Source organism: Alosa alosa, chromosome 18 (assembly GCF_017589495.1).
Source record: "Alosa alosa isolate M-15738 ecotype Scorff River chromosome 18, AALO_Geno_1.1, whole genome shotgun sequence".
NCBI lineage: Eukaryota > Metazoa > Chordata > Actinopteri > Clupeiformes > Clupeidae > Alosa > Alosa alosa.
Window position 1 is genome coordinate 32,246,017 of NC_063206.1, and position 72,089 is coordinate 32,318,105.

At 40.3% G+C, this 72,089-nt stretch overlaps 1 protein-coding gene and 2 long non-coding RNA genes across 5 annotated transcripts in view; 2 read left to right on the forward strand and 1 right to left on the reverse strand.

The window, feature by feature from the left end:
- Positions 1-10,139: 10,139 nt before the first annotated feature.
- On the reverse strand, positions 10,140-48,677 carry pwwp2b (PWWP domain containing 2B). Of its 3 annotated transcripts, none has more exons than XM_048269781.1 (3): positions 48,333-48,677; positions 32,326-33,587; positions 10,140-10,770 (listed from the first exon to the last, which is right to left on the reverse strand). In XM_048269781.1, exons 1-3 carry the CDS (start codon positions 48,467-48,469, stop codon positions 10,754-10,756), a joined length of 1,416 nt encoding a protein of 471 aa, XP_048125738.1. In that variant the 5' UTR covers positions 48,470-48,677; the 3' UTR covers positions 10,140-10,753. The 3 variants fall into 3 exon arrangements, with proteins under 3 accessions (XP_048125738.1, XP_048125739.1, XP_048125737.1); XM_048269782.1 differs by having other exon boundaries at positions 33,239-33,587; positions 48,333-48,675; XM_048269780.1 differs by having other exon boundaries at positions 31,931-33,587; positions 48,333-48,675.
- Positions 48,678-58,735: 10,058 nt separating this feature from the next.
- On the forward strand, positions 58,736-60,072 carry LOC125312012. The gene is made up of 4 exons (XR_007196554.1): positions 58,736-58,823; positions 59,403-59,496; positions 59,582-59,668; positions 59,902-60,072. It is a non-coding gene; the product is annotated as an uncharacterized LOC125312012 (long non-coding RNA).
- A 9,856-nt stretch (positions 60,073-69,928) lies between these two features.
- The window catches only part of LOC125311652, a 3,120-nt gene continuing 959 nt past the window's right edge, over positions 69,929-72,089 (forward strand). The window contains exon 1 of the long non-coding RNA XR_007196502.1: positions 69,929-70,383. This is a non-coding gene — a long non-coding RNA (uncharacterized LOC125311652). The remainder of the gene's footprint in view (positions 70,384-72,089) is intronic.

Genomic DNA, 72,089 nt, shown 5'->3' on the forward strand with positions numbered 1-72,089 from the left:
AGTCGTGTGTGGGCCGATGTGCCACCGGCTGGGTGTAATCGCATCAGTAAGCCTAATGCTCAACCTCGCTCTGATGCAGATAAAACTAATCACATCTGTCCCGTATCTGTAGTAACACATTCAGCCAGTCGCGCTGCCTCTGAAACAGCTGATGGCGACAGCCACACACTGACACCGTTGGCTGGATTGCCCGATTCGGTCCCGCGTAAGCAACTAATTGATTGCAGCCCAACAGGAGATTCGCCTGAACATGATCTGGTGCAGATAAATAACAAGAGGAAGACCTGCAGGGAATGTTCTTTGAAGCACAGCGGCACCAACGCACAACCTCTGCACCACGAGTGCTTAATTTACAACGTTGTTCGGCATAAATGACTCTGTATGTGTGTGTGTTTGTGTCTGTCTGTCTGTGTGCGTATCAGGGATGGAAATTAGCCCCCCGCCAAATGCGGGTGGTTTTGTGCACTGGCGGGTGTATTTGGTCAACTTACCAGCCACTGTGGCGGGTAAATAGAGCTGGCATACCACAAATAGTCAGATCCGGTCTAATTTTCATACTTATTGACGGTTAACAATAAGAAAGTGTCTGTAGGGATCATGTAACGCTACCAGCCTATAAGCGTAAATCACGCTGATTTGAAGTTCTACAACAACTACCAGTGAGCCGCCGCCCACAGCATAGCCTATAGTCACTGGTGCAGTGCTTCACTTTTTGCCAATACCATTAAGAAACTGTCGCTATGCTCTCATGTGCCACTGCTAATTTATTTGAGTATGACTGTATGAGATCTGTGGATCTGCGTTGTATCTTCACAGACTAATATTCTCATGCGAATAGTTCTTTTGAAGTGGGCCGTAACGTTATAGCTATTTTAATCCGGCCAGCGACACCTTCACGGAAAACTATATGACATATGACATGCTGCTATTTAGACCTATGAGGCAGACATACGGACATCTCCACACCCATTCGTCGTAGATTTTGGAATCCACCAGCCACAGTGGCAGGTGGAAAAAAATATTTAATCCATCCCTGGTGTGTACAGTGGGCATTGCTTTCAAATGGCCACTTCAGTCGCGCATTACGTGGCGTGAAGCTGCGTGAAACTTTCTATCTTTTTCTAACTTTCTTTTTATCTGTCAGTAGCCTGCCTGCCGCCCCTTCTGAAAAAGCAGGAGGCTACCGTTAAACATAATTGTTGCCGAGAGGAATCCCAGCCTATGGCTAAACATGCTATAGGCTTAGGCTTGACTACACGGTGGTAACGAAATAACTGTTCAGAATTAATGACCTTGGGTAGGCTTTTAAAACAATGTTTTGGCGATTTAATACTATTAATTTTTAACAGGCTATGCTATAGAGGCTTAGACAACTATGACCCACGCTTTAGTTCTTGACTGCAATGTAGTCAATTGAATGCTTGACATGTCATTTTTATTTTTCTGTACAATAAACAAATACATCTGCTTTATGCCGCAGAATTACATTCATATTTGGCTGACTTCTGCAGACGTGCAAAAAAAAAATACTGCCACTTCCCTCCCCATATTCCACTGATCACACATCAGCAGAGGCGTATCAAGCTTTTTCAAAGTGTGGGGGTTGTGGGATAGGAAAATGAAACAATCTGCTCAAATTATAAATAACTCCCTACAGGGACGTATTTTCTGAGAGGGGTGCTATATTGGTGTCCGGGAGTTTCTCCCCCTAAAAAGTTTTGACATTCTGATTGCTCCACACCATTTTAATGCAGTTTGGGAGGGACAGAAGAAGCAGCGCCCCTCATACTGTATGTGTGGCTCATGTGACATGTAGGCCTACATGATCTACCTGCTATCACTTCACTATTTGACACTACCCTACATGGAGACATATCTCATGTTATAAATCAAGAAATCATTTCAGAAATTATGTTTTATGCATATAGGTTAGCAGGCTACAATAAATTGCCTAACAGACAGCAGCCTAATTTCGAGGTATCACTAAAACCTACTAAATGTAAAGGACACAGAATAGTGACAGAACTATAAGCTCAAATTCAAAAACGTTTGAAGTCTACCCAAACATATGCAAAGGGAATATAAATAAATTGTGTTGCATATAGCCAGCTTAATTAATGTCAATTTAAAGATTATGATTAGCAGTTATATGCTTTTTCCATTGATAGTTACAGGAAGCTACTTTGTAGTTTAAACTATTGTTGCTTCTAGTCCACGTTACCTCCAGTTTCACTTGCTGCAGGGACGCACACATTGCATGAGCGCTCATAAGTGTTCTATTTGAGTTATACATGCTGGAAATCTTAGTTCTCAGATGTAGAACACAAATGTGTCTTGACGCCGCCGTTTGTAAGATCAAAATAAGATGTTCTAAATGGAACGCGATCATATTTAAGACATTACAGTAAGATCTCGAGTAGATGTAGCCAGGGATGGATTACTGCACGGGCCTACTGGGCCCAGGCCCAGGGGCCCAAGGGGTCAGGGGGCCCTGAAGCCCAAGCCTTTGCATGGAATCATTGCCTCAATATCAACAAATCAGGATGTAGGCTATGAATCTGATTGAATTTAGTATTGGCCATCCCCAAAATTCACCAGAATACAGGAAATCACATCAAACAAATTAAAAAAATTCTGGGGGAGGACCCCCAAACCCCCCCTCCCACATATACGACAATTAGTGGGGGGGCCCTTAATACATCTGGGCCCAGGGGCCCGAAAGTTCAGAATCCGCCCATGGATGTAGCACTACGACACACATTGACAGTGAAATGCCGCAGACGTTTAATCAGATCAAATAAGATGTTCTAAATGGAACGCGATGTAATTAAGCTGTTCAGATCTTTTCCAAGCGTCTTGGAGATGTGTGTGTGCTGACTGGGCTATGTGTATATAGTTGATGACACCAAATTAATAAGTATTTCTGATTGGGGAAACTTTCAGCCTAGTTTTTTTTTTTCCAGTCCGGTTCCATACCATTCAATCTTGCTGCAAATGATCAGACGTGTGAAGCACCGGGCATAACTTAATTTCGCGGCGACGTGGACCAGTAGGTTAATTGTTGAGGAGGCCCATAGTTTGAGAAAAGCTGCAGATCATAGACAGAGAAAGCATAATGCTCTGAGAACAGTACCGCTTTCACTTTAACTCCCTGCATTTCTACATTGTGACAAAAACTGTCAGTCAGACAGTGAATTTTGGATTACTAAATTAGCATAATGCGGTAACAATTATCATTTCAATTCTACCTGAAATCTGCTCACTGCAGAGTGCAGACGTTATAATGCAGACCCAAGCAGCAGCACAGCCTTGAAAGACGCACACTTTGAATTTGATCAGAGCGGCGCTGGTTCTTCGCTGGCTAACTTGATGTGATTGGCTGGATGACCATTCAATCAAATCAACAGACCTATTTGTGTCAGTCTGTGTGTGCGTTATGGTAGATACGGTTCCAACTCTTTAAGGGAGCGTTTATTTCCATATTTTACTTTCATTTTAATCTGACAGAAAGTGTGGGGGATAGAATCGTGTTCCAGCAAAAGTGTGTACGTTATAACACCCACATCCCCCACACTTGCTACGCGCCTGCACATCAGACATCAGGGGTGCGTTTCCCGAAAGCTAACTTAACTACTTTAGCAACTAACATGGTTGAAACTATGTAAGCACGACAAAACTGTTTCCCAAACGATAGTTTGAACTATGGTGGTGGAACTTACATAGTCCAATGCATTGTTACACTACGTTAGTGTTTCCCAAAACCATAGTAGCAACGAACGTTCGCAACCACTATCGTAAAGTTGTGTAGTTACAACTACACCTCTCGACCTGTGGTAGAATGCTAGTAGAAGCATAGTTCCAGGGATCTTCATGTCAAAGACGTCACTGACGCCAGTTATTTGTTTGCAAATTAATAATTATAAATATATTTAGGTTTCTAATTGATATTTACACTTCTAACCGATACATCCATATTTTAAAATGCCCAAGGCAGAAAATACATAAATTAAAATCAATTCAATTCAAGTCAATTTGCAGCCACTTGCACATAAGTCATAACCTGACCCTAGCCAGATGAATTTAGTTCCGCTTAGCTCCGCCTAGCTTCACTCACATCCATCTGGGACCTCTTCCATTGAGAGTGATTTCTGCAACCGACTTTTATGGTTCAGCCAATCAGGGCGAGGCGGGGAGTTTCATAGATGTGACATAGCGTAGAAGCGACTGTGACACTGTTATTAGCGTCACGGGTTGGCTTCGATGTGAGTGGTTGAAGTAGCACGTCAATAGATGACGGACAAGTGGCTTATTCAATCAAATGCAAGGATTTTTTGATTAGGCCCAGCCTTCTGAAGCAACACTTCAATGGATCGGTTCCAGATGGATGAGTGGAGCTAGGCGGAGCGAAATTCATCTGGCTAGGGTCAGGTTACATAAGTCAGTCACACACCTGCAGATAATAATAAGGTGCGCACTTTTTGACGAGTCAGTTGAGAATATGTAGCCTATGATTTTCATGGAGGGGGAGATTCCTTGTTAGTTTACGCAAACCAGGCCAAGAAGGCTGATTCTGATTTTGATAATATGATCTGCACAATAGATAAACTTAGGTAAACAACGATGTGAATATTGTTGTCAAAATCTTAACCCAGATTCGAACTCTTAAACAGGGGACTGATAACTGCTGCGCAACGGCGGCTGTCATTAGCCGGCCTTAACGCAATGCGCCACAGAATTATGTGCAGGTGTGCCCCGTTCACGTGATAGGCCTAGTTTGCAAGAAGGAGACATAACGCGTGAGCATGCCACACTATCCACAGCTGTGGTAGCGGGGGGTAGGAGGATTACTGTTAGCGCAGGATTTATATAAAATTCTTCAACAGAAGGCCCAAAAAAAAGGCATGTGGTTTTCGCAGCCTACAGTAAGTAGGTCTTAGCGAGTTAGGAGTCCTCTCGACTTCTTTTAAGCTGTCTCAGAGGTGGAAAGTTGCGTTCATTGGGGGCAGGGCCGGATTAACAATTCATAGACCCTTGGGAACAAATGTCTGATGGCCCCCCCTGCACCCCAGCCAACGTGAATCGGGCAGTCAGTTAATAGGCCTATATCGTGAAGATTTTTCTTGCCATTTAAGGCACGAGCGCATCTGTAAGGCCAAGCCTCACAAAGTAGCCCGTTTATTAACAACTAACATTACATTTAAAAATAAACTGCTTATAGCCTATGCCGAAATAGTTTCAACATTTTGAATATCAGTGTCGGGTGAATTAGGAAATGTTATCAAAGTAGCCTTATGGCTGAAAGCTGCTTGGGATCCCCCCTGTCAATCAATATAACCATACAAACGCGCGGCCTGCTCACTCATTGTTTCAAAAAGAGTAATTTTGGCTTTGTGAAACTGGCCATTGTAGGCTACGTAAAAATAAACTTCCAAAACTAACAAAAAATATTCTTTCAAAACTTCTTTCAGTTAATTCAAAAGTTTCCAAAAAGTTGGGTGGGTGTGTGTGTGTTTGCCTGCGTATGTGTTTGTGCATGTGCATGCATGCGTACATATGTCTACTGTGTGAGTATGTGTCATACGTATGATTACTGTGAATGTATGTGTGTGCGTGTGTATCTGTTTATCCACATGTGTGCACATGGAATGGGTTAACATGACCCCTGGAGGCAAACATACGAAAAAAATTGGTCATCCTAGGCCCTACGGTTCTCAAGGTATTCACAGAAAACTGTGTCTGCCCTACCCTCCTTCGGGGGGGTCCAGTACAGCCGGGGGCTACAGATCAAAAACGAAAAACGATGGTTCCATGCTATCCATGTGGGGTTACATGCCCACCAAGTTTAAGTGTACCCCGGTCTTTCAGTGTCCCGGGAATCCTTGTTGGTGTACGGTCACTAAATGTACACATAAATTATTTTATTGTAAGGCCCCCCATGAACGAAAGTTCACAAAACTTTCTAGTTTTTGCTTTTTAATTTTTAACTAGGTGGTGCTATACATGAAATAAGTGGTAATGGGATGGGTTGACATACCCCCTTAAGACCAACATACAAAAAATAAGGTGGACCTCCTAGGCCCCTCGGTTCTCGAGATATTCACAGAAAACTGTCTCCGGCCACCTACAGGCCAGTTGGTGTATAGTAACATAAATTAATTTATTGTGTGGCCCCCATGAACGAATTCCACAAAACTTGGCGTGCATTCAGAGGGTGTCATAATGATCCTACACTTCCAATTTAGGTGCAGTTTTGACTATGTTAGGTCACAGATACCTGCGATTACAACACCTAATTTTTACTTTTTGTGTTTAACTAGGTGGCTATACATGAAATGAGTGGTTATGGAATGGGTTGACATGGCCCCTTGAGATCAACATACAAAAAAAAATGGTCCTCCTAAACCCTACGGTTTTTTCGATATTCACAGAAAACTGTGTCTGCCCTACCCTCCTTTCGGGGTCCAGTCCAGCGGGGGGCTACAGATCAAAACGAAAAAACGATGGTTCCATGCTATCCATGTGGGGTTACATGCCCACCAAGTTTTGTGTACCCTGGTCTTTCAGTGTCCCGGGAATCATTGACGGAAATTTGGGCATGCGAAAAAGAAAAAAAAGAAATAAAAAGAAAAAAAAAAAAATTCTGACTAAACCTATATGACCGCCGCTTCGCTGCGCGGCAGTCATAATAAATAAACGCTAATGAAGTAAACTTTGACCATCAAAAATCGGTTATCTCCTGTAACTCCGTGATAACAGGACGGAACAGGAAACCACGTGATCCCGCGCGCGGACCCCGAGGGAAGCTGGCCAAATCGAAGCAATGCCCACTGTATATGTGTTAGTTAGTTAAGCAGTTTTATTACTGCTTCTTCAGTTACGCTTCTCTGTTCAGGATCTAGAGTGAACAAAGTGACAAATATTAAATAGGCTAAAACTTGGCTGTAAACATCACTCAGTAGAAGCCAAGGCGAGAGATAGAAGGTAAGAAAAAGAGAGTTTGAAGAAAGCACCATGCTCATTAGGCTATATTATTTTGTGCGCAACTGACGCTATAGCTAATGCATGGACATAACGTTGTTCGATCAGACAATATTTCAGGTGGCCTAGAGATTTTTGGGATTAATTAGAAAGCTTGCTGATCCAAAGTTTCCAAATTTTTTTGGTGGTAATTATTAAGGTCTGAGACTGAAACATTGTGTTGTGTAGTGTTCTAATGAATAATTGCATGCGGAATGGACAGTGTGCGAGATCTCTTTTAAACTACTGGTAATTATAACACAAAAAAACTTTTATTTAGCCGCAACAATCAAGTCAAGTCAAGTTTATTTATATAGCGCATTTCATACACAGAGGTCATTCAATGTGCTTTACATAAACAAAACCAAACAATAATAACAAATAAAAGCATAGAAAGGCAATATAGTCAAAGAATAGTTAAAAGGTAAAGATCATAATAAAAAGAAAACATAAAACACAAGGTAAAATAATTTAAAAATGAAGAATAATTAGTAAGCAAAAACAAAGGCAAAAGTAGTAAAAAAGTAATAAAAGAATAATTTTAGAATAATTTTCAAGGCAGATTCAGAATTTGTAACTTGGCACAGTTAGCAGAAAGCATCTGAGAACAGTTTGGTCTTAAGTCTAGATTTAAAACTGGCTACAGTTGGGGCCTTTTTGATGTCATCCGAAAGTTGGTTCCACAGCTGAGCCACATAGCAGCTAAAAGCTGCTTCACCATGTTTAGTTCTAACAGTCGGTTTTACTAGCAGGTTTTTCACCTGGGACCTGAGAGGACGAGAAGGTGTGTACTGCTGAAGCATGTCTGACAGGTATTTAGGTGCTGCTTCATTTACTGATTTATAAACAAGCAATAGTGCTTTAAAGTCAATTCTGTGACTTACTGGAAGCCAGTGCAAGGACTTAAGAATTGGAGTAATGTGGTCAGTTCTTTTAGTTTTTGTTAAAATCCTAGCTGCTGCATTTTGTATCACCTGAAGCTGTTTAATAGTCAGTTTAATAACAGTCCATTGCAGTAATCAACCCTGTTGGAGATAAATGCATGAATGAGTTTTTCTAAGTCATATTTTGACATCAGCCCTCTGAGTTTGGCAATATTTTTGAGGTGGTAAAAAGCTGATTTAGTTATCGCTTTCATGTGGCTGTTGAAATTTCAGATCACTGTCAATTAATACACCAAGATTTTTAACTGTATCCTTTGCCTTCAACCCTTTTGTGTCAAGGACAGTGGCAACCCTAAGTCTTTCTTCCTTTTTACCAAATATAATTACTTCAGTTTTTTCTTTGTTCAGCTGAAGAAAATTTTGAGACATCCAGGTGTTGATTTGTTCTATACACTGACACATAGATTCAAGAGGAATCAAAATACTCATTTGATGTTAGGAAGGTGGTTAATTGATTAAAGACTACTTTTTCAATAATTTTGCCAATAAAAGGTAGATTGGATATGGGCCTGTAATTGTTTAGCATGGAGGCATCCAGGTTATTCTTCTTGAGAAGTGGCTTTACAACAGCTGTTTTCAGTGACTTAGGAAAAGTACAGCAGTGATACATTTACAATTTGAAGGACATCCGCCGCTATGAGGTGAAAAACAGTTTTGAAGAAATTGGTAGGCAGTGTCTAAGACACATGTGGAAGAGCTGAGATTCTGTACCGTTTTTTCAAGTGTTTCGTAGTCTATCAAGCTGAACTCTGACATCAAGTTTAGTTTCCCTCTGTTTGTTGCTGGAAGTTCAGGTTGTTGAATTTGTAATTGAGCAGATATGTTGAGTCTGATTTTGTCAATTTTACCTTTAAAAAAAGATGAAAACTCATTGCATTTATTAGTTGAGAGAAGTTCAGGCGCTAATTGTGAGGGGGGATTAGTTAACTTATCAAGAGTTGAAAATAGAATACGAATGTTATTTGAACTTATATTGATAATGTTAGAAAAAAAGGATTGTCTTGCTTTGCATATTTCAGAGTTATATGTGCGGAGCATCTCTTTATGGATTTCATAGTGGATCTGAAGTTTGTATTTACGCCATTTTCTTTCAGTGTTCCTACACTCTCTTTTTAGAAGTTTAGCTGCTGGATTTTGCCTCCATGGTGGTGCGTTCTGTTTTTCCTTAACTTTCTTGAACTGTAATGAAGCAATGTCATCCATAATGTTTGCCATTTTTGCATTAAAGTGATCAAATAAGTCTTCTACAGTCTGACAGTTGACTTGACTTTAGTGAAATTGCTTGTTCAAAGAGAGCACTTGTCTGATCATTTATGATTCTCCTTTTTACAATCATAGCTGTGTTTTGAGTGTGTGGGGACATAGACACAACAATCATAAAAACATATCCCCCCCAAGATCCTGAAATGCGTCCACCATTAAGTTAAGGGTTAAAACTCAAAATCAGAGTAGTTCTGGTTTAACCCGAGTTTAACTTGGAATCAGCTAATCCTGTGTGAGTCGTTACACAGCAATCACGTTCAACTTCGTGCTCAGCTGCGTGTTAAACTCCAAAACTTTGGTTAGTAGTATGGTTTTAAATCGCAGCGCAGCTAGAGCCATGCTAACTGACAGAGAAATTAGCCCAGTGTTTTCTTTTTATATCAGGAGCATACATATTTATTGATGTATCTATCTATTTACCTGTCTAGCCTATATGTAGCATAGGTATCCCCAATTCAGAGCATCACTCTAATTTCTGAATTGTACAGGTGAATTTACTTGTTGAAAACTGTTAAATATGCCTCAATCTATACACCCAAGTGTTTTGTGAAAATAGTATCTGGAAATTTGTTTATTAGTTAACTGCTTAATTAGGGGGCCTACTGGTTAGCGCTTCAGACTTGTAACCGGAGGGTTGCCAGTTCAAACCCTACCAGTAGGAACGGCTGAAGTGCCCTTGAGCAAAGCACCTAACCCCTCACTGCTCCCCGAGCGCCGCTGTAGCAGGAAACTCATTGCGTCGGGATTAGTGTGCGATTCACCTCACTGTGTGTTCACTGTGTGCGTAGTGTGTTTCAGTAATTCACGGATTGGGATAAATGCAGAGACCAAATTTCCCTCACGGGATCAAAAGAGTATATACTTATACTAATAAGTCACCTGTCTTGAGACAAAAAGAACATGCACAAGTAGATCTTTTGTGACTTAAATTAGTTTATTGGTCTGTGGCACTCACAGGGATGCAACTGACAAAACTTATGCAATGTATTTCCATTGATTGAACAGTTGGTGCTCCAACATTGCTGCAAAACATGAATCAACGGGATGGGGAAAATATCACCTCTCAATATAGCAATATAAAGTCTTTCTACCAATTTGTTCAGCAGCACATGAATAAAGGTATTGTTGCAAGAATATGGAAATAAAGCTTAATCTACAAACTTGTACGTCCCTTTAATTTCACATCTTTATTTCTTCAAAGAAAACAAAAAGACTAAGAACACTTCTTTGACTGAAACCCAGAGATGACTTCAGAGTCAGAAAAGAATGAAATCAGTAAGCAGCAGTGTAGATATCTTACTGGATCATAGTTTTTGCTGATCATAAATACATTCAGTTTTATAGTTTTATCACACCATGGTGAATTCAACAGTCTTTGCCCTTCAAAAATCCATCAGCCTTTTGCTCCCAAATCCAGAACTATTTTCACAATTTGGCAGCATACATCCTTTCAAGTGTCCTATTGTACTTGCAGAAGTCACTGTAGGCGTCTTTAATAGATGACTACTCATTGAGAGTATTTCTAGCCTTTAGCAATCATGTGAACCTAGAAAAAAAATCAAAAGACATTGCAGAGAAATAATTAGATATATGGAATCATTCCTCATAAAAAAACAGCCTTCTGCTATAATGCCCACATTTCCTGGAATCAAGTCTTCAGTTTCCAATGAACAATTTTTCATTTATCACAAACCTACCTCTATCGATGATGGGTGAAGAAATGTTTACTTGCTAATGACATCTATTTATGAGGGCTTTCAGATTTACAATGTATGGAGCTACAGAATAAAATCATATCAAGAATTAACATAGATGATGGTGGCAAGGGTGCCTTCAGAAGGTAAGGTTGTTGCAGCAGCACTGAATAGGCTACGGCCAAATGACAGTTCAGCAAAAGAAAGGTTATGAAAGGTTAATACTCATGCATACAAATGAACGTGTCATCACCACAAAGTCAACAAAGAAAAGGTAACAGTTAGCAGCATGCATGCAATTCTTAGCTGGTTAGCTAATGTTACAACCCCAAAACAGAAGTTTTGGACATAGACAACATATTAATGTTGAAAATATAAATTTCGACAATTTCATGGAAAATATATTAATTTTGAATTTGACGCCAGCAACATGTTTAAAAGAAGCATTCAAATTACATTGTGTAAGCCTGTGTGCACAAATGATGAAACAGAGTGATGAATACCCTTACATCTTTACTTCTAAGAGACCCTTCCTCTCTGGGATGCTCTTTTTCCTACCAAATCATGTTGCCAGTTATCCTAATTAGTTGTGAAACATTCCTCCTTTTGTTTTCTTTATTATTACACAACTTTTCCAGCATTTTGTTATCCCTGTCCCAACTTTATTTGAAACATGTAGCTGGTATCAAATTCAAAATTAACATATATTTTCCATAAAATAATCAACATTTGATACGATGTCTGTCCATTTTGTAACTAAATTTGAGTTTAAGATTTTTGCATATTATTGCAGTACATTCCGGTTTTATTCCCATTTTACACCATGTCCCAACTTTTTCTGTTTTGGGGTTGAAGAAGAACACAGCTGGATTGTTGGTGGTCAGCTGCTTGTCATCTACTTACGATAACATTTGGCTAATTAATTAACAGTGTTATGAAATGTTTGTGCCACAATGGTTTCCCCTCCATATCACAACCTAAATAGAATAGGCTACACACAACAACATAATAACAATTCAATTGAACACTTATTTGATACTTATCATTAGGGAGCCTGGCAAACATGATGTCTATATGTGACCCTGAAAGGCGAAACCAGTCGCTTTGCGCACGGTGGTATTTTGAGAAAATCCACAATAAACAAACGTACAGGTTAAAATGTCGAATTTCACTTTTTCGCATAATTCGACAGTATACAGTCTACACTTTCATATTGTGAACAAATTTCACCAGGGGCGTGCAGAGACCTTTGAGGGGCAGGGGCTCAAATTTAAAAAAAGGGCACATGGAACAAAATTTTCAGAAAACGTGTTTTAAAACTTTATTTAAAACTTGTCTTTAGTGGGCATCTTTGCACTGCAGAATATAATATGTTTTATAGAACATAATGCATACGAAAGCTAGAAAAGATACACACACTTTGAATGGTGTAAACTGGAACTTAAGTTTTACATTCCCTAGCCTATAAAGCTTTAAATCATCTGAACCTGAGCTGGACATTTTTTTAATTCTTTTTATTTTTGCATTTAAATTCTAGCATTATGCTATTTCAATGATGATGGTGGGACAGGCTATTATATGGTTTAGCAATTTGCAAAGTAGTCTAATGTACTGATAAACATTTGATAAATTTTCATATTTATTATGTATCAAGAAGAATGGGTGTAAATAGCAGACAGAGCTGTAACACATTTTTCTCATTTCTCTCCTTGGTTCTGAAAATTCAATAGGAGTGCATGTACTGTAGGCCTACTGTAGCCAGGGCACAGACAGATAGGTCTTTTCAGTTTTCATTAGGCTATTGTCTACACAGAGATCATAGGCTATACGGCTACATCTTATTGATTAAATTCAAAGCTAATTTTCATAGCCTAGAAATCTAGACGCACCCTAGCGGCAGCAAATATGTTATTGCCTAGTCTGGTTATAATTTTAATGTTTATCACAGTGAACTACCAACATTAGCAAGCTGGTGTCTTGCAGATTCACGTGCTGTGCGTGTGGCCACTGAGTGAAATGACGCGTAATGTAGCCTACTGTAAAAAGAGAACGACGTGTGGAGTTGGGTTAGTTAAACAACTACAGTAGCCTATGTCGTCGGCTTATGACGATTTAGAAAAGGTTTGCCTACTCTGCTTTATGAACTAGGTCTACTAACCTAAGCTACTATAACATAGTAACCTAAACAGAATATGTTATGAACATTCAGCCTTAGATTTTCGAAGTTGCCAGGTTATTGAAATGGATGGACATGACATGATTAAAACGGGTTTGATAGCCTACTTTATTAAACATGAAACAACTTTAAACATTTTATTCTCTATCTCTAAGCTGAATACTATTGCATGTTCAGATAGGCTAACTGCCAAGTGACCTTACCGTGCTCCCAAACGTCTCCTGCAGCACTGTGCCTGCGTGCACCTTCTGAGAGTTCACTGAATGTATGACGTCACGGATTGGTGGCCGCAAGGCATTTCAATTAACACAGAAAATTGTTATTTTTGTACATTTGTAATTTCACAAACTATTAATGAGAAATTTTAGCGAATATTCACGTTGGAACTAGCGGAAGTATTACAATTTTTTTGCCCTTTTTATGCCTTTAATGACAGGACAGTGAAAAATGACAGAAGGCGAGTGGGAGAGAGAGTCGGGGTGGGATCCGGAAAGGACCACGGGGCGGGAATCGAACCCGGGTCGCCGGCGTACGGTGCAGGTGCCCCAGCCAGTCGCGCCATGGCCCGGGCCAAGTATTACAAATTTTAAAAGGTAAAAAATGGGTCTTGTCAAAAGGGCACTTGGACATCAAAGGGGTAAAAGGGCAGGTGCTAGAGCCCCTGTAGCCCCCCTTCTCTGCACGTGCCTGAATTTCACAGATAAACATACATTTTGACTGTTAAACCCTTACTTTATTTAGGTGAAGATTCAACACATCAGCAGTCATTCCCTTTGTCCAAGCCGCTATAAGGGTTTACGGTAGGGTACGGTAGAGCTAATTTACTCATTACTCAATACAGCTCTATATCGTTCTTGGCAGATGTAACCAAATATGAATGTGAAAGACTTGCCTATCAGGGCACGAACGGTCAAAAGCACAAACTTTTAGAAATATCCTGGCATCATTTTAGGGACCAGGAGAAGTTTTCCATTGAAGTAGGTTAGCACAGTTTAAAAGTAGGCTATACACAATCTGTGTACACACAGAACTTCCTCTCCCCTTACTTCCCCCGAAATACAATAATTATATTCTATAGTGACACCTTATGACCGTCCCAGGTATTAACTAGGGGGCAGAAAGAGACTCATTGCACGATTGAAACTGCATAGTCAGTCATCCGCTTCAAAGTCACGCTACCGTAAGGCTAATCATAGCCGTTCCCTCACACTATCGCACATGACAATTTTCACTTAAAAAGGTGATTTTCTCCTCTTCTGGCGTATCGTGACAGAACCATGCCAACTTTGGATGCGGTTATCTTAGCGATACTTTTTGCAATAACCTCGATATACAGTAGCCTACATATCGTTGGAAAGCTTATTTTATGGCCGTTGATGCGAGTACAACAACTTAATTTTGAAAAATATACCAAAACGTCTGGTTTCGCCTTGCAGGGTCACATATGTTGTGTTTTTCTTGTTTTCCCCCCCCTTACACTTACTAGGTACAGGTGCCATTTAGGGTCAAACTTTGTTTTAGCAAATTTGGCCCACAGGTGGGGGGTGAGCTCATTGGGAGAGAGGAGGCTGTGTAAGCCCAGAAATCACTCCACAGTACAGTAATTAAGCGGTTTTTATTGCATGTGGGGAAGACCACACACATGTTAACATCTAGGGTAAAAATAAAACTTTAAACATCTCTACAAAACACATCTGGTATGATTACCAATCACTTAGAAACAACAAAACTCTGTTTTGTAAACTCTATGTGCCCTAGATCAATTGTGAAAGGTATTGCCAACTTTTTGCTCATTCTATTCTTGTTTTATTTTGCACACATTTCCCTTGATATAGTTTTGACATAAAAATTAAGAAAAAAATATATCTAAAGGGGTTTTAGGAGACTTAAAAAAAACTGGAGGAGGAAAAAAACTGTTCTGTAACTCCGTTACCATAAAATGCCCCACTCCCTCAATGGCATTAATCGCAAAAATGCACCATGGTAAGGACACTTGATTTAGTATTTCATTTCAAATTGAAAGTATAGGAAATATTCTCAGGTTAAAATGTGTAACTCCGTTACAGATATGGTAACGGAGTTATAGCAAAGTCACATAATTCTTTCTATATCTTCGGCTGAGATGTTCTGAACAGTCCCAAATTTGATGTGTATGGTCATGCTAAAAGCCTCTGAGGGCATGCCAAGTTTCTTGAAATTCTGTCCATGGGGGGCCATGAAATAAATGAATTTGTACATGTACATCTAGTGACTGTACACCCATCAGCTTGCAGATGGTGGTGTTGAGTGAAGGGTTGCCAGCAGGTGATGGTGACACTCACACACACCATTACCTACCCCACCCCCCCCCCCACACACTAGACCAGGGGTCGGCAACCCGCGGCTCCGGAGCCGCATGCGGCTCTTAGATCCCTTTGATGCGGCTCAGCTTTTGAAAATAATTAATGAGTAGCCTATTTAATTAAAATGTATTTTATTTTAGTTTGTTCATTTTCAAAATGTAACATTGTAGGTCTATCTGAGTAATTTATATAACTTTCCACCTCACTTGACTCCGTAACTGTAGCCTGCACAATATTGTTACATTCGCGGTTCGTTGCCATGTCAATATCAAACATCACCGATTTCCCTCCATTTCAGTCAATGAGAACACTTTCATTGTTATTGTTGATGTGTGCGCTTGCTGTAGGCTAGATAAGGATAATGTCAAAAAGGAAACGTCAGCGACCACAACTTGCAAGCACGAACACAACCGGGCTGAAATGGGAAAGTTTCCATCCGAAGACTGATTCTGAACGCGAAATGAACTGCCCGTTATATCGTACACTGCAACGAGTTAGTATTGCTGTGTTAACCCTGTTCAGTTCCACTTGCATGTGAGAAATCTTTCTCATAATTGTCAAGCAGGATCCAGGGGTGTGCTCCCCTGGGAGAAGATTTTGATAAATAGTCCCTTAGATTCTGGTGACTTTTGTGGATATAAATGGACATCATTCAGACATGAGATGAACAAACCCAATACAAGCCTATATTACAGTAGCATCTTTGTGTAGAGCACCAGAGCTCCTGGGGACCTGTTCATTAATCCATTCCGGCTTTTAACTGCATACTTATTGCTTGTATAGCATACTGAGACTACAGCCATACAAAAAAGGTCAGTGGGTGGCAATTACAATACTCAAAAGTAAACTAGGAATTGATTAGTAGCCTAACCATTGACTAAAGGGCATTTACAAGGACACATTTATTTTTCTGCAAAATATGCACCATTTATTTTTAACATGTTATTGTTAAGTTTGTCGGACAGATTTCTTCTAAATTCTGGCGAGATGCCGTGTAATAAGAGAGCCCGCATCCCTCGAGACAGACAGAGGCGCAAAGGCGAGTTCATCCTAATTTATCCTAATTTCTGACACAAAGCGACGAGCAATGAGCAATTGTAAACGACAGATCAGAGCTAGTGAGAGGAGCGGGTGGAATTTTGTTGGAGCTTGGATCGCTTTTTAATTTAGAGGCCGGAGCGGCCGCTCTGTTCCGCTCCAATTTCGCTCCGATACTGCTCACACTGCTCTGAGACATGCCCAAATCCACCCAGAATTCATGTCTTCCTAATACAACCAAGACCGTTGTTTTAAAAATTTCAAAGACATTGTAAGTTCGTTGATGGGGATGGTGTTTGCTAAATATATTAGAAAGGAAACTGATAAGTCATACAAGTGTATTATTCCTACAAAACAACTAGATACAATGTAGACCATGTGGTGACACTGTTTCAGTGAGTAAATATTCATTTTGGAATCTAAGAAGACACATTTCGCGGAAACATGAGAGTGTGTTACGGAGAGCAAAGAAAAACATGAGCAATTTGTAGAAGGCTGAAAGTAAAACTTGGATGCTAAGCCAGTATTCTTTAGGCAATTAATCCCACTGATTCCTTTAGTTTTACGTTTATGTGTATTGACGTTGCCAAGCTTGTTCATTGATGCACTATCAGTGTTGCATTTTAAAATAAATGTTCTATGAGGGAAATTGCCGTTGCTCTTAGTTCTTTGGGATTTAAGTTTTCTGTTTAAGGTGACAATTCGGCTTGTATTTATTTCTCCTTCATTTAAACTGGAGCGATTTCACTGGAGTGGGATGACGATACCTTCATCGACAAGTTGGATGTCTTCCCCTGGCTTAAAGTTGCACTCTATGACTTTGGCTACGTTTCACGTTGCCAGTGTGGGAAACACATTCGTAGTGTACGGGAAACACAAAAGAAATTTGCACGTGAGAACACGCAAACCTGATTTTTTTAATATTAATTAATTAATCTTAATATTTTAGCATAACTGCTATAAATTATTAGCTAAGTCACATAGTTAGCATTGTTAACATAGTTAACAGCATTAGCATTAACATTTAAAACAAAAAAAACTGCTAGAAAACATTAGCTAAATTAACTAAGTTAGGTAACATGGTTAACATTATTATCTTTGTTAACATAGTTAGCATAACTGCTAGCAAACACTAGATGTACCGCATAGTGGTACAAAATATGATCGCCGCTCAGTCCTGTACATCCGTTCCGCGAAAATAAAATCACACTTCAATTTGTCACCATATTTTACTCCATCCCCCACTCTTGAAACATTTGTGTATGTTTGTTTGGCATGCCTGAGTGTGTGTGTGCGGCTGCACAGAAAGTAGCCTACTGGTGCTGAAAAGGTGAATAGATTGTAGAATAGCCAAAGAAGATGTAGCATTGTTTAGAGATTTTAAAGGTTCTATAACAATCACGAGTAGGGCAGTTCATCACAGTTCATCCATTGCAACTGGATTGATGAAAGGTCACTTACACCTGTAGGCTACATTGTATTTGGGAAAAGCAAAAGGTATCAGCATAATTTTATTTATTTATTTATAAACAAAAACATCTGTCAGTTCCATGCCGTTTTCAACAGCTATCAAAAACAAAAGGTCATTTTTGGATGGATGGATTTTTTGTGAATGTTTCTTCTTCTACATAAAATTTTAGTCATCTTTAGTTCATGTAATACTTTATTGTCAATGCACAAATTAAGTAACAGTAGTCCGAAACGTTATTGTTAATGCACAAATTAAGTAACATTTTAACACATTTTAACAGGCCAAAGTTGAAGAGCTGTTGTCCGTTATTGTTCGTGCAAATATAGGCTGATTCATGTTCCCTTGCACTGTGTAACTGAGGTCCATGGCTAGTCTGGCTTTCACCAGACCAAGCTCAATCTTTTAAGAAATCAAAAAATAAATAGCGGGCAGATCAGGCTGGGTTCACCCAGCCTAGTCTAGGCACCCGATATTGTTTAATTTTCCGATTGAGATATCCACGCTCTGGCTATTCTAAATGCAAAAATGCATCAGGGAGTTATGACAAAACTGTAACTAACAAACTAGATCCTAATAGAAAGCTGTTAGCTTCCCTAAGCTACAGGTAGGCTTATAAGGTAGGCCTATTTACAACATAAATTGTCAATAGGGTCATTCCACGTCAGTTCAACCAGGGCCCACGCATTTAGGTCTCAAAAAATTCTGAAAAAATTACAAGCAGACTTAAACTGCCATATCGTGGCGAAAAGTTGTAATAAAATTCACGCAGCTCCATGAGTCAAGGAAAGCGCGAATGAAGTAGCCACTTCTAAATGGGACCGGACCCACTACACAGTAGCTTAAGGTGTGTTGCTAAAGCAGCCATAATGAAATGAAGGTGTCATTGTTTGGATACTTCACACACACGTGCTTTTTAATTTCACAGACTACAACTACCAAGCTGGAATCAAAGCACCCGATTCCCATCGATTCCCCTCGCACACCCTGCACGCACTTAAAACAAAATAAACAGGCGTCTCAGTCTCACGCATGTATAGGCAAAACTGTATCAGACCGGTGTAACGTTGGTAAATCTTCCATTGCACAGAATGATTTTTGTAGCACGTGCAACAAATGACAGTCGAAAGATACAATTACAGTGCTGCTATCAATTTGCTTGGTATAATTGCATATAGTTTTCTACAAATGCAATCAATCAAATTGGCCTCCATCACTCAACCAACGCTAACGGTAACATTACCTAGGTCCTTATTGATATTATAAGATTAACGTACCTGCAGTAAAAACCAAGCATGTCCGTACATAACAAACATCCTCAGATTTATTTCGGCTTCAAGAAGAAATGGGAATTACATTTCATGTGAACATCGTCCTATCCTTATTAGACGTTCTCTGCGGTAAACTACAGTCCTTGTAGGAAGCTTGGCATTGTTTTTCCAACCCACTTTTAACTTCCAACAAATTTACGTCTCACTGCAACGAGTTCTGTTCTGAACATCTGAACTGAAGATAGGGGCGATTAAAGCAGAATAATATTGCATTTTCATTTTTTACCGGGGGGGTGCAATTGAAGCTAGCGAAGCGGCCATATAGGGATTGTCAAAGTTTTTTTTTTTTTTTTTCCCCGTCAGAGCCATTTCAACTTAGCCTGGCGGGCCATCCTATATCATTGAAATGTATAGTCTGGCATCGAACCATTCACCTCGCTTAATCCAAGGGGCGGGCAGAGAATTGTCTTTCAAACTGCCTAGGCATGCAATAGGCCAGTGCTACGACCATATCCGTATCCGGTCGGCAAAACGGCAAATACATCCTTCTTTGAAAGGAATGACTTAAGTGCATTGTGTTGCTCAACTTTCAAAGAAAAGCACAAGTCCAACTTCTCCAAAGTTGACGCCAACGCCGATTCAAACAACCGCTCTTCGTTCGCCATAGCCACCTTCCTTGTTGTTCACCGTTGCAGGACTGTCGTTATCCTGTTAAGCCCGCCTTAAGACTCTAACAAAATAGAGCGCTGTGATTGAATAGCATCCACGGTGTTAGCCAATAGAACCATCCCTATGGTTTGATACTAGACGTACAGGCTGAGCAAATTAATTTGCCGCCGCTAGGGTGCGTCTAGATTTCTAGGCTAATTTCAACTGTCAGTTATCGTCAACTATCTACCTAAATAATTTAACCATTTAAACTATCCACCTATTTAACTGTTCAGTCATTCCAACTATATTAAACCTCATCTACCTAGCAACCAATATAGTTTGTTTTTACTCTATATGATATTTTACATCATATTATTGCATTTTCATGCACTGTATTTCCTTTAGGAAATGCTTTTCTAGTTATTCTCTATTTTTATTATTCTTCTTCCGACCAAGTTTGACATTTAATGACACTAAAACCACTGAACCGTTTGACATCATTCAAACACTCCTACAAAGGTCTTTTAACAGACAATTGTACAATGTATTTTTTACATTTGTGAACTTTATACTTTTTGAGATATTTACGATAAAAGAGCAACAAATTCCCATTGAGTTAACATTGACCACTGTGGCGGCAACTTTTGGCATTATGACGTGACCTGCAGCTGAAAGCAATCACCACTGGAGCGGTCTTCTGAACGTTCGTCTTATCGCCTGCCGTGATCCCACTTTAGGCTACTTGCTCGAAACTGACTGTTCTTCTCCAATTACAGACAAGGTAATTGGTCCGATTTTTGGCATTTGACTCATTTATGTCGTCAAACATTATGTTGTATGAAATGATAGGTCACAAATAGCCAAACTAACGTTATAACGTTAGGGGAATAGTTAACGTTAGCACCCACCTTATCAGCGTTAATAGGCCTAACAGCTACTGTATGTCGTCAACTTTAAAGTGACCGGTTAGCCGTAGGTTCCGATAATGACAACATTGCTCCCAGCTAATCACTGACGTTAACGTTACATTTGCTCACTAACCAGCATTAACGTTAACGTTAACCAGATACAGTAGTCTAGCCTAATCATATTGTACAGATACTATCTGGCTCTTGATTAAATACACCTGTGGAAAGGGACCTGATAAAAGCCATACTGTTTGGAAACGGACGATATGACCAAAGTATTGTTAAAACACACTACAGAAGTTGAGGTACAGTGGGTCCCGGTTAAAAATTGACACTTCATTCACAATCAAGGTGATTCACGCAGCTGGGTGAAATGTAAGTACAACTGCAGCCGCTTGGGGGCAAACCTCATTAGCTTCAGAAAGCTGCAGGGGAGGGCAGGGCACAAAGTAACGCGGGGTTAAATGTACGACTTTTTTCCTAGTTGTAGATGGTTGATCGGGGCAGGCTATTGGTCAGTTAACCACATTACTATGAGACGGTGTTCCACAAATCAGTCAGTATGGACGTGTTTTCACGTAGATCTACAGCAAAACGTCTTAAGGCATCAAAGTAAATAGGTGGTAGCTTGTCTTTCGATTACTGAGTTGTGGGTGCAGCTCACTGACTAATAATCGTCTTGTAGGCTAAAAATGAACACCGTTTTGAAACATGTAGTCAACACATAGCAGGAGCTATCTTATCTTAAAAGAAACGTGACCCAGCGGGGTTAGTTGTAACGCGCTGTTACACTGTAGGCTACAATGAGAATAAGCCTACAAAAATATGCGCGTGTTAGTTTAGTTTTTGTGATGTTTTGTACTTTTGCCTCATGTGTTTTCAGGTTTGAGGGCTTTTCTTGGCAAGATTGACCTTGGTTAGACTCTGCATATGTTATTTCTCCGTATGGAAAATAAAGTCAATTTTCGACACACGTCTGTTATTAGTTCAATAACAAGTGTTGCTTGTTAAAACATATGACTAGTGAAACTCAAATGATCTTAGAAATATTTAGCCAAAGCCAAAAAGTGTTGTGCCCCGTGCTCCCCCACTGCTTGTGAAAGAAGGGGGTGGGGGAGGGGGGCTTAACGTGAAAACACGGCAACAAGTCGTTTTACTCCCCGCTGGTCTTCATAATGGTAGGCTACGGGAAGTGGGGGGAGGGTATGGGATGACCAGAGCCGTCTTCGCTGATGCCGGGCTATGGACTGACTAAGCCTATGAGCAGAGTTCCTGACACAAGAAAAAGTGCGTGGTCCACCATGAAAGCCTTATCCCTCACCTGCGCATCCTAAATGGAAAAAAGACTATACCATTATGTCATTATAAGACTTAGTTTTCTGTCTTTGACTTAGCCTATTTTATGAAAACGATTGGGAATAACATTTGTGCTATTCAGAAAGCATCTTCTATCGTCTTTCCAGGCACACACAGCTCTTTACCATATAGCCTATCGACTGCCTTAACAGATAGGCTATGCTCTTGGGTTTGGCCTCACAGCGAACTCAACCCTCCTGTTGCATGCAGTTTGTTAAATAAAGCGATGCAGATTACATTATTTATTTCTGATGAATTGTGTCTTTTGCAACATCTGCTTGTTAGGCTGGGCTCCTTTCAATGTCCTACAGGTAAATGTTCAACAATTGCTGGTGTAGGCCTACTGCTATAATCAATTAGCTAAATCATTTGTCCAGCTGTTTAAAAATTATTTCATGCTACATTCAAACGCAAAAAGTGCTTTGATATATTTTTCGTTGTCGTTTGAACGGCAATCAGGCATGTTGCGGTTGCAATTTAAGTGAAATTTATACAATATCCCAACCTATCCCACTCTGATATTTAGTTGAGTTGTTTCGATAAGATAAAATTCTTATTTAAATTTTGGGTTCATGTTGAATGATGACACGCACACAACTTGCAAAACATTGAACTGCTTTGAGTGAAGTGTGCTTGCGAGTTGCGTTCCTTCTGTAATTAATTATACTAGATGCTCTTCTTCCCACTGAAAACAGTGGCAGTCCTAGCTTGTAGCCTATAGCCTAACATATTTTTTGAAATCAATTTGTGGTGTGATTGACATCAGACTAGTCATTAGCTAGTTCGTTGTGCACCGTTTCTCCACTCACTAAGGTAACAAACAGCCTACTCCGATGAATTCTATTTTTTTTGTCAATATTCTTGTCGCCCTCCCAGAATTCTGAATATCTTTGCTCGCACACTGTAGGAACTGTAACGTGATTAATGACACTTACACCCAACTCTGATCAGCTACGACTAGAGAAAGAATCTCCCGTGTGTAGCCTAAGTTCACTCCAAGTTGGCCTACTCCATAAACTGCATGGCAGTAGGCCATTTCTATTTATCTATGAAATTTCCACATGCATTTGTTCAACTTTATGAAGCAGAAGTACGCAGGCTATTTGCACACATTTTCTTTGCGCAAGAAAGAGAAAATACAGCGCACACGATTGTGGGCTGCACTTTGAAACTCGTTCTGGCGCCCCTGCCTTGTTGCCTTTATGATTTCCTTATAACTTTATTATACTAAATAGGAAATGCAAACAATGACATGCCCAACCCTGGAACTGACTGTCTCTCTCTCGTGCGTGCCTACGTTTCAAATTATGCCTACGTTTCAAATTATGGTAGCCTAAGGTAACGTTCAAGTTAGATCTGCTGCATGAAGGAGAGTGAGAGGAAACCCGTGTCCTGCTTTTATATTTGACAAATAGGTCCACCTCTTCTCACAGTTCCAATGCAAAATACATTCGAGGCTACACTCGAAACATTCGGGGCTGAAGCCACGGCAAAATCGGCTGGCGACGCCCCTGATAAGTTATATAAACTCACGCTATTGTATTATCATATTTGTTTGGTAATGGTTCAACTGCCTCTGATTGTTCTACTGACTTGGAAACTGCGTCATGGAAGCAGTAAGTCAAGTCGCATCAAAAGTAGTAGCAGAGCCCGTCTACGGAGAGCCTGGCCACTCTGTATTAAGTCCCATTGTACCGAATTTTGGTTGCAGTTCCACCAGAGTTCCACTGGGGGCGATGGCCATGAGTGCAAAATGAATGGGAGTCAATGGAGCTAGATGGCTAAATTTGTCTCTTTCACCTGATTGTCGTTGACAAATCTCAGATTTGATTGTAGTTTGTATAATTTCAACATGGGTTATAGGTCAAAAGTTTAATGAACGAGTACTTATGTCCTTTTGATTTCTTACAGGTTGGGTCGTTGTTGCCCATAACACGCTAGCATTGTGCTAATGAATGATGTCAACACGTTTGAAAGGCTTTTTAGAACAATTAAGTGACTTTAAAAAATATAATATTCAACCAAGTGTATTTTCTTTGTCTCCCCCTTCGAATACAATATTCAAATTACTTGAAAAAAAATTATATCCCGAGAAAAGTGGATTTTGAGGGGTACAGCTCCATAGATCTCCATTCATTCTGCACTCGTGGACAAGCGCCCTCATGTGGAACCACAGAAGGAACATTCTCTGGTAGTAGTGGCAGAACTCCCAAGTGACACCTTGTGGTTGTTTGTGTCAACTGCAGTTTGTGCCATTTCTGCTGAGAAAATGGGGTGCGTGATTCATGAAAGAACCCGTCCAAACTGGGACCCACAGAGTATGTTTACTTGGCCTAGGCTAACGTTACTCATTTCTGCATTAAATTGCATTTCTGGCCTAAAATTTAAAGTGTAGCCTGGCACACGAATCAAGCTTCCCAGTTGTAGTACATCCTAGAGTAGGCCTACATCGTAATCTGTAGAAAAAATGTGGATGACAAACCTAGCAAGCTGTATAAACTCTTGTAGTTGGTTATCAAGATACATAATATCAGAATGGTCCATCCTTAAGACTCAGTTTATGATTATCAACAGCAACAACACACCCTTTGCCTACAAAGTGTTCTAAGCTGTTTACTTGAAACTGTTTGGCTATCAACTATCCTTAAACTGAAATGAATAAAACACGAAATGTTGCTTTGTTTGCAATACTATAGGCTAGTATATTTAACTACCATTACAAATTTATGGTGCAACAATCTCACTTAAATATCTAAGTTGTATTGAACAATTGTACACATTCCTTGTTTTTGGTATAACTCTAACTTGTTTGCTTTTGTCTTTTAGGTTCCAGACCAGGCCAGACCAGTGTGGTGTTGACCGTGTATTACATTTCGTGTGTGCCTGTCTGTGTGCACATCCTGCCAACTATATATCGCTGACATTAACACTTACATTCATTCCTAAAAACATGTGACCATGTTACAAGGACACTGGGCCATGTCATGTAAGGAACTGCCTTACATGGTGCTGCCAAAAAACGGAAACATAGCCTACATTGCAGAGCCACTTCAACTTCATTATTTTATGGTGAATAAATGTTACACTACTGTGCACAGCCCCATGCTTCTCTGACGTGACTAAGCTAGCACATTAGCAACAGTTAGCTAACTATGCTAACATTAGTTATCTACAAGTGACAATCATTTTATACACAATGCGAGTTTCCAAGGAAGGCAGAGTCTCACAGTTTTAGGCAACTGATATATGGATGCAATTAATCATGTTCTCTAGGTCATTAGTTAAAATAAAGGTTCAAAAACCTAACTCAAAGCATATCTATTTGTCTCTTGTAATGAATATTTCTATGATGTGATGAGTACTAAACAATGGCAGGGAGACATGACATGAGGTGGATAGTAAGTGCTATCTTGTGTAGCCTAATTGCAATGGCACTCATATTCTAGCAGCGGCGGAAACACTGAGTAGGTGGAAGGTTCGGCAGAATCCGAATCCCATCAAAAAGCTTTAAGATTCGGCCGAAACCGAACCTTGGATTCGGTGCACCCCTAGAGCCAGATTGTATGCTTAAAGACTGAGACAGAGTAGATAGTTTAAAAGTTGAATGTAGATAGTGTAATTGATGTTGATAGACAGAAAGTTTAATGATGTTGATAGGCAGATTGTTTAATGGATGTTAATAGATAGTTTAATGGGTGGATAAGTGAATGGTTTGAAGAAGATGGATAGATAGAAAGTTGGATGGAATGTGCCTTATATCCTCGTAGAATGGAGAGACACAGACATAGTGCGCAAATTGAAGAAGGCAAGTGCCACGCCTCCCGTCATGACTACATTCTACAGAGGGACCATCGAGAGCATCGTCTCCAGCAGCATCACAGTGTGGGGCGGAAGCTGCACAGATCAGAACAGGAAGACCCTCCAGCGCAGTGTTAACACAGCTAAGAGGATCATTGGAGCACCACTCCCCTCCCTGCAGGACATTTACACCACCCGCCTCACCCGCAAAGCACTAATGATTGTCAAGGATACAACCCACCCTGCACACGAACTGTTCACCCTCCTGCCCTCCTGAAAGGCGGGTACAGGAGCCTCCGGCTCCCGCACCACCAGACTGGCAAGTAGCTTCATCCACCAAGCAATCAGGATGCTGAACACTCTACCCACTCTCCCATCACTGACAGCCCCCCCCACCCACCAGCCAGCCAGGAACCTAGGATCCCGTCTACCCTAACCCCCAACACCGCCCTGTGGAACTGCACTGTGACTGTGCAGCCTAACGTGTTGCTGCTTCACATCAAGCCTGATATACTTGAAATTACTGCATATCAATGTAAATATACAGGTCACACAAGCACAAGTTTAAACTTCATGTAACTGTTAAGACTATATAAATATACAACACAACTACCTCTATTTGTTTTTTTTATATACATGTCCTATATTTCTATTTTGATACATACATGTTCTATATTTCAGTCTTGCACTTTAATTTAATGTTTATTGTCTATGGCTATGTCTATAGTACAGTGGGCATCGCTTTCAAATGACCACTTCATTCGCGCATTACGCGGCGTGAAGCTGCGTGAAGCTTTAGTACCACTTTCAGCCACTGTGCGTCGCTCTGCCACTGTACATCGCTCTGCCTGCAGTCCCTTCTGAAGCAGGATCTACCATTAAACATAATTGTTGCCGAGAGTAATCCCAGCCTACGAATTCAATAACAAAATAAATCATGCATAATTAAACATTACCTCGATTTAGGCTACTTGGGTATGGCTTAAGGCTTGACTACACGGTGGTAACGAAAATCGAAATTTGCTGTCTACAATATTGTCAGTGTTGGGGTTAAAGCAACTACACAAATCAAAACAGTGGTGTGATAATTGAGCCAGTAGAGAAATAACTGTTCAGAATTCATCTGTAGCCTTGGGTAGGCTTCTGCAGAAAACAATGTTGTTGCCGATTTAATACTATCTGGCTAATCGTTTTTAACAGGCTACGCAATAGAGGCTTAGACAACTATGACCCACGCTTTGGTTTCAGAAATTAATTTGCCTTAATTCTTGACTGCAATGTAGTCAATTGACTGCTTGACATGTCATTTTTTATTTTTCTGTACAATAAACAAATACATCTGCTTTATGCCGCAGAATTACATTCATATTTGGCTGACTGCAGACGCCATACTTCCCTCCCCATATTCCAAGATTAAGATAGTAGCCTATACAAAAAAGCACTTCATACCATCATAAAAAATAGTTAAAAAGAATAGCTATTTGCAATTTGACAAAACACTGGTCCTCATTTTGCGAATGCGAGGGACGATATGAGCCTGTTGCATTTAGTTAGATGTCCGAAGTCACGCATAATGTTTGAAAACCACTGGCTCGTAATCACAATAATTTAACACACGACAGTTGGATAGCCTACTTCATCATGTGCCCATGCCTACATTTTTGTGAGTAGCATAGAGATCGTTAAAAACAATAAAGTATGGCTCTCCGCTTGGGACATCGAAAACTTATATTTTTAATAGACTACCGTCGAAGATGCTGACTTGCAAAAGCCTCGGGATAACACGCTATCTCCACTATCATCAGTCATGCCCCTTGATCAAAGTGGGGAATGAAATAAAAGTTTGAGAACCACTGGCTTAACAAGTTACCTGCAGTCCAGAACACAGAATCTGTTGCAATATTCTGATGATCGGCGATGATATCGGCAAATGTTTGTTTTCCAAAGTAAGAATTTCACTTCACCAGGCACCTTCGACAATACCTGGCCTACCTGGTATCATTACAAACATTATTCTGTGTCCTAAAACTGGCATATTTTATGGCATTGGGTCATGTAAGTTCGTTGCAAAATCTAGAGAAATGTGTGAGGTGGTCAGCGGGGGACAATTGAGACACACATTGGATTGTGTTATTACTTGAACATTCCACACTATCCACAGCTGTGGTAGGCCTATCAGGGGCAGGAGGATTACTGTCAGCGCAGGCTTTATATAAAATTCTTCAACAGAAGGCCTCGAATGTTGTCTTGTTTGTGGAGCGCTTTGCTTAGCTTCTGTAATCTCGGCTTCATTGAAAATGAGGGCTTCCCTCATTGACCCTCCGAGAATAAATAAAGGTTGAATGAATGAATGAATGAATGAATGCAGGCTTGCCCAAAATAAAGGCATGTGGTTTGGCGAGCCTACAGTAAATAACAGACCCGCCAGAATGTGCGCTATGATGCTTTTTTTTACGAGCAAGATGTTTTGGTACCCTACGACACTGCATGTTCTTAAATAACACTGATCATCAGTAATATTCGACCATTAATTTGGGTAAATGGGCAAGCGTGACCACCTTGATTGGCTGATTGGCTGATGATTGTAACGCTGGGCATGATTCCAAACACCTCCCCTTCACGATGATGAGTGACAGGTGACAGGTCTCAGAATGCGTCGCTACACAAGGACGGAAGATGATGAATAACTGGGGCCTTAGGCTATTCACAAAGGCTTTTATCTTACTACTAGGAGTAGGCTACTCCTAAATCGCACTTAAAGATTTTAGCTTGGAATTTTCTCTTAAAAGTTATTCACAAAGCCTTTCAGACAACTCCTAAACTAGGAGTGAGTCTTCGTGGCTATGGATGACGTCATTACTCATGCACGAGCTTGACTGAAGTGACCACCTTGATTGGCTGACGATTGTACCGCTGAATTCCAAACACCTCTCTTCCGATGATGACTGACAGGTGACAGGTCGGAGAATGTCGCGCTACACAAGTAGTCGCGAAGGACGGAAGATGATTAATAACTGAATAAAAAGGCCTAGCCTAAATGAATAAAGAGTAAGGCAAAACAAATAGCCTAGTAGCCTAATGAAACATAGACCTATGGATTGATGCAGTAGCCTACCTTTGCAACATTATTAAATGAATCTGTCACCATATCCCTAGGCTACGTTTGCAAAGAGGAGAACATTTTAATTTGATTCACAATGAAACGTTACATTTCATTTTACATGTTAACAATGAGTAGTTTTGGTTGTTGTTGGTGGCGTTATTGCATCCCTTTTATGAATGCAAAATTGTTCCCTCGCGATTGGAAGCTCCTGTTACGCATAGGCTACGCATTTCAAAACATCGCAACGTAAAATGCCACAAAAAAGCTGTTTATGAATAGGTCTTAGTGAGTTAGGAGTCCTCTCGACTTAAGCTGTCCCAGACTTAGGTGCTACTTTTAGTTCTAAAATGCTTCGTGAATTACTTTTTGTGAAAAAATTAGGAGTCCTAAAGTTAGGAGTGACACGCCCATTATTTTTAGAAGTTGCTCCTAAATTCGCCAGTTAGGAGCTACTTTTAGCCTTAAAATTCTTTGTGAATACGGCCCCTGAAAAAAAAGGCCTATCCTAAATGAATCAAGGCAAAACAAATAGCCTAGTAGCCTAATGAAACATAGGATTGATTTAGTATCTTTGTAACATTATTAAATTATTCTGTTACTATGCCTACATTTGCAAAAAAAGAAACATTTTAATTTGATTCACAATAATGTTACATTTAATTTACATGTTGACAAAGATTAGCCTAGTTTTGGTTGTTGTTGGCGGCAAGTTATTGCATGTTAGTTATGCCTACAATGCAAAATTGCTTCCTCACGATTGGAAGCTCCTGTAGCTGCATAGGATTTCAAACACGGCAAAATTCGCAGGTTTGTGATATAGGTCTGTGAGTAAGGAGTCCTCTTGACTTCTTAAGCTGTCAGAGGTGGGAAGGTGTGATGTTTGGGGGCAGGGCCGGATTAACTGGGCACAAATGTCTGATGGCCCCCCCCCCCCCAGCCAACGTGAATCGGGTGGTTAGTTAATAGGCCTATCGAAGATTTTTCCTGCCATCTAAGGCACGAGCATCTGTGAGGCCAAGCCTCACCAAGTAGCTCGTTTGTTTACAACTAACATTCCATTTAATTAAACTGCTTTATAGGCTATGCGAAATAGTTTTCAACATTTTGAATATTAGTGTCGGGTGAATTGAAATGTTCTCAAAGTAGCCTTATGGCTGAAAGCTGCTTGGGATCCCCGTCAAGCAATATAACCATACAAACGCCGCTTCCTGCACTCATTGTTTCAAAAGGAGTAATTTTGGCTTTGTCAGAACTGAAGAGCTGTGGGCGCACACGGCACGGTATGCCCAATGAAAATAAATTAACGCAACACAACACAGACCCTTTCTCTCGCCAGTCACTGACATGAACGAAAACACAGAACCCGCTTCTCTCACGGCAGTCACTGACAGTAACCTAGAATAAATGCATGGGGAAAAACACTTCCCATGACAAAGACATCGTAAAACACTGAAAGTTAATATTTTGTCACTAGCAACATTCATCTGTCCTTTGTCAAATGTATTATGTTCCAAGTACCCTATGCGTAATTCTGCTTCATAAAGTTGAACAAATACATTTGCTTATTTCACAGAAAAATATAAATAGCCAGTCTACAGTGCAGAGTTGGTAAGTTATGGTAGGCCAACTTGCAGTGAACATACAAACAGGGGAAATTATTTCTCTTGCAGCTGAGTAGCCTCAGGTGCGCACGTAGACATAAGGCCGAACATGCAAGCGCCAATCGTGCGCTCACGACAATCACGCCGTTAAACTTAAATAGGTTAACATCAATCAAGAGTTTATACGTGTGCTTTTAGAAAATATACAGTGGGGAGAATAAGTATTTGAACCCATGCTAAATTTGACTAAAAAGAGGAATATAAAAATCATCTGTTAGAAATTGATCTTTATGCCTTAATTAAAAAAATGAGTAACAATCCAACCTTTAAAGACACCAATTTTCTTAATAAATTCTTAAGAATTTATTGTAAATAAATAAATGTTCTTCCTTAAATTGCAATGCCATCGGAGTGAGGTATGTTAAATTCCCATAGAGGCAGGCAGATTTTTTATTTTTAAAGGCCACTTATTTCATGGATCCAGGATACTATGCATCCTGATAAAGTTCCCTTGGCCTTTTGGAATTAAAATAGCCCCACATCACATAAGTTACCCTTTACCATACCTCGAGATTAGCATGGTGTGTTTATCAGTCAGCCTATTAGCTGGTTTGATGCTCATTAAGTTCAATGTAAATCAAACCAGCTAATTAGGCTAACAGGTGGAAACACTCCGGCGATGGAAGGAGTTTGATCCTTCCCTTTGATAAAATTGATGTGCTTGGACGAATTGGCATGAGACTCTACTGTGCAAAAGTGACAAAATTCTTTATCTCGCCACACTTTGTTAAATTTACATTTCCCCATAACCCCAGCATGAAATGGGTAGCTAGGTAACGTACACAAACCTTGGCTTGTTGCTTGTGGTCTGTGTTAGTGCTGTAGCAAAGTGACGTGTTTGGACCTGCGTTGCGTTCTCAATTATTGGTTCCGCCACTCTGTATTTAGGCTACGTTAATTAATCAAAATAATAGTGGTTGACAAATTTTGAGGAGAATGCGATACGGAGAAGTTACACACTGCACAAATTTTAAGACCCAGATATCAAAATTCAAGACTTTTTAAGGTATTATTTCCAAATTCATAAATTCAATGTTTTTAAGACTTTTTAGACCCCGTGGGAACCCTGTTTAAAGTCTACTTTGATCTGTGTTTTTGCTTGGATTTTTTTTTGCTTGCATTAAAGACATACAAGTCACTCTATAATTATGTAACTGGAAGCCTTTATAAAAAAAGCCAAACAAATACCGGTAAATAAAATTAACTGGGTGCAATAGTTATATCATAACAAATGACTCACCTATGTCTCACAGTGAGAGATAAGAGAGGTGATCTCAGGACTCATGTGGCCAGTGGCCTTTGCAGCTTCCACAATGGCTCTGCGATATATCCCTTTCTTCTTGCGATTAAAACGCATTTGGAAAAATTCACAAAATGGGGAAAGTTTGGCGACAGACAACAGAGAGGTGGTGGGTGAGCCGAACCATGACACCTTTGCTTCGGGCCAAGTAGTCTCGAATTTCGCTGTCTCTTTACAAATACCACTAATGCTTAGGACTCTGGCTGGCCACCAGGGGAACCCATGGATTTTTCCCCAAACCACATCACCAACCGTAACTGCATGACCTTCTTCAGTCACAAACTTGGACATGCTACGTGTGTGCAGACGGACAGTGAGGGGTGGCACAGTCTTACTTTCTCCATGTGAGGTGGAGGAGACAGCAACATCATCCCCAGGGGCCAGGTCACACAACTCTGGTGATGTACGATCTGAATTTAATGATTTTGATTCATCCAAACTGTCACTACTACAGACAGAAATACTTGAGGAGTGAGTCTTTCTCTTATGAAAGTTGATTAGCAGGGTGAGGTCACCACGCCCTGCTTCTTCATATGAGCTTTCTGACCATAACTCCAATGAGGCCTTGTCTCCTGAATTATCCAACTGTGAATGTTCAAAACCAGTTCCTTTTCTACACTTGAGGTCATCAGTCATTAGCTTAGCTTCATACATAGAATCATATTTTTGTTCTTCACTAGCACAATGTGAATTCAAGTTAATCTTTGGTGATGATATTCCTTGGGGCTCCGGAGGTCTTGGAAATTTTAGTTTAGGAATGGATACTGTTAAGCCTGTTAGGGTTGGATCCATGGCATGCATGGTCTTTACAGTCACCTGATTGTGACCATGAATCCCAAGTCCATTTTGCAGTAACTGCTTTGGGCAGAATGGCTTGACTGAGCCATGTACTCTAGAAGGGATTTTCATGACCTCACCTTTACCTTGAGGAGTACTATATGAGATCTTTATCACAGGACTACGGGGAACCATATCTGAAGCAGGGGATTTTTCAACTTCTGTTTTGTCTTTTCTGAACCTTTTGCTAACATAACTGGGCATGTCCACTTTCCTTTTAGTCTCTCCAAAGGTGTCTTCATCATTATGTTTCAATCCCTTCATGGGGGATTCCTTAACATTTCTACCCTGAAGGGAATTCTCTTTCCTGGCTGACAGGTCTTCTGTTACATTTATGTCCTCATCACCATTGACCGTATTCTTGCACTTTTCACAAAGAACTTGACGCGGCCTCAAACGGATCGTACTCACAGTCAACCTTCCTGGCTCCCTAGTTCGTCTTTTCTTGTGCTTTATTGGTCGTGGAGGAGGCTGCGGTATCCACTGTCTGTAACTGTGACGAACCCAAAGTGGCTGAGGGAATGGGGCTCCTTCAAAATAAGACGGGTATGAGACCTGGCCAGCAAGCAATGGGACTGGTGAAGGGTCTGAGACATCTTGTTCAGGAAGGCCGTTTTCATCCTCTGCTTGCTGTAGTAGTGGAAAGGGCAGTTTACAGTCAGGTTCTTGGTTTGCAATCTCCTGGTTTGCAAATTCCTGTCTTGAAGGATGACGATCGTTTGAATTCACTGTAATGTCAGGTAAGCAGAAGAGCCCGGATCTACAAAGATAAAAAAAAAAAAAAAAAAAAAAAAAACAGAAGTTTAACTATGTTCAGTTTAACATTGCGCCCCATGGGCGTGTCAATTAAAAATACAGGTGTGGTCAGGCTCATGATCCAAAAATCACCATCTTAAAGCCACTAAAAATCATAACCCCACTGACCAAGAAAAAACAGGTCTAAAGCGGAAGGCGCATCCCAGGCAACGACTCATCTGCAGGATGAATATCCTTAGGATTTTTATTCAGTCATTTGAACATTATTGGTGTAAGTGTTGTTTTTCAGGCTTTGTTTTCAATTGTAACCCCATTTCAGTCAATAGTGAAAGTAAAAACTGTTTCGTCCTTCCCTAGGAGACCACAGTGAAGTTAGTTTCAGTTTGCCCGGAGTTCAAATAATAGGCGAGTGCAGATGCATGTAGGCTATACTTTGCTAGTCACACATTTAGTAAGTGGAATCCTGGTGTTGCACACGGTCTCGCGGGCAAGCAGATTCCTTCAGATGTGCTGTCAAAATACAAACACGCTGTTTGATGCTGCACTCCTTGCTCTTAAAGGGAATGACAGATGTCACTCTCATTGGTTTAAAGGATGTTAAGCCCAAAACATACCCATGACTAATGAAGAAACATAAGAACAACCCTTTTGAACAATGCGCCTGGCAAACTTATTATGCCGCCAAGATAGAGATTTTAGACACACCTCATACAATGCATTTCAGACCCTCAAGATAAGGTCAGTGGGTCCCATTTAGAAGTGGCCAAATCATTCACGCAATCATTCCCATGATTTACGCAGCTGCGTGGAATGTATTACAACTTTTCGCCACGAGGTGACAGCTTAAATCCGCTGTAGCATTGCCGGTAGGGCTGGGATAAACGATTATTTTTTAAACGATTAATCTAACGATTAATCTAGCGATTATTTTTTCGATGCATCGATTAATCTAACTATTCATTTTTTCAGTCCGATTCGATTTCGATTCGATTATCTCCCCATTAATTGACTAATAGCAATTTATACATGTTGATTTACATATATGAAATGGAAAAACATGAATTTCTTAACATTGCAATATGTTTATTGCTCTTAAAATTCCAAAATAAAAGACTATACAAGTGCAAAGTAATGCATTCTTTACATCGGGATTTTGCAAACATTCAATGTCAATAAAATGAGCCCTGCATGAGTAACGAAATTGACAAACAGCTGTAAGTAATCATGCTAAACCAGACATCCAAACAGCATTCTAACGTTAGCTTTAGAGATATTGCTTGATTGCATAAGCTAAATTAGTTTAGTCTCCTCAATGTAGCCTACTATGTTGTGATAGGACCTTAGCAGGGTTAACTTTAATGCAGCAGTTTTGAACAAATTTGCACAGCATGGTCAATGCATGCTAAAAGCCCAGTTTAATAGCGATTTAGCCCGCAGTGTTCTATGCAATGCTTCTATGTGGCAACAACAATCCTTCAACAATCGTGAATATTTTGGGGCAGCGGACTGCATTCAGACTAGCGATGGATTTTATCGTTCGTTGTCATGACACAGTTTGTGTCATTCAGTTCGCCAAGATGATTAGTTCTTCTGATTTGTTCATCAGTTCGTTCAGTCACGTATTCTGCACAATGTTGTTTTGGCAGCAAGTCAAGAACTTCCAAACTATCGTTCATGGTCACGTTCACAACGGTGAACACTACCATGGTCATGTAAAATCAACCACTAATATGTTGCTAGCAAGCTATGAACGAAGAGAAATGCTGATTCTCGAATGAGAGGAAGCAGAAGGAGGAACATGTTCCATGTGCCTTAACCAGATGACCTGAAATACTCTGGTTGACTTATTTAATAGAGTAAAAGCATAAAGATAGATTATTTTAAGATACAAAAATTGTATTCTTTAATAAATGACCTACAATGGCTATATTACTACTGCAGACTAGTCCAAAACAAAACAATGGTGCCCTCCAAGTAGCGCGGCTAACGTAGATTTGTTTTTGTTTTATTCATGGAAACGGTTGCTATGCTTTCCTGCCCCTCATTGACTAATTTGATGAGAACATCTTAAAACGCCACGCCTCGTCTCAATGGCTCTCTCGTCTGCGAGACCGTTATTAGCTACGTCAAAGTCATCGACTTCAGGCTTGACAATGTCCCAGTTGGCGAAGGTTAGTGCAGAATGGCACAACATGGGGTACAAAAGCAGGACTGACTTCCAAAGCTTTAAAAAAAAAAAAAAAAAAAAAAAAAAAAATAAACTCCACATTGCCTTCATCATCCCAAATGCCCACTCAATTACATTTCTAGCCTGTGCTTGCCTGTTGTTGTAGTGTGCATGAACAGGGTTGTCATGAGACAAATAGGCTCACTCAGGTCTGCACCATCCCCAAGAATGTTCCACCATGCAGGTGGGTACAAGCCCTCCATACACGGGACTGTTTTTAAGTATTCTGATGTTGTGTCAGAGCCAGGGTACCCTACAAAAACATTCACAAATTTGACCTGGTGGTCACAGATGGCCTGCATCTGTACAGAATAAAACAACTTTCTATTAAAACAACAGGCAGCATCAGCTAATGGTGGCTTTATGCAGATGTGGCAGCCATCTACCCACCACTTCCAGGTTCTGAGGATACACAATAACCCTCCGGAGAATGGCCACGACAGCCGTGCAGATCCGGTGGATGATGTCATGTACCGTTGACCGTGGTATATCAAAAGCCCTGGACACCACAGGGTAAGACGCTGCATGGGCAAGCCAATACAGAAACACAAGTACCTCTACGTGTCTCTGCCATCCATGGTCAGAGTCTGACCTCAGTGACGCAGTGAGCGCAGTGATGGTCTGCCGTGACAAGCTGAGATTCGGCTTCAGATCTCCATCACTGAAGTACAGCCACAGGATGGGAACAGCTTTATTCAGCGGGCAGTAGGATGTTGGACCCGAAGTCTGTCAATGAATTATTGCTTCTTGTTTTAGAAATAAGAAGCTATATTTTTTCCATATAAAATGTAAATGTTTCACTGTGAACTAATGAATGAACTCAATCCTGTACCTGATTAACATTCAGAATTAAGTGATAAAACTGTAACTGTCGGTGTCAACTATTTCATCAACCTGTTATCAGTTACCTGTAGCAACTATCAAGTATTTTAAAAGGTAACGTTAAAGTTGGTCGAAGTTGTGAGGTGTTTATGGTATCTGCAGACGCCTTTGTCCAAGGTGACTACAATAACTTTTATAATTGTTGCACAACACAACGTGGTAATAAATTAGCTTGCTCAGTCAATTAATTAAGTAATGTGGGGTTCTTGTTTTTATCTCGTATTGACAGTCAACAACAGCCTCAATTTAAAACACTGATGAAGAGAATACAAACATGTTTTACCCAGCTCCTAGAAAAATGCATTAAAAACTGCCTGCAAGTTGCTCTTCACGACTTCAACGCCTTCTGGTGGTGATATCAAGTGCCATTCTCGTTGCCTAGGACATTTTCCAAAAATACGTTCAATCGGATCAATCAAAACAAGGCGAATGACCGGCTCTGAGGTAAATTCTCCGAGGTGTCTTTAAATGTTCACTGCATCCGTCAGTGTGCATCATGTGTGGGTGCGTCACATGTAATCATCAGGGGTCAAAGGACTGGCAAGATGGCTGCCCAGTACGTCCGAATTGTGTGCTTACTACTTACTCGCATACATAAAGAACATACTAAATTGACAGTAGAACGTTCTTAACCGACGTTTTTGAACTATTCTTTGACTAACTTATATTGCCCTTCTGTGCTTTTATTTGTTATTATTGTTTGGTTTTGTTTATGTAAAGCACATTGAATGACCTCTGTGTATGAAATGTGCTATATAAATAAACTTGACATTAGTATACTGATTATTCGGATGCAGCCTATATGTTTCCTTTGTCATTCAATAATAATGGTCATTGTAAAAATTTGAAGTCAACAGGAAAGAACATATAATAACAACATGTTGCTGGATATGAAAGCACTACAAAAACTGTCAGCATTCCTACCCAAAAAAAAGATTCGCCCACTATTACTTCCATTTAAGAAAAAGAATGGCCTGATATGAAGGTTATCCGTTTTGAAACATGTAATTAATACATTAAATAAAAAGGTTAATGAGCTGGGCGATAAAAAGATAGCGATATTGCGATAGACATGTAATCGATATCAATAAAAAAATATGTTCGATAGAACATTCAATAATTAAAAGCAACACACACCTCCCGCCTTATGATGTCGAGATAAATATATCTTGCATTGTTTCAAGGTTCAAAGTGTTTTGTCATATACAGCAAGGAAAACAGGTTTTCTCTGTGCAATGAAATTCTTTCATTGCTGTCCACACTGATGCCGAGTTTATATATAAAAGCGTACAAATACAAACAATAGATACAATACAATAAGTAATAAGAGCAATGGCAAAAGTATCTGATATAAAGTGCCAGATGTGCATGCAATGAGTGTTGTGCAAAATGCAGGTAGGTGCGGTGTGGGTGGGTGTAAAAGTACAAAAAGTACGTTATCAGGGTGGTCTGTGGATTCCTGTCAACTGTTAAGGAGTCTGATCACAGAGGGGAAGAAAGAGTTTTTTAGGCGTGATGTTATGCATTTCACACTTCTGTACCTCCGGCCTGAGGGTAGAAGTGTGAAAAGTCTGTGTTGTGGGTGGGTGGGGTCTTTGAGCATGGAGGCAGCTCTCCTGTGGACACTGCGATGGTAGATGCTCTGCTGAGAGGGAGGTAGAGTCCTGATAATCCTTTCAGCAGTCTTAACCACTCTCTGCAGGCGACTGCGATCCGCAGCAGTAGTGCTGCCATACCACGCTGTGATGCAGCTGGTTAAGGTGCTCAACAATGCAGCTGTAGAAGTTGCTGTGGGTGACGCCCAAACTTCCTCAGCCTCCTCAGGAAATACAGCCGTTGTTGGGCCTTCTTAACCAGCTGTGTGGTGTTCAGTGACCAAGTGAGGTTTTCACTGATGTGAACACCCAGGTATTTGAAACTGCTCACCCTCTCCACTTCAAGCTCCCAGATAAACAGTGGTTGATGTGGTCTACTTTCCTTCCTTCCTCCATCATCTCCTTTGTCTTGTCTGTGTTTTTGTTGTCCTCACACCTTTGCTAGGTTGCTAGGTTACGGGGACGCTGGCGAGACACGTCGCTTTGTCTGGCATCATGTTTTTGTTTGTTTTTATGTAATGTTGGTAATTTTATGTAATGTCATGTTTATTTTTTGTATTGATTCGTCTAGTTAAATGTTTTCTCTCTTTATTTACGTTATTTTTGATAGTTTTTGTGTTATTCTCTTAGTCCTTTTTACTGCTTTCAAGTCGGCTGATGTTTTTAACGTCTGTCCATTGGGAGCTTGCTATGGCTACCTTTTGCCCTGGGCTAGGGACCGATATTTAGCATTTTTATAATAATTGGTATCGGTCATTTTTTCCACCGATAAGCCGATATTGAAATGGATAAAGAATGAAACGCGCTACTTTGTCTATAAAGCGTCTCTCACTCCCTGCATTTGCTACTCTGTGGTCAAGAGCATTGTCCCGCCCACTACACCGTCTGATTTGTTAGTTAGCACGAATGCAGCCAATCAGGATCGAAGACTGAACACAGACAAAAGTTTAGGATTCTCACTGAGGCAGACTGTAGACTGGGCTTCAGCTGTACGGAGCCATTTTTCGACGGTAAGGAAGGTAGCCTACATTGCTGAAGTTGCAATGAATCACAATCATCTACACTGAAGTCACAAAAACACCACTTTGTAAGCTATTGTCTCTTTGATCCGGATCAAGGAGTAAAGCACCCACTTCCTTCATTTAGCGAATTCCCGATTGATGCACGCATTGCTTACTAGTTAGCCTACAAACTCGGTGCTGCGTGTCGGGAGTTCTCTGCCTCCGCCTCGCTCGTTAATTGTGAATAACGGACACCACGGCGACATAGTACAGACAAGTCCTAAATTATGCAATAGCTTAACGCCAAAACGCCTAATTGCTCCTTTTTTTTTGAAACGGACTGTCAGAAAAGACAACATGCACCCAGGGCCAGCCGTAATTTAATCCGACCTGAACTAAATCGGCCCTGAGCTTTAGGCTCTCAAAAGTGTAGCTTGTAGTCTACACATGGACACAAATTGCATACTTAAATAGCCTAAGAACTATTTTAAAACTGTTTTGTTAAACCATTCAACCGTAACACTTGCCATCACGCACGCACCTCTTCCTCTCCCTCTCTCGTGCACTCACACACACGATGGCAAAGCATCTTCTTTGTGACAGGTCCCTTAACAAGCACATAGCCCATTGTGTAGGCCTAGTCTATGAAAATAATTGCCATCACTTAGCTCTTGGATTAACATGATACACAGGATTTACACTTGCAAGTGATGCAAGTTGATAGACAATTGTGTATCAAAAGAAGAAAGAAAAGTTTGCATAATTAAATGCTTTTGAATTAATTTTTTGCAGCATATCGCCTTTACTACCTACCCCCCTTTTTGACAACTGACATATCGGTTTTACATATCAGTTATCGGCCTCCTGTTTTGGTAATAATTGATATCGGTATCGGCCCTGAAAAAAACCTATCGGTCGATCCCTACCCTGGGCCTCTTACATCCTTCCCATCCATCTGTGAGCCGGTGCTGCACTTCGCTGTCTGGTCGAGGGGATTTCTCGGGACAGCAGCTGGAGCTACTCTGCGAAAGATCTGCCGAGGCTGCCGAGCTGTTTCTGACCTGTGAGCTGCCATGCCAACTGCCTGGATTAAGCAGACTAACGTTAACGTTAAAGAACTCTGCATTACAAGATCGCCCACGACTTTCGGACTGGTATGCTTCCAGTGATCTCCAGACTAACGAGCTTGGGGAAGAAATAACACTAAATAGTCTAGGCTACATTAAATAAATCCACAAATAAAAGGCGAACTATAATTACATTAATTACCCCTTGCGTTATGAGCGTATTCTCTCTTTTACAAAGTAGCCTATGCACAGCTGTTCACGAAGACGATTGTTTTCGTCACTTACCAAGGCACTCGCAATTTTGTCCAAACACCGCAACATTTTCGCAAATTTGACCAATCATCGTAGTTTCACCGTGAAATTTCACCTACCACAACAGTCCCTCGCGCAGAATATTGAACCAGATGGCACACTTACTTCTGCACCTTCTGCATATGACACCAAAGACTGCACTACATGTTCGTTCCTCTGCAGTTTTGATGACAACAAATAGAAGGCTAACGTTAATGATCTGCTTACTTGCATCTCTCAACCTGGTGTTGCTAACCTACCTAGGCTATGAAAGTAAGTTAATTAAGGCCTACTTGGTTTAGTGACATTTGAGTAGGCTATGCAACCCATTGGCAACGTTTACCTGGATATGTCCTTTTAGCTTATGTCATGTTTGCTAGCTTGTGGGCTTAGTTTGAGTAGTGCTACCAAAATCATAGAAATTAATAAAATTGCAAGACATTTACAGTACCTCTTCTATGATCCAAGAATGATTTTATTCGAGTTGTTTTTTTTTTTACATTTATTTTAACTAAGGACATAGAAGACATTCCCAATTGCATCCACATATCATAATGCACTATGCAAAAAGTGATTTACACTCGTAGCCGAACACAGTGAGATGCAAGCCTTCCAATCCACTCAGAAATGTAATTAGGCTACTCTCACGTCCTTAAAGGGGCAGGCAGTCAATTAGACGTACACAACCAATGTAATGACATTAAACAGAAGTGTAGTCAAATAGTTTACATCAATATGAAATTACTAGATACTTACTTGGCTATTAGTAGTTATGCAGGCCACAGACTATGAATTATTAAAAAGATATGAACCTAATATGAATTACAAAATATATGAATGTATTGAAACATATGACATGATGCAATCTCTTTAGGTGACTGTCTTTTTTGGACAGTTCTACAAAAGGTTATACTGCTTTGTGAATTACCGCAGTCAAAGCATTTTCACAAATAAAGTAGGCCTACTTTGATTTTCTGTAATCCTTACGGTTTACCTTTGATTATCCTTTTTTAATAAGCATCAAGATTATCAGTGTGATTTTGGTCTTACTAACCTTAATTGCCCTAAATTAAAAAAAAAAAAAAAAAAAAAAAAAAAAATCAACTATTTTTGCAATTTTCCCTTCCTCCCGCAATTTCTCCACAAGAAACAGCTAAAAACACCGCAACTTCCATCCAGGCATTTTAGGTCGAAACAGTCTCAAAAAACCTCGTGAAATCCTGGAGGGACTGATTTTCTACCTATCCCTTACTGCCACTGGGAAAAAAAAAAAAAAAAAAAAATTCCCTACCGACCCATGGCCTCAACTGACAACCAACAGGAACCAAACCTTTTTTTTTTTTTTTTTATGCCCTGAGGTCTTATTGCCAATCCTGACAGACTGAGGCCTGCCAGTCAAGAAGTCTAGGAGCCAATCACAGAGGTCGGGGTGCAAGCCAAGTGTAAGCGGTTTGTGGGTGAACTAGTATGTATTGTAGCTAGTATACAATTCTACCAGAGTAGACGATAGTAGTACGAAGCAGGCCTACCTTAACACAGACCATCATTGAGTCCTTCTCTCTCTCTCTCTCTCTCTCTCTCTCTCTCTCTCTCTCCAGACGCAGCAAAGAGTTAGTGTCAAGTATCCACTATTGTTTAGCTATTGCATTTGTTTGTAACTGATGGATAATTTGTAGCACGGTATAGCAGAGCTGAATAAGGTACTGCCTATATAACCACAATTGTCACCCACATCACACATTGAAACTCATGTTGCTCCACATTATAGGTTTTTAAGAACTGAATGTATTCAACTGTATAACTGAATGTATTCGTTATTTGTGGTATTGGTTGGTATATTTTGTTACTGTTAAAGCCTATTGTGCAAGCTTGCTATTTGTGCCCAATAGATTCCAATTTTTGTGACCATTATGATCATCAAGTGATATGGACCACATTAATTACTGACATGCTACCTGATAAACGGGTCAAAAACGGACAGGGGCCGGATTAGTTTTTTGAATATCTATCCATAAATTGCAGGAAGGTCTGTCTGTCTGTGTGTCTGTTCCTCACATATCTGTCGAACCGTTGGCCTGATTGATTTGAAACTTGCCAGGTGTCTCGCTACGGGCACGATAGGCCTGCACGATTCGGGGAAAAATATGAATCACAATTTTTTAGCTTAGAATTGATATCACGATTCAATGCCACAATTTTTTTTTCTCACGAAGTGTAATGTTTATTGCACGCATAAACCATAACAATACAAAACAACTTAGCAGTACCAAACATAGATTTTTTTGCCACCTTTAGCACATTGTGCATCCCCACAAGCCTCTAAACATGGAGGATTCAATGAATAAAGAAAACACTAGCCATTTAAGTACAGTAGGCTACCAAAATTAGTATAACACATTTAACTAAATATGGTCATGATACAGGCTCTATCTGAACTCCTTGAACATGTCCTTACATAAAAAAAACTAGTCAATCAACATGCTGCAGCTATAGCTTCAGACTTTGTCACTTGCCAATTTAAAAGGTGCTCTAAGCGATGCTCGGTAACGTCACTTCTGTTGACTTTCAAACAAAACAGAAAGCTAGCTCGCTACTTCCACCCCCTCCCGTGCTGCTCCAGTGCAATTTAAACTCTCCTAAACGCGCATCTCGTCTGTGATTTGCTGGAACAGTTTGTATGGGCTAGGTTTGCCCAGGTTGTTTTTGCTGCTGTTTTTGGAGCCTGGGCTGTCCACAGAGATCGCGTTGTTTTACAACAGGGGTCTCCAACCTTTTTGGTAATGAGGGCTACCTGAAGACCCGAAATCATATGGGGGGGCTACTCATTTGAAACAAACAAACCCTCACCCCTTTTTTGTGAGGGTAGTCCTCCTAAATAATAGGCCTATGTGATTTTTACTTTTAAATTTATCAATATTCTGTAGGCCTATAAGTCTTTATATATTAAGCAATTGTATTTTCATCTGATTCTTCAATACTTTAATATCAATATGCAACACTACCAACATATTTGTTCAGTTTGTTCATTTCAAAGTTTGCATGGGGAATCTCATCTTAATTTTTTAACAACAAAAAAAAAAAAAAAAATATATTTTTGTGCAATTAATAATTTGGTTTACAATTTGTACCCAATTTATACCCACCCACCATTATGAATTCAGGGGTTGTTTAAGTTCTGATTTCAGTGGACAATTCGGTTTTAACATTTCAGTAGTAATCACCCACACCACCCTAACATATGAAGACTCCTTTTCAAGTTATTGCACACCTGAAATCTCTCCATGATCTGACAAAAAAGGTAATGCACAGTCCTGCTCAGTCAAGCATGCCACAAAAGTTTCAGCGCTATTATATGGCAGTAGCCTACGGAGGAGAAAAGGCCTGTGAGCCAAAGCAATCGTTTTTCAGTCCTTGAACAATCATGCAAGAACCGTATTTGACGAACATAGAATGTCCACAGAACATTTGCAAAGATATGCTTCCATTGGCTACACCAGACGAGCAAGTTTTTTCCCCTTTACTGTCTATGCATGCGAGCAGCGTGTATGCGCTCCGCTTCCGTTGTCGTTTAAAGATTGAATGGGAAACGGATTTGGAGCCAAAGGCTAAAATTTAACGCAGCTACAATTTGTAAGGCATCACCAATAGCAATTTAATGTTACAGATGTATGGCTACATACATTCTTAAAATGGTTCTGGTCTAGACTTAAACATCTATTGAAAACTTCACAATGGAGCGTGTTTTTAGAGCGTGATCTGCAGGCGACCTGAAGGCTATTTTTAGAAGGTGCACTGGGGACGTCTCATAGCTGTTCCGCGGGCTACCTGGTGCCCGCGGGCACCGTGTTGGAGACCACTGTTTTACAGTGTTCAGGACACAGACAGCTAGCGATTGGTTAGGTGATGTTTGCAGTAAGTGACATAAAATGTTTTAGCCTAAAATTGTGTGGCATCGCATAGAGCACCTTTAAGTACAGTATCAAAAACAGAATGATCTCTTAGCACACTCTTGAACTGCTTGCCTTTTAGAGAATTAACATTCAACTGGCCATGTAGTTCGGTTTGAGACTAAGTGGTTGGCGGATTCTCATCACTAGTACCCAATGTTTTTTGCAGTAGCCTACCCTAGGCTACAGAACATTTCTTAAAAGTTATTTCTCCACCACTGGCTCATTTTATCAAAACGGGTGCTTTCTTTACATCCCCCGCCACCTGTGGTTGTATAGAGTAACCTATGAACATATTGATCTCAATGGTGCATTTTGCCCATGTTCAGGGTGGAATAAAAAAAGAAAGATTTGTATAAGACAAGTCCAATTGGTGTTTTTAAAAAGAAGGGATCATGGAGAATAAAGAAAAAAATATTTGTAAAAATCTTTGTATATTCCCACAAGGTGTTTGGGCGCTCTGAAAATGAGAACCAAAATGATATTTCAGACTTGTTAGGTCTGCTGTTCAGACCCTGAAGGATTTTTTTTCTGTTCATTGCTTTTTGAGAGAGTGTTTCTACTTACCTCAGTAAGGAAAATAAATCAAGAGCCTATGTTGAGTACCAATAATGTCTTCTGAAGGCCTAAACAGAGCCCAGCCAAAAACTCCAATACAATTTTGATCAACTTTGAGGGACAGCTATGACCATGCAGATCATCCAGACCAAACGTGGCGATTTTGCTACACTATTCATATTTCTGTACCAGCCACCTCCCCCCATAAAACGGTCTGTATCTTGGAAAGTATTGATCTTACATAAAAGTAATTTTACAGTGTGTCTCCTGGGTAATATAGGTACACCTGGTAATTTTTTCAGAATTTTTTGAGACCTAAGTGCGTGGGCCCTGGTTGAATTGACGTGGAATGACCCATTTGTATGTCGCTTTGGACAAAAGTGTCTGCCAAATCCCATAACCATACATTTGGAAAAATTGACTCAGTGGTCGGTTCATTGAGGAAGGAAATTTCATCAGTATGTGACGATCTGACGCGCTAACTTCCTCTACTAATGCTCTGCGGGCAACATTGGACTTGCATGCTAACTGAATACAGGGCTTAAATTTCACTGTGGGATTGCGGGTATTGCGCATAATTTGTTCAAGTCCCGCAACTCTAGCCATCATAATGCGAGAAATTCCCGCATACACTTTTACAGCCTGTCTGATGACGTTAATATAATCATGAAGTGGCGTGAATGCGGTGCTATTGACCGCACGGATCAACTACCGAGTTGAATTGAACATAACCTCATGCAGACGCAGAGAGAGAGAGAGAGAGAGAACCACTTTGCGCTTACGCAAATAGGCTGCGCAACCATGGCAAACTTTTACATCTGGAAAGAGCTCCTTGGTAACTATCCTGCTAGCTCAGGTCACGTCAACACTTGATCCCAGAAAGATTGTCTTCGACTTGTTCGTTTTTTTGAACATTTATTGTATCTAATGACATAGAAAACATAATAATTTGCATCCACATATCCTTATGCACTATGCACAACTTTTATTCACTAGCGACTAGCCTAAAACCGTCAGGCTGAAGGGAGGCTAATTACTCTCATGTATTTTCTTAAAGTGACAGGCACTCAATTACACCTACTCATCACCAATGTGCACTCAATTAGACCTACACACCACATTAAATGCCTAAGTGTTATAGACTAAATACACTCTATATGAATTTAAAGATATATGAAATAGAAACATATCACATAAGCAATCATTTTCAGTGTGTGTTTGTGTGTGTGTGGAGAGAGTCAAGCAGAATCTAGGATGTCCACTGTTGTGAATGATCCCACTACAGTATATATTACTGATGACGTCAGGGTGGTGGGGGCACCAAAATCAAACACTTTTTTAAAAAAGTATCGAAGAAGTATTGAAATCGCAATTCTTGACTTGGTATCAGAATTGACCCCCAAAAAAAAAAATAAAGAAATTCCCCCTACATGAATAACCGAATTGGGAAATCATCTCCCCCCCCATTTTGAAAAATGAATTTTAAGCCCTGCGACTAGGTGAACTTGAAAATACTGCTTTGTTCTGCGGGGATTCACACCTACAGACCACCATTGATACCCTGGTCGGTGAGGTATCGTCACTGAAATCCAAATGCGAGGAACTGGAGAGTAGATCTAGGCACTGTCTGCCATTATAATTTATTTGCCTCGGGTGTACTTTGGAGTGGGTAAGACGTTTTTTAGTGGCAGGCCAACACATACTGATGACTTGCGCTAGCCTAGCACCTGCGAACTCTGCAACTAGAAGAACTGGATGAAACATGCTGAAAACGGTCTCCACTGATAAATATCACACTTGCTAACTTGGAAATGAGGTCCTATGTCCAAAGTCCTGAACACTGTATATTTTACATCATATGTTTTGCATTTTCATGCACTGGTAATTCCTCGGAATTACGGGTTTTAACTAAGTTTATGTATAAGTAAGAATATACTCTTTTGATCCCGTGAGGGAAATTTTGTCGCTGCATTTATCCCAATCCGTGAATTAGTGAAACACACACAGCACACAGTGAACACACAGTGAGGTGAAGCACACACTAATCCCGGCGCAGTGAGCTGCCTGCAACAACAGCGGCGCTAGGGCCGTGAGGGGTTAGGTGCCTTGCTCAAGGGCACTTCAGCCGTGCCTACTGGTCGGGGTTCGAACCGGCAACCCTCCGGTTACAAGTCCAAAGTGCTAACCAGTAGGACACGGCTGCCCGGCACGGCTATGTAGCCTACTCATATGGAGGCTTGTGAGTGGATCATGAGGAGATGTTTGCTGAATGTGACAAAAAATGTTATGGGCTAACTTTACATGAATAAAAAGCATACTATCGCCGACTGCACCTTTAACATTTCAAAGGGCTGTAGTTTCCAAACATTGATTTCAAAACATGATTTTAAAAAATGTCTAATTTATGTCTAACCCTACTAGTGAAATACGGTGACCCAGAGCCATATAAAGGTACCTTTATATGGCTCTGCTGTGACCTATAAAAACAAGTGAATTCGTATCCGACTGGATCAAGGCTGGTCAACATCGACCCTGCATGTTTGGCCTTCACAATTAGAATGTTTTGTTGGAAAATTGGCCCAATCTTGCAATCTTCAGTCCACACCGTTAACTACTGGTGTTACAACGAAACTTGATCAAACATTAAATAAGATTCCCAGAGTGTCCAGCCATTATTAAGTCCTCCTCGGACGTTTTATCGGCTTGACCGACAATGGGATCTGATATTCTCTTCGGTTTCACCGTTTCTACGAAGGTCATCTTCCAAACTGATGCATGTGTTTACATCTGTGTTGAAGTTAAGCAAGACGGTGTTGAAGATAAAGAAAACAAAGCTACCCTAATGTTAATTAGCTAGGCAATGACTGCTTTAACTATCCAGCTAGCTCGGGCTTTGTCTAGCAAATGGTCATGTGGGCCAAACAGAATTCAGCGGTTTTAACACTGTCAATAACGATGACCGTATCTAATGTCTAGACATTTATGTTAACAGTTGAAAACAGCCATCATATCTAACATAATCTGTCCAATGTTAGACTTCGATTAACGTTATTCTGTTAAGTTACTAACGTTTGCAAGTAACGTTGGGCTAGGCCATAAATTAAATTGGCATTTAACTTAACGTTAAGGTTAGGGCGTAAACACAGAGGTGGACATGCAAATTGGAGAACACTAAACTTACTTTTTAGTAGAGTCAAGTAATATGCCCGTGTAGCTCCTTTCTTGATATGTTAGCGTGACCACCAATGTATCATTTAGTATTTGCTCAATAGTCACCGGTATCCGTGAGCCGGCCCGCAGCTCCTCCGTTAAAGCCATGGTTTTCTGAGTGGGTTTGTTTAGTTCTAGTAACGTACAATTCGAACCACGTCGCGGAACCGCTGTGTCAACCTCACAACAATTCGTTCTTGTGAACAATTCCCGTTCCTTTTCACCAGCGCATAAAACGACAACGATTTACCAACGCAAAACAACTCAAGCTACTACTTCCTGCGGTCAACAGGGCGGAGCTAAGTTCGCCTACAAAAAAGCTGCCATCTTTGACATCCGGTATCTGGCGATTTTTCCTATGGGAAAATAACATGGGGATTTTGAATTATCCAACCAATCCAAACCCTCGCGAGGATAAAAAAAAAAAAAAAGTCTGAAATGCAGACGTTTTCCTGAACACACTTTTGTCCTCTGCCTTCGAGTGGATACTGTGATCTCCGGTACGTGAGATTAGACACACTTAGATTTCTGCTACCCCAGAGTTAACTTGCAATGCAACTTGGTAGTTAGCTTCAATTAACCACCGGAACTCCTTATATGGGCAAAGATGGCCGTATTGGTTCTTTTTTGTAGGCGAACTTCAGAGGTCTATCTAAATATGTTCTGTCTAGAATAGACCCATGGGAAAAATCGCCAGATACCGGATGTCTAAGATGGCAGATTTTTTGTAGGCGAACTTCAGAGGTCTATAGGGCTGGAGGGGCAATGCCCCAAAAAAAAAAAAAAAAAAATATCTTCTGCCCCACCTAATTGGTCAATTTTATTTGACAGCTATTGAATCTGCCAATCACACTTTTCTAATTCGCCCCGACTGAATTTTGCTGGTTGCTGGTTGGATAGTATAAATATCGGAGCAGCAGCATTCCCCTGCCATTCCACACTGTGTGCATAGCACTTGCTGTTTCATACTTCAGTAAAGAGGGCTATCATATTTCCATAAAGGTTATACTATAATATAGATTGTTGTTACTGGTTTAAATAAAGACCTTTAACTGTAGTGTTAGTGTTTGTATTATTCTTGTTTTGAATAAGTTTCTTTTTTTTAGCTAATTTGCATGTTAGCTTTCTAATGTGATCTAGCCAGTTAGTTTGTTAACATTGGTCATTCTTTAACTGTGTTATAAGTCAAGGTGGGAATTTTACGGTGGCCACGACGGCTATGCCCCTTGCGTTGGCCGTGATGCCCTTTTGAAAATCGGAGGTTCACAGGCCACTGTGGCCTTGGTGCCCCTTTCTTTCGATATTCTGCTTTGCGTCCGAGTAGCGATTTTTATTTAGCCTATGGTCTGTCAAATTAAGCTTAACATTCACAGCGCAAATTAATTTAAGTCTTTTACGCAGTGGAGAAAGTGACAGCGCACTGCAAGAAAGAAAATGTGTCCAAATTCACCCATTTTTTGCTGAACTACTCCCGAAGTAGCCTACCCGTCACATAGATATCACATCAGACGAAAGAGCTTTTTCTCAGCTTTTAAACGATGTTAGCCGCTAGTTGTTTTGGTAAACGGTTCATGAGAAAAGTAACTTTAATTTAAACTAGAAATGTAATGCCAGAGGAATTACAATAGTGGATGGAAAGTTGCTGGCTTAAAGGAATTATCCGGAGTAAAATGCACTTTAGATCAATTTACGGACGATTGGGAGTACATACGTTGAGTTGACATCAAAATCATGTCATTCGGATGTGTTTTGAGAAAGCGTGTGTTTTACCGTTTTTAGTCAAAACTCGTTAGCCTGGAAGTGACCAGGGCAAGTGCCCATGAACACCTGTAGATATCATCGACAGGAACTTCTAATGATAGGGACATTGTACACTGAATCAGTTATAACAAAGACTCACTACTTTGGGCATGTACCAACGGAGATCGCTCGACCAGTGGAGAGTCAATGGATTATTACCCGGGAGGCAGACGCCGGAGGCGGCGCAGAGACCGACGACAGAAGCGGGGTTGCAGAGCAGGGGTCAAGGTCCGGCTACGAAGGGAACCACACAGGCCTGCGCTACCCAGCATTCTCGTGTCTAATGCCAGATCGCTATGCAACAAGATGGATGAGCTAGCGGCTACAATCGAGGCAAACGGATCTGTCAAAGACTGCTCGCTGGTAGTGATTACACGTGACGTGGCTGCACACGGGGATTCCAGATGAGGCGATTATGCTTGCAGGCCGTACAGCACACCGGGCCGATAGAACTAGCAACTCCGGTAAGAGCAAAGGAGGGGGGCTCTGTGTTTACTCTAACAACAAATGGAGTACCAGTGCCACAGTGACGGAAAGACACTGTTCACCAGATCTGGAGTTTGTCATCCTGAGATGTCGACCCTTCTACTTGCCGCGTGAGTTCACGGTTGTTTTTATCACAGCTGTTTACATCCCACCCAGTGCTAACGCTAGCATTGCTCTGGATATCTTGCAGACAAGTGTTAGTAAACTCCAGACCACACATCCAGACGGGATTTTTATTATAGCAGGGGACTTTAATCATGCAAACCTGCGCACCGTCCTTACCAATCTTTACCAACATGTAACATGTCCAACTAGGGGCGATAAAACTTTGGATCATGTATACAGTAACATCAGAGGGGCATATAAAGTTTCCGCTCACCCCCATTTAGGGCAGTCTGACCATCTGACCCTCTTTCTCACACCAGCATATAGACCTGTTGTTAAGAGATCTATGCCTTCAGTCAAACTAACAAAAATGTGGCCAGCTGCTGCAATTCCACAACTGCAAGACTGCTTTGAGTGCACAGACTGGGGACTGTTCTCAAAGCAGAGCCTCGAGGGCTACACTTGCACTGTTCTGCAAACAAAACTTGCATTGACAATGTCACTGTAGATAGGCGAGTGAAATACTATGAAAATAACAAACCTTGGATGAACAGAGAGGTGAAAAACCGCGACAGAGCCTTTAGGTCCGGAGACATGGAACTTTATAGCACCACCAGATCCAACCTGAAGACAGGATAAAGGAGGCTAAGGCAGCCTATAGGAGAAGGATAGAGGGGCACTTTAATGCGGGGGATCCCAGATGTGTCTGGCAGGGAATCCAACATCTCACAAACTTCAAGGGCTCAAAAGACTGAAGCCCAAGTGCCAGCTGCAATCTGGCCGAGGAGCTCAATCTCTTCTTTGCACGCTTTGAGGTGAATGAAACCAGGACTGAGCCAACACCAGCAACAATATCAACACTCATGCCTACAGATGCTCAAGCTTTTTCTGTACACAGAGGAGGTCAGGAGAGCTTTTTGCAGCGTGAACCCCAGGAAGGCTGCCGGCCCTGACGGGATCCCAGGGAGAGTGCTGAAGGACTGTGCCGACCAGCTGACTGAGGTTTTCACCCACATCTTTAACCTCTCTCTGTCTACCTGCTCCATCCCCAAGTGCCTCAATTCTGCCACCATGGTGCCGATCCCGAAAAAGCCAGGGGCGACTAGCCTCAATGACTACAGACCAGTGGCCCTTACCTCTACCGTCATGAAATGCTTTGAAAGATTACTGCTACACCACATAAAAGATTCCCTCCCCCCCATACTGGATCAGCACCAGTTTGCCTACAAGGCAAACAGGTCAACTGCGGATGCTATAAACACAGCCCTGCACAGTGTGCTAACTCACCTTGAACATCCTGGCACCTACGCAAGGCTGTTGTTTGTTGACTTCAGTTCTGCATTCAACTGCATTATCCCCGCAAGACTGGTGTCCAAGCTACATGGCCTTGGCATCAATACCGGCATCTGCAGTTGGATTTACAACTTTTTAACAGATCGCCTCCAGTCAGTTCACCTGGGCTCACAACTCTCCTCCGTTCTCACACTCAGTACTGGAGCCCCCTAGGGCTGTGTGTTAAGTCCCCTTCTCTACACCCTATACTCGACTGCACCCCAGTTCATGATAGTAACATCTTCATCAAGTTTGCAGATGACACCACGGTTGTTGGACTCATTCACAACAATGATGAGTCTGCCTACAGGGATGAAATACAAAAACACGCCACCTGGTGCTCCATCAACAACCTGTCTCTCAACACCTCTAAGACCAAAGAGGTGGTGGTAGACTTCCGGAGGATGGGGACCAACCATGCCCCTATCTACATCAACGGGGACACTTTGGAGAGGGTCAAGGACTTTAAATTCCTGGGGACATACATTTCACAGGACCTCACATGGGCAACCAACATCACAGCTCTTGTGAAAAAGGCACAACAGCAACTATATTTTCTTAGGTCGCTCAACAAAATCAACCTCCCCCAGAAACTGCTACTATCCTTTTACAACTGCTCCATCCAAAGCATCATCTCACATGACATTCTGGTGTGGTTTAGCAGCTGCACCACTGCTAATAGAAAAGCTCTAGACAGAGTAAGGAAATCTACACAAAATATAATTCAAACAGCTGCAATCACTCACAGACATATATCACACCAGATGCCTGCAACGTGCAAAAAACATAATCAAGGACTTCACCCATCCAGGCCATGATCTGTTCACCCTTTTGCCATCTGGAAGGCGCTACAGTTCCCTCCAGTGTCGCACCTCTAGACTCTCTAAGAGTTTTTACCCAAGTGCCATTAAACATCTGAACAATTGACGGCACTGCACCCTTTGGACTGTCTTTTTTAGCTACTTATTTATTTATTACTGTGCATATATTGTCTTGCTGTCTTTTGTCTTAGGTTGTAGTTCATGTTCCATGTTTCATGTGTCTTGTTATGTGTCACCACTAGGGGAAGTGCAATTGAATTTCGTTGTCACTATGTGCAATGACAATAAAGGCATTCTAATTACAGTGCATGAAAATGCACTGTACTGTTCTTCGTAGGCATTTTATTCTTCCGCTAACGCATTTAATGCAGCTTCAACCGTTTAACGTAGAAACTTCATTCAGACTATGTTACGTAGGTCTTACTTAGGACATGGGGGCTTTGTATTTTTCATCTTTGTAACTTTTATACTTTTTAAACTATTAATTAAAAACTATTCAAAATTTCCCCATAGACTTAACATGGGCTGATGACATCATAATAGAGCACTTAAGCAATTAGAATCCTAGGCCAGGTGTTCCCGCCACCTGCATCAACTGTCAGTTTCTCAGGCTTTAAGCATACAGTCTCATTCTCTTAATAAGACTACACATCTTGTTCAACTGTTTCCTCTGTCCACAACATAATTTAACCATTTAAACTATCCACCTATTTAACTGTTCAGTCATTCCAACTATATTAAACCTCAACTATCTAGTTTAGTCATTCCAACTATATTAAACCTCATCTACCTAGCAAATAATTTAACCATTTAAACTATCCACCTATTTAACTGTTCAGTCATTCCAACTATATTAAACCTCATCTACCTAGTTCAGTCATTCCAACTATATTAAACCTCATCATGTTGGTTGCCAATTAGCACATCATCTGTTTTAACAATATATTTCACACCATATGTTTTGCATTTTCATGCACTGGTAATTCCCTGGAATTGCGTTTTCTATTTCTAATTCTAAGTAATTTCGCCGCTATAAAACACTATTTTTATACCTCTTCTACAGTTCCAAACAACATTACACAACTTACGTGGTAGTGAGTAGAGGGTCCCTAAAGCCAAACCGAAGTATCCCGAGGTCTTTATGTGGTCGGATAGAGAGTCCAGAATGAATTTCATCAAGCCAGTACCTTTCCGGAAATGTTGTTGCTGCAGATGGCGTCTTTAGGGGAAAGTCCGTAGGAGTCGATTGCCGAGTGTGGAGATTGCCGAGTGTGGAGTAAGGAAATTCACAATTTCGTCACCGTTTCTAAAAAAAAAAAAAAAAAACATAGTCTAGTATTTCTTTCGAAATTGAAATTAAGTTGTATGGACTGGACTATGTTTTAGGGACCCTCGACTCACTACCACGTAAGTGTAATGTTGTTTGGAACTGTACAAGAGGTATAAAAATAGCGTTTTGTAGCGGCGAAATGACTTGCCCTGGTCACTTCCAGGCTAACGAGTTTTGACTAAAAACGGTAAAATCGAACTTTCTCAAAACACATCCGAATGACATGATTTTGATGTCAACTCAACCTATGTACTCCCAATCATCTAAAGTGCATTTTACTCCAGATAATTCCTTTAATGTTGGTGGGAAGATTCCTGAAAAAAAAAAAACATTGAATCACTTAATCTTCGAGTTCATACAAACCCTCATACCAAAAAACCTTGTGAGTCAAGGCGTTCTTGAGATCACACTCAAGGTGGGTTTGACCTTGTCATTTGACTTCATCATTGAGTCCATACAAACGTCCACACCAAATTTGAAGCATGAAGCCATTCTGAAGTTGTCAAGTCAAGTCAAGTTTATTTAGATAGCTCATTTCATACACAGAGGTCATTCAATGTGCTTTACATAAACAAAACCAAACAATAATAACAAATAAAAAGCATAGAAAGGCAATATAGTCAAAGAATAGTTAAAAGGTAAAGATCATAATAAAAAGAAAACATAAAACACAAGGTAAAAATAATTTAAAAATAAAGGATAATTAGTAAGCAAAAAACAAAGGCAAAAGTAGTAAAAAAAGTAATAAAAGATAAAGTAGAATAATTATCAAGGCAGATTCAGAATTTGTAACTCGGCACAGTTAGCAGAAAGCATCTGAGAACAGTTTGGTCTTAAGTCTAGATTTAAAACTGGCTACAGTTGGAGCCTTTTTGATGTCATCCGAAAGTTGATTCCACAGCTGAGCCGCATAGCAGCTAAAAGCTGCTTCACCATGTTTAGTTCTAACAGTAGGTTTTACTAGCAGGTTTTTCACCTGGGACCTGAGAGGACGAGAAGGTGTGAACTGCTGAAGCATGTCTGACAGGTATTTAGATCCTGCTCCATTTACAGATTTATAAACAAGCAATAGAGCTTTAAAGTCAATTCTGTGACTTACTGGAAGCCAGTGCAAGGACTTAAGAATTGGAGTAATGTGGTCAGTTCTTTAAGTTTTTGTTAGAATCCTAGTTGCTGCATTTTGTATCATCTGAAGCTGTTTAATAGTCTTTTTAGGAAGGCCTGTGAACAGTCCATTGCAGTAATCAACCCTGCTGGAGATAAATGCATGAATGAGTTTTTCTAAGTCATATTTTGACATCAGCCCTCTGAGTCTGGTAATATTTTTGAGGTGGTAAAAAGCAGATTTAGTTGTCGCTTTCATGTGGCTGTTGAAATTTAGATCACTGTCAATTAATACACCAACCCTTTTGTGTCAAGGAGAGTGGCAACCCTAAGTCTTTCCTCCTTTTTACCAAATATAATTACTTCAGTTTTTTCTTTGTTCAGCTGAAGAAAATTTTGAGACATCCAGGTGTTGATTTGTTCTATACACTGACACATAGATTCAAGAGGACCATAGTCGTTTGGTGACAGAGCTAAGTAAATTTGTGTGTCATCTGCATAGCTATGATATGACACAAGCACGAAAGCTAGCCTTTGGAAAATGTAGTTGTACTAATTGTAACCTATGCAATGCATGCTTTCAGTTGGCGTTGATGACTGCTCATTCTGCACCCAGATAACAATTAGTTATTGAATCGATGTTAAATCAACTTTAGTCAACGTTAAATCATTGAATCAACGTCGCACTGCAACATTGATTCTACATCACTTTTGCACCCTCCAATATTGAAGCAATGTTGAAATTCGAACTAGGCTACAGATCAACGGGATTTAAATGGTATTTCAACTAAAACTAGAGAATGTAATTCCAGGGAATTACGAGTGCATGAAAATGAAGCTAGGACAGACATAGCATAGCTTAATAAAAGTTGATAGTTTAGAAGTAGACAGTTTAAAAGTTGAATGTACATAGTTTAACAGTTGTAAATAGACAGATAGTTTAATGAATGCTAATGATGCTAACTAGCTAGTGAGGACTTTTATTTTGAAATAGTTGAAGGCAGAGGATACAGTTGATGGGAGTCATAGTTGACTGACAGTTACAACAGTTACAATAGTTACAACAGTTGAACAGTTAAAAAGTTGGATAGTTTAAAGGGACTTTTATTTTGAAACAGTTGTGGGCACAGGAAGCAGTTGAACAGGATCTGTAGTCTTAATACAGCCATATTGTCTGCTTAAAGACTGAGACAGTGGCTGCAGGTGGCCTGAACACCTGGCATAGGATTCTAATTGCTCTATTGTGTTCTAATTGCTCTATTGTGATGTCATAATCTAATGTTAAGTCAATGGGAAAATTTTAGTAGTTTTTAATTAATAGTTTAAAAAGTATAAAAGTTACAAAGTTGAAAAATACATAGCTGAAGTCACATAAGTAAGACCTACGCAACACAGTTTGAATGAAGTTTCTGGAAAAGCATTTCCTGAAGGAAATACAGTGCATGAAAATGCAAAAATATTAGGTATAATATCATACAGAGTAAAAACAAGCTATATTGGTTGCTAGGTAGATGAGGTTTAATATAGTTGGAATGACTGAACAGTTAAATAGGTGGTGTGATGTCACGAGAGGCTGCGTTCTGGAGGGCCGCTACGTTCCCCTGAGATGGCTGCAGTCACGGACAGCTTTGGCTCCATCTGCTGGGGGAGTTGGAAACTCCACCCCTCAAACACACGATATCCCAACACACCTGAGACCCATCAGGGCCTGATGAGCTGAAGGGCTTTTAAGGCCCAGAGACACAGTTGGTGGGAGAGTGGGATTTGAGAGACAAGCTCAAGTTGTGCTCTCAGAGGAGCTACAGACGGTCAGAAGTGGCACTTTCTACCTGAAGACTGGAATACTTACCTGAAGACTGGAATACTTACCAATCGGATTGGCCACGGGCTGCGGTGCTGTCTAAAGTAATGGGCTGAAGACTAGTTTTCACAAAGAGATTTACCTGAGGGAATCGGGACTATGACTTTTCGTTTGAAGAGACCTTGTTTAAGTTTTGACGGTTGAACAATCAACCTTATCCTTAGTTACCTTTTTGTTAATTCCCCAGAACTTGATTAAAAACCTTCGTTATCCCCTAAATTTGTGTCCTTGCACTGCTGAACTGTCCCGCCGAGAGCCGGGTAGCCTCTCATGATATCACAGTGGATAGTTTATATGGTTAAATTATTTGCTAGGTAGATGAGGTTTAATATAGTTGGAATGACTGAACAGTTAAATAGGTGGATACTTTAAATGGTTAAATTATTTAGGTAGATAGTTGATGATAACTGACAGTTGGAATGGCTCTAATGTTTGCTAGCAGTTATGTTAACTATGTTAAGTTAAGTTACTTTGCTAACTAGCATGCTAACAATAGTAAAATGCTAACTATGTGACTTAGCTAACCTAGCTAATCATTTTTAGTAGTTATGTTAACAATGCTAACTAGCTACAGTGGGTAGGAGTCATAGTTGATGACAAGTAACAGTTACAATGGCTGAACAGTTAAAAAGTTCAGTAGTTTAAAGGGTTAAATTGTTTAACAGTGAAATATTGTAGTGAGGACTTATTTTGAAACAGTTTTTGGCAGAGGAAGCGGTTGAACAGAATGTGTAGTCAGAGCAATTGATAAAGCGAGACAATTCATAAGAGGGTAAATTCTGGCACGTTGTGACGTGGGGTTCGAAGCCGTCATGCCAATTTAGGAGTCTAGCGGGAGGTCTAGTGTCTATGTATTCCTATGGAAGAAATGAACATTTTCATGGAATATGACTAATCCTTTAGCCCTACATTCAGCGATGTAAGTTTTGAACCCATTTTCTAGAAGCCACATGTCTCCCTAACATTCCAACATTGAAATTGTATTTTCCAACGAAACAAATAAAGACAAAAATAGCTTTGTTCGTGATCTGTCACTGTCTCCTCAAAGCTCTGGTGCACAGCCACCTGTTCTCAGAGGCTCTAGACTCAGAAATGGTTGATAAACTAACCTAACATATTTTTTGCTAGAACTAGTAGACTACCACAAAGTTGCTGAACATATGTTATTTCAGGTTTGTTTGCAACAATATATAAGTTTAACCAAAGTTCTTAGCTGCTAGCTAGCTAGCGAACATTCCCATTCACTTTCCGTTTACTGTGCTAACGTTAGCTAGCTAGCTCGGTTAACGGGGCAAAATGAAATGATTCATTCCGTGTCCGAAAGAGTGTTTCATTGGCATCACACACAAACAATGGGTGCGTTTGAAACGGCTAAAACTGCTACCTTTTAAGATATCTAACTGGGGAGCGAGGCAGCGAGTGCGGTTCCAAACCGAAAAAAATAATTTTGCTGCCTTCTAAGATATCTTAGATTTCATAAATAACGGTCATTTTTGAAGTCAGCATCGATGCTCACGTCATGCTCCCTACTACCCATAATCCTCCGCAGCCGGCTGTGAATTTGTCAAATTAAAAGAATAAAGATTGCTGACCAGGTCGAGAAGTCCGACTTTGTGTACAAATGTAAGTATTTTTTTGGACTTTTCTTACATTTTATCACTTCTATCTCTATAAAGTTACCGAGAAATACACAAGATACTATCAGAAAATATCGCTATTGTATCCAGCAAAGTTGGTTATACATGCGAATTTTACAATTGTTAGCCAGCTAGCTAACATTATAACAGGAATTAACGTAACCGCGAACGTAACAATGTCCGTGGAAGCAACACAGTAACATTAATAGAACTTCGAGTTAACGTTAACGTTTGATCTTTGGCAGTTTCATGATGCCAATGTGTGAATTCACAATTGAGCTAACTCGTTTCCAGATATGATAATCTGAATCCAAAGCTGCTAGCTCAATCTAGTAGTAAACAGTAAAATTGTTGATTAACGTTACGATAATAAGAGTAGGCAAACCACTCTTTACTTTAACATAATTTCTCACATCACGTTAGCATCAACAGGTTGCTGCCACCGCTGCCTAGGCTCGACAAACAAAGCATTATGTTACCAAAATAGTTACCTGATTAAGACCATCAAGCTATCTTGTAGTGAGAAAATAATTAACTAAAGTGTTTGACGGTTATTTCCCCGTAGGGACATCCGATGACGCTGCCAGGTTCATCCAGGCAAGGGGGGAGGCAGATCGGCTCTTCACAGGCCAGAGGAACAGTGCCATGGATGGCTGGAAGTAAGTTTTAGTTAACTGTTAGAGGGATGCTTTAAAAACAAGTGAGTGCAGTATTTAGCTCTGATTCAATTTACTGTTTGTGTAGACAGGTCCTCAGGTCTGTTGGCCTGAAGGAGAAGGTGACCCCACAACAGGCCCGTAAAAAGTGGGACAACCTTAAAAAAAATACAAGGTATGACCAGACCATTGTCCCAACAGTAGAATTTTTGTTTCAATGTAGGCTAATTTATGAACCAATAGATCATTAAGTAAAATAAAAGTGTAGGATAAAATTATTTCAAATTAGTTAAGACTACTACACGGCCATCTGTGATTCTGTTACCGGTTACAGTAAATTATGTTACTGGTAGTTAGAAAACTGTTGTCCATTCTTCTATTGCTAATTACATACTCATTTATCTGTAGGAAATGAAAACCCCCCCAACAGGAACAGGGACAGATGCTGGGGAGGACACAGCAGCCTCGTGGCCATGGATGAGATTCTGGGGCAGAGGCACTCTATCTCCCCACCAGTGATCCGTGCCTCCATGTCCCCGATCTCATCCAGGGAAGCAGAGCCATGCTCGTCAGGTGCTGTGCCCCCAGCAGAGAGAGAACTGCAGGGAGAGGCCAGGGGCCAGAAAAGAAGCAGCTTTGCTGCTTTCTTGAGGGAGCAATTTGAGAGAGAGGAGCAAATGGAGAAGGAGAGGCAGAGGGCAGCCGACGAGCGCTTTGCCCATCTGTTAGCGGTGTTGGAGAGAATGGCAGACAAATAAAAAAATATTTTTTTATTAGGCATACTGTATTTTGTCACTTTTGAGAGCTATAGGTATAACAATCTTCAAGTGAATTAAGTTAAGCTAGGCAAGAGGGATATCAACATGATATTTACTGTAAAGTGTATTTTTTACAAATAACATGACACAACAACAGAGTTTATATAAGTTGAAAACCCTTTATTGGATTATTATCTATCTATTTCTAGATTCTAAAATCTAGTTTTTTTTAAAGCTGCCTAAGAAAGCCAAATCTCTACACCAATTTCAGTGGCGAGGGAAAACTCCCACACAGGGAGAAACCTCGGGAGGGCCCAGGCTTAGGCAGCGACCACCCTCCTTGGTCATGCTATTTAAAAGTAACCCTCTCGATGTTCCTGTAACAACATGAACAATAGGTTATTCAACAGTGTGAACTGATTTCATTAACAGTGATTAGAAGTATAACTGGAGTAAATGTGTTAATGAAAGCATCAAACATCAACAGCAAGAACTGATTTCTGATTACAACTATTCACTGGATAAGAAGTTAATTAAAAAATATTAACAGTAGAATAGTAATCTGCTTAAACAAGTAACTATAACTGGAAAGTAACCCAGGCTTCTTTCGATGTTCCTGTAACAACATGAACAACAGGTTATTAAACAGTGTAAACTGATTTCAGTAACAGTGATTACAAATATAATGTAATAAGGTATGTGCCAAGGATCCGTGAAGGCCAACCTTCACGCACAACATGAGCTGCCAATTATTGCAAGAGGGAGAAGACTACACAGCTACACAAATAAATTAGTGTACGCTCAACTCCTCTGCTATTCTGTTTCAGGGCCATCCCACTGGCAGTCTCAGCTTCACATCCAGGCTCGGTCAGGGTCCAGGTCATCCAATGGCAAGACATCATCATTGCAAGAGACATATGTTGTGCAGCACTGTGCATGCAACAATGACGCCTGGGTCAAATGAGACATCCACCTCCAAGGCATGCAAGAAGATGACCACACCGAAGCTTCATCATGCCAAATACCGCTCTATTATCGAATCCACCACTGGAGTGATGCCCTATTATACCTGTAGGTAAGTGGTTAAAATAAAATGATGTTTGAATAATTGCAATGTTTGACATTCCAATTGAAATCAGATACTTTATGGAGTACCAACCTCTGCCTTGTCACTCCTCTAACAGGGTTCTTGTATGGTGTGAGGAGACCAATGGGCTGCTCCAGACAGGGGTAGCCTCCATCACCCAACAAGAACGTACCCGGGGGTGGATATATGGCGCGGCGGTATAGAGGGCTGTTCCTCAGGACCCTGGTGTCATGGACAGAACCTGGGAAACCAATAAAAACATCAATGAAGCGACCGGCATGATCACAAACTGCCTGCAACTGATAGGATGTGAATAGCTTGCGGTTTCTGTAGCACTGTGCATGAGGTTCTCCTGGGGCCTTGATACGGATATGGCAGCCATCGATGGCTCCCATGGCCTTACGGAACACCACATGCTCAGCCAACCTAGCAAAGCCGTTAGATACTTCCTGTAGCTCCTCTTGCAGTGGATGGCACCCTGATAACCCGTGGCATCACTGCCACGATAGCCCCACAGACACGTAGACTTAGGCATATCGAATGCCCGGGATACAATACGATAGTATGACCCGCTGGCCAACCAAAACAAGAACACCAGGACTTCAATCACTGGACCCCATCCATGATGACGCTCCTGCTGCAGCAACACCAGCAGACCTGTGATGGAGGCCCTGTTCAGCCTAAAGTCTGGCCTGGTTTCTTTCTCCTCGTCAAAGAAGAGCCTGAGGATGGGCACGGCCCGGTTCATCTGGGCATAAACCGTGAGACTCTGCAAACAATATGGCATGAAATCAATGATGTAAACGATGTTTATCGATGTCAATAAATGTCTTTAGTCAACGTTGTGCTTTGTGCATTACTATCTGTTTCTGTATCTAGCCATTATGGTGAACATGTCTGTTATCTTCAGTTGAATCTATAACTGTATCACTATCTATCACTGCATCATTTCACCAATGTGTTTTATACATACCTCTATTGCGGTTTTTTTACTGATTAAGTGTAGCCTATGTTTGTGGTATACTTATCAGTGAGCTTTCTGGCTAAAAGCGACCGAGTATTGACTTCAATAAGCAGTAGCCTACAGAAACATCACAATTAACAGTTTATAGTATAGCCATACGGCGTAAATCTAGCGTATCGTTAGCAAAGACGCTCATATACTGTTAATGTCGATAATTACATAGGACTATAGCCTATATATTTGACCTACTAGGTAACGTTAGCCACTGGGTCTGTTACCGCTACACTAGCTGCTATTTTACCTCAGGAGTTCACATTAATGTTCTGGCTTAAGTTGCCGCTGGGCTCACCTCGATATTCGCCAGATGCCAATACGCAGCTAGCATCTTGAGACGTCTCTGGTGGGCTCGTCTTCTTCCAACTCCATTAGCTGGTGAAGGACCAAGGCAGTCACGGTAGTCTCCATACTGACGGTACCGGTACACAAAAAGTGGTGGTGACAGTCGGAAAATGACGGGACGTCTGACGGTAGGGACCCAAAGATCTTCGAGCGGAGTATAGAATGTTTAGGTACAGACGTAACGTTGACGTGATGACACCACACATTGTCGCTATCTAAATAGAGAGTTCGAAACCAACTGTCTGTTAAGATATCTGACAAGTCATGTCTAGTGCGACAGCTCTCTATGTAGGGAGGGAGGTAGCAGGCAGCTGTCTTCCGTTTCGAACACACCCAATGACTGTAAAATTGAATACAAAATTATATGTATATGTTATTATTGCTTATTCAGAGAAAAGTTTATGTTTTGACACGCCTATTTAGGAGTCCGGAACTAGTGCCATTTCGTTCCATTGGTGAATCGTCTTATGATTCATCTTAGTTACTATAGAATGGCTGGAACACCTGGCATAGGATTCTAATTGCTTAACGGCTCTATTGTGATGTCTTCAGCCCATGTTAAGTCTATGGGGAAATTTTGAGTAGTTTTTAATTAATAGTTTAAAAAGTATAAAAGTTACAAAGCTGAAAAATACATAGCCCACATGTCCTAAGTAAGACCTACGTAACATAGTTTGAATGAAGTTTCTACGTTAAACGGTTGAAGCTGCATTAAATGCGTTAGAAGAAGAATAAGAAGCCTAGGAAGAACAGTACAGTGCATTTTCATGCACTGTAATAATACTAGAAAAGCATTTCCTGAAGGAAATACAGTGCATGAAAATGCAAAAATATTATGTAAAATATCATACAGAGTAAAATCAAATAATGCAGATATAGTTGCAATAGTGTTGCTAGGGAACATATGTTGGTTGTTATGCCAAATTAAGTGGTTGCTATGCTGGTTGCTTGGGTAATCATTTTGGTTGCTAGGTTGTAACTGTGTAAGTGGTTGCTAGGCTGTTGCTAGGGTACTTGAGGTGGTTTCTAGGCTGTTGCCAGGGTACTTGAGGTGGTTTCTAGGCTGTTGCTAGGTTAGTTGTGGTGGTTGCTATGCTGGTTGCTAGGTTAAACTTATTGGTTGCTATATTGTTTGCTAGGTTGTAACTGTGGAAGTGGTTCCTAGGCTGTTGCTAGGGTATTTGACATGGTTGCTATATTGGTTGCTAGGTAGATGAGGTTTAATATAGTTGGAATGACTGAACAGTTAAATAGGTGGATAGTTTAAATGGTTAAATTATTTGAAAGGTAGATGAGGTTTAATATAGTTGGAATGACTGAACAGTTAAATAGGTGGATAGTTTAAATGGTTAAATTATTTGAAAGGTAGATGAGGTTTAATATAGTTGGAATGACTGAACAGTTAAATAGGTGGATAGTTTAAAAGGTTAAACTATTTGCTAGACATATTAGTAATGTCTAACAATCAATCTTTAATAGTGAGTCTGAGACACTCAAGAAGATATTTGCAAGTAAAAAGGCTTTATTGAGCTTGACTATCAATTAAAATCATGGCAGTATGTTTTGGCCAAAGAACAATCAATCTAGCAATCAATATTCAAATTTATTTTATTTTAGTTAATTCTGCATAATATACTTTGTGTAACTTGTTTAATGTTGATCTGTATTTGTCAGCTCCACTATTCTCCCATGAATACCTCCTCTCCCTGTGCTTTTGACAACATTACACACCGTATTCTTCTCTTCATTGTAGTCTAAATTTTGTTTTAATGCTGTAGTTATAACTGCTGTTTAAAAGTTTAAATGTTACAATTCTTGAATGTTAATAGCTTAAATGTTATTATATTGTTGTAGTTATAGCTCTGTATCTTAAATGTTTAAATGCTTCAATGTTAATAGCTTAACCCTTTCGTGCCCGTGCCGAACTTTCCATTTTTGGTGCTGGATGACCTCCTTACACAAAAAACCTTATTTCTCGAGTATAATACATACCATCAATGGGATATACATACCATTGTAATCAGAAGGGTCAGTTCTATCAAATGATGTAAAAGACATGTGGTAATGTTGATATAGCAATGAACAGTCTTTGAAAATCCTCTCCAAATGTATACCGAAATTCGTTAAAATTGAATTTCATTCGCATAAAAATGAATTTTCATCATATTTCTATACGAGATAGAGAAAAATATAGAGTGTATGACATGTTCAGCAAGTTGTGGGTTATTTAACAAAAAAGACTGAATTGGAATATCATTAACCTTTCAAAAGTTATGATAAATTAAGTGATAAGTGTAAAAAATGCAGGAAACGGATTTAGAATGTTGACAGAATTCACATTCTCTTTCTCACCAAAAACATAAAAGTATGCATAAAAACTAATAATGAAGTCAGACACAATGGTTTAGATTTATTTGGTCCATAAGAATAAACCATTTATTTGTATATAAGCAAATGCTACAGTCAACAATAATGATATATAAAAGAAAAACATGTACCTTACCAGTAATACAGGAAGTAAGTATACTGTATATTTATTGAAGATCAGTTCTGAATAGAGACATAGAATACATTTGATTCAACAGATACAACTTCCTTATATAAATTACTGTAATATGAAAATGATATACATCTATAAAATGTATTATTTATGAAAAGCTAGGAATACAAATCAACATCACTCAAAAATCAATGTGTCTAAACATTTGAAAGTGGATTACATAGAACAAGCCTGTTGAGAATAAACACATACACACAAACTCACACACACAGAGGAGGATAGGGAAAGGTGGGGTGGGGAACCTGAAGGTTAAACACAGAAGACCTATGACTCATAACGAAACGCATCCCCTTCTGTAGAATGCCAAATCTGACAGCAATTTTGTTTACCAAAAAAGCAGTCACCTACCGCTAACCTCCAGGCCATACAAGCTACTTTAGTGTTATTATGTATTGTTTTTATAACAAAGCCAACAATTTTTCTTTGGCTCCTGCTGTACAGGAATATGTACTTGATGAAAAGACGACGGAGTAGTAGTTGGAGCAGCTGAAGGCGAGGCTGAAATTTTGACGGAAATGCCTGCCAGCTGTTGTGATAGATTTTTGCCAAAGTCTTTCTGGCTGTAGCTACCAAACCTAGGTTCAACACCAGATTCTGCATTGCCAAACTTGAAATAATAAGAAACTACTGAAACAGCAATGTCAATGGAGAAAAAGTGTACACAATATGTATTTCTCTATTTGGTCAACGCCCCCTGATCCCTTCAGACTTGGTTCCCAGTAGCAATGGATATTAGGGAGGAAGTGAAGTCCCATGTCAATGATCAATCCCAGAAAACTGTGAAACTCTTCTGGGGTCTCTTCGTCCCATGCCCCTGCACTGTGTGTTTGCATACGACGGCCTACTAAGCACAACCTCCCACCCGTTCCGGTTGGTAAAACCACATATGCCTGGGACAACAACATAAAAATCAACATAACAAGTCTATTTCACAGTGTTTTAGTGGCAGTCTACACCACCCTACGCACGCCACCTAAATCTATACCTTCTTCCTCCATCCTCACATGGTCTTCAACATTGTGAGCGCAAGCTCATCAGCACTCAGTTACCTCTTCAGGCCTGCAAGGAGGTCTGTGTAGGTCTTGTCATCCTCCATCTGAAACAACAGTAAAATCATACAAATGTAATACATTTATTAATTTAAAAAATAAAATCACAAAACTACAGATGTGTGCGTGTGTGCACATACATACACAAGAAGAGGTAGCCTAAACTATTGAAGCATTTTGAGTAACTCAAAAATATATTTAGAAGTATGAAAAGTCATTTTATTACACATGGGTTTAGCTACCCTAAATCTGATTGCCTGGCTGGCATTAAGATAAAGACAGATTACATTTCACCTAGTAACTAACTGCTTAAATGCAATAATGACATTTCTGACATAATATTTGATTTCACATCATGTTTTCTATAAAACTACATATTGAGAAGAGTAGAATATCAAGTCATGCCATCTTAGAAAAAGTTGAGACAAGCACGTCTGATGTTTGTCACTTAGAAGTTAGCAAGGTAAAACAGTTCACTACAAACTGCCTAGCGAGGTAACAACCCGATGAGAGGCAATACGTTAATTAGCACTACATTTCTGACAGAATCCGTGATTTCACATCTTGTTTTCTACAACTACATATTGAGAGGAGTAAAAATATCGCTCAACTTATTTCATGTAAGAGAACGCAACTTAGAAACGCGGCGCCCATTGATTTATTCAGCTTTTATGCTATACTGACTTGCCAATATAATGCTTACCTAACAAGCAAATTGGTACTAGAAAACAAACTTACTTACAGGTTATATACTAACAGGTTTTTAAATGAAATTGTCAAATGAAAATAACTGATATCAAAAGCAAACGAGAATACTGCAAGCAGTTCAGAGTAATGCAGCTAGCTAAAGTTACATGACGATGCACTTAGCCCCCGCTATGCCATAATGTTGACGCTGATGAGAAAGCATATTACTGTCAAATAACATGATTTTATGACTACAAATTAAGATTAACCGTAACTAGAAACGATGTAAAATATATATTACCTCAGTTTATCCAGCTGTGTGGTTTCCAGTCGAGGTAAACTCCAACGAAGTGCAGGTGGCATCTGGCGGTCCATGTTAAAATGTACGACTGAAGTAAAGGTGTTTGAGTCGTGACTCACTCGGATCTTTCACCCGTGTCTTTAAATTAACCCATGAGTCGCGAGTCTCTAGTATCATTAACTCGGATCAGTTGAGTCCTACTAAAATTCAATCTAAAACAATAAACAGCGCCACACACAAAACTCTTGCAACATTAGCTAGCCTCATAGCCATCGTAGCTGCCAAAAATTTAACAATTTCGTAGGCAACCACAACTCCACAAAATCAACTCAAAAGCGACTGGAGTGAGCAGGCAGTCCGAGATAACTGGTTAACTTCCCGCAGAGCCGGAAACATTGCAGACTCGCAGACCATGGGACTCAGATTGGAGCGGCTGAGTAGCAATCCGGGTTAGTCGGATCAGCCGGCCGGTTAGGCTACGCTTGAGTACGAAGCCAGTTGAATCAGCCGGCTATGTTGTCATGAGTGGATCTGCGAGAGCGAGTAGCTCCTCCTCGAGGTGAAAAGCAATTCCACAACAAAAGCCATTCTTTCACTTCTGAAATAACATTCAATGTTCTGCATGTAGCCTAGACATAATTAGATTTGGTGTATAGATGTAGCATATTAAAATGCAATTAGGTCGTGCAGACAGTCCGAACTGCACGCTCATGGAGCTGCTTGAGTATCTACCCGGGTCAGTCGAATCAGCTGGGCGGGCCGGTTACGTTGTTATGAGTGCGAGTCAGCCGGCTACGTTGTCATGAGTGGATCTTTAGAGCAGCGAGTAACTCCTCGTCAAGGTGAAAAACAAATCCACAACAAAAGCCATGCTTTCACTTCTGAAATAACATATGTTCTGCACGCATAGTCTACTATCAAAAGCAATTAGGTCGCAAAGACAGTCCGAAACATTGCAAGCTCTGTATGGAGTTGCTTGAGTAGGCTAGCCTACCTGGGTCAGTCGGATCAGCCAGGCGGGCCGGTTACGTTGTTGTTATGAGTGCGAGTCAGCCGAATCAGCCGGCTACGTTGTCATGAGTGGATCTTTAGAGGAGCGAGTAACTCCTCGTCAAGGTTAAAAGAAAATCCACAACAAAAGCCTTGCTTTCACTTCTGAAATAACATATATTCTGCACGCATAGCCTGCTTTAAAATGCAATTAGGTCGCGAAGACAGTCCGAAGCATTGCAAGCTCTGTATGGAGTTGCTTGAGTAGGCTAGCTACCTGGGTCATTTGGATCAGCCGGGACCGGTTACGTTATGTTGTTATGAGTGCGAGTCAGTCGAATCAGCCGGCTACATTGTCATGAGTGGATCTGTAGACGAGCGAGTAGCCTAGTTTCTACTCGTGTCATAATAATAGGCCTAATGAGAATAGTAGTAGTAGTAGTAATAATAATAATAATAATAATAATAACAATAATAATTTATTCACTGCAGGGCATTTCTACGTTTCTATGTCTACATTGAAAGTCAATTGCTTAGGCTAGGTTAAGACAATAAATAAACAGTCTGGCTCAAACTGCTTTCTTTCCCGTGAGTGGGTGGAGGTTTTGATGCTATTATATTAGGCTATTTTATATTATATTATATTATATTATATTATATTATATTATATTATATTAGGCTACCTAACAGTATAGCTATGATTAATAATAATATTAGTTGCCTAGTATTAGCAGCCTATAATACTTATTAGAATAGATTCCTAGTAGCCTACTATTAGTATATAGTAGTGGTAATAAACATTGTAGCAGAGTAGCATTAGACCTAGGCAAACTTTTCTATTGTTAACAAAACAACAACAAATAATTCATTATAATATACCCAGATAGCAGTAGACTCCGGACAGACTCCGCCTTCAAACTGGCAAATCCGTGTAACTGTCACCTCTGTTTTACTGTCGTGATGGAGACATTGACCCGGATCAGACACCAGGGGGCGGGAAGCACAGTCACAACTGATACCGACCAGTCGTCATGAAACGCATAGCGAATTTTAGTTCTACGATTTAAGCCGACTGCCTTACCGCCAGAGCTGAGTTAGACGTCAACGGAGGCGGTTGGTAAACACGAGAGCTAGTGAAAAGAAGAGTTCGTTTGATTTGTTTCAGGTAAGCCTATTTGCTTCAACTATATTAGAATGAAATACATTATTTTTGCTTTCATATAATGTTAATGGATCCTTTTGACGTTTACGCTACTTTAAACTGGTCTTGGACAATTAGCTAACGTTAGCTTTTGGGGTAAGCAATGGTTAATGAAATGTTAATTTTATCCATGTACAAATTAATTTAGCAACGCTTTTTATCCGAAGCGACTTAATTTGGTCAATTTACTTGTTACTTCAGGGCTAGTCTCCCTTAGAGCAACTTAGGCTGAGATTTTAACTCACAATTTCCAGGCTAGCATGCTAGCCTGATTCCTTAACCGCTACCGCATCCTCTGTAAGCCAGAAAATAATTGAGATGTGTTCTATGTAGTGAGATACGTGTTTGTATGTTAAAATAATGATTTTATACAGTTAGCAGTCTAGGCGTTTATCCAAGTATCAAATGAATCATGCCTTCTCCCTCCCTTCACTCTAGAATCTTTCGCCCTCAGCGTGCGCCATCTTGACTACATAGCGGGAGGGAGCATTTTCAAACTCGTGGTAATCGTGGTTGAGAAAACTGAAGCAGCAGCAATGGAAAACACACTTTACAGAGTTACAATCTAGTTATAACATAAACAGTGACAGATTCTTTGTAGTGCTGCAGCGATTAGTCGACTTATTCGACGTATTCCACCATGAAAATTTACAGAGCCGTATAGACCGGTTTCAGGTCCCTAACAATGCAACGAATTGGGATGTTGGCGAGTTATTTATGTTGTGAGATACGTGTTAGTATGTTAAAATAACGATTTTATACTGTCAGACGGGTATCCAAGTATCGAATGAATCATGCCTTCTCCCTCCTCCCCAGTCTCTTCAGCCCCAGGACCGAGGCGTTGAGGTGGCGTGAATTCGGCGTGCCCTGTCTGCAATCCTGCCTTTCAGAAAGGTAAGTGTAAGTCTTGTAACACTGTTTAGCCTATGTTTCTGATATTTCCTCAAAAACCAAAATATATTACATAAAGGTGTTATCAGTATGGCTGTAACGATATACGATTCGAGCCCGAAATCGCGACATTCATATCCACGATACTGTGTGAATGTCGCGGTGTGAAAAGGCAGAATCGCGACACACCCTTTCTAGTGTTTCACGCACTGCTTTGCAGCTTACACGGCCGCAAAAGCAACCCACATCTCCCGCTTTACTTATCGGTAGTCTACGTTGTCCAAAAACAAATGAATAAATAATAATTTCATACCTCTCCTTGCTTTCATTGTAGACTATGTGTGCAACTTTACCAAACAGTATACTGGTGCGAATGACTTCTAACCATGTCAATGTCTGTCTACAAAATACACCGCAACATCGAGAAACATTACTGGTGCAAACCATAGAATCACGTCGCGAATGCAGCATAAAAACTACACCTCCCATCAACGTTAGCAGTTTCGCGTTGTGACTCGCTAGTAGTCGCTTCAAATCAAAGAGCTCGCAGAAAAAGCGGAAAGTTAGACTAGCCAGCCAAGATGCAAAGATTGAAGAAATTAGTTCTTCTATCCACCGAATTCATTGGATATAGGAGGAACAGGATGAGATTCTGAGAATGCAGTGAGAGAAGGAAAGGTAACCTAACATGCCTTTTAGCCCAGTTGACGTATTGGCTGCAATATGCAAAATATAGCTGTAGCGAACCGGCACAAAAGTAGCCTCCCGTAATACTCCCATTTTATTCAAAGGTAGAACGCTACTGACAACTCCAGGCTTCCACGCATGCTTGTTTGTTTACACCGACAAGCTGAAGTGCAAAACGAAAAGTAGGCCTAACGCTTGCCTACTGCCCCCATCAATGCAGATATTTCAAATAAAAACTAAAAGTATAAAACATATATCCTTGATTAGCCTATGTTGGGTTTTGTGGAAGAGAAAATGGACTGTTTTAGTAGTAGTATTAGGCAGCATGCAGTCAGATAGGTCACCATGGGCATATTTGGTTTAGCTATAGATGGATTCACAAATAAATAAATTGGCCTACATTTGGCAGGATACTTGATATACAGGCTAAATGCAAATATGGCAATATATTATATTATTTTACATTAACAAAATGTAGGAAAATAGAACAGACTGAAAATAAAGTATGCACTGATCTTTAAAATCCTGTTTCCTGTAGCCTAAATGTTGTCAGTCATTCTTAATATTCATGGTTGGTGCACTGGCATGTTTAACTGTTAGCTGCAGTATAATGTTAGATTATGTGTAAGTTAAGTACAGAACCGACAGTGCGCCCAAATTTTTGTCTGTGCTCCTAAATATTTTAACTTGGGCGCACAAGTGCTCCTGAAAAAAAATGTTAGTGTAGTGTATATAAGTAACCCCCCTCTCCTTGCCCCGTTCTCTCTCGCGCTCCCTCCCTCTCCTGCTCAATGAACACGCGCGACTTAAATAAAACATTCACAATCGTGAAAGCAAGGACGCATAGAAGACGACTAGCTAAATTACTATTAAATCCGCTTAGCATCATTAACTATCATTGCTGCACATATTTGTTTAAAACTCTTGCATTGAAGTTGACTGATCATCTCAATACCAACGTTTCCCAAAAGGGCCTGTCCCAAGGAGAACAAGTATTATCTTGAAACTTCAACACACATGGG

What these genes read in the sequence shown, in the direction of transcription:
- pwwp2b (XM_048269780.1), bottom strand. Translation starts at nt 48,469, where the DNA reads ATGGCTTTAACGGAGGAGCTGCGGGCCGGCTCACGGATACCGGTGACT. An exon ending in TTACTTGACTCTACTAAAAA is followed by an intron (nt 33,588 to 48,332) that starts GTAAGTTTAGTG and finishes TTATCTTTGTAG; the next exon opens with ATCCGGGCTCTTCTGCTTAC.